Genomic DNA, 72089 nt, shown 5'->3' on the forward strand with positions numbered 1-72089 from the left:
ACTAACTACCATGGCAAAACTGCATTTGTAGGGACCCACTCTTTATGTAATGGAGGAAAGTGCAACCTATAACCCTTTGCTGTATAACATAGATAAAAGTGGTATTGTTGCATTCCTCTACCTGCTATCCTCATATTTCCTACTTACAACTGCTCTACGGAACCCACTGAGTGTGGGTCACAGGACATTGCCCTGTATTTTCATCCTCTAACACCAGCACTCCACACACTGCACAGTAATGATAGATCTCGTGCACACAGCCAGTTCTGCTGAATTAGACATATTTATGAGTCTTGTATCAGTTGTGTTTGCTGATAAGAAACACTTATTAAAGGAAGGAAAAGTCACCTTTTTGTGTATATAAAAGATGTAAAACAAATTGCCTGAACAGACAAGGTCGGGAAAGCATAAAGTAAACAAAGGATTTCCCATAAAACATAATAGGAAAAGTACCTTGTGTGATTGCCAATGCTACTATAAAAAATCATCCAGAATTGCATTTCCATCTCAACAAAACATCCAGCTGCATCACTTATTATTTTTATCCTTTATTTTATAGTACGTCAGCAGCAATATGGTAGAGGCCCTCTTGACGATATCAGAGGGTGTTTACTATTATATACACACCATATCTACCTGGGAATGCAGAAATCTGCCTTATGATTCGACATTTGGCAAGTGCTATACATTACAATTTCTATATTGGCTGTATATATTTTGCTCTAAAAATCTGGAAAACTGATACAGTATAAGGCTTTAGTTCCTTTTATGAATCCTTCAGTTAATTTAAGAGTTAGGTAAATTAAATTAAGAGTTCAACTAAGTCCTTTTTCTTAACTTTTAAAATATTTGCATACTCTTAAGCTGGTCATACATGCAAACATATTTGTTGGGTAACTGAAAGTTGAAGCCCCTCTCATTTTTAGATATTTCAATATTTTACCACATTCACCCCAGCAGAGAAAATGAACTTGGGACAAGGGGATTGTCTGTCCAAAATGAATGTCAAGGTCCCATACATACAACTTTATGTGCCAGTTGCCCCCCTGATGTTTAAATGATAAGGTCATGCAATTAAGACCCTCTAGTTTTTTTTTCATTCTGAAATCCTTGTTAATTTTTTTACAAAAACTAACGTGTGTGTGTTGTGGATACTATGATTTCATGTTTTCATTTTGCCTCAAATCAATTTTTTATGATATTTCAGAATCCCAAATCTTTTCCTTTAGGATTTGGGGGAACCATTGAACTGAATCCAAGCCCTAATTTACATGTGCAACTGGAAGGCTCACACGGAAGACATTTTGCAGCAGAGTTACCTAAAGTCACATGATTTAAAAATTTTGGATTTGGTTTGGCCAGGCATTAGGATTCGGCTGAAAAAGGTTTGGATTCAGCAGGATCCCAAACCGAATCTGGTTTTCGCTGCATCCCTGGTGCAAAAACAGCCATCTGCAATCCCTGATATAATTTCAAACCCTCTAACTGTATCACAAGCACATTATCTGAGGCGGCTGCACTTATTTTCTTATTGTCTGCATCTGCACCCGCATGCCACTTAAATTGCAAGCTCTTATGCATTATGCATTGCCTGTTTAAATCTTTGACTTTTTGGGACTTACATTGTAGTATGCCTCTGCACTTATTTACTTCATTTATAAGCAGTGATGTATAAATATGACACATACATACAGCCATTACAATTTTAATTCTCTATATATTTTCCTGCCTATTTCTGTGCTTGGTGCCTTGAACATTGCAGTATTGGCCAATGAACTTTAACCTATGGCTTATTTGTATTCTATCAGTCTTTTGGTTTGACACAATCTTGGAGCTGATCTCAGCAGTTGTTTGGAAACACAAGATTTTGGTTATAGGTTTGGGTGACCCTTGTGTAGCACTGTACAGATTGTGCAAAAAAAAAAAAAACGATGTTTTGTAAACACAGTGCTTCCCTTTATGAGGTGTCTAAAATATTTAATAACAGGACCGTTAGGACTATGCCTTGTCGAATGCAGCACGTAATGTTCTTTATAAGTAACAAAATGTGTTTAACAGAAGTAGCCTAAAGAAATATTTTAGGTCGAGTTGTGTTTTCCCGAAAAATTCTACTTTTTTGAGGGTAGTTTCACTAAAAACTAAATTTTTTGTGATAAAAAAACTCGAGATTTAATTTACCCCGAAGTTACTAAAAGTCCAAGTTTCAAAATACTCCAGCTAAAACCTGTCAGTCAAATAGAAATCAATGACAAAGGTCCCTTTAAAAATTTGAAGATTATTTTTGCATTCATGATTTTGTTTTTCAGGTGGTTTGCACTCGAAAACTCAAGGTATTGTAAGCTATGACTCGATAAATTGGAGGTATTTAAGTTTTTTCCCCGATTGCATTCAATTGAGGTTTTTACATTAAGGGGCACATTAACTATTGGTCGAATATCGAGGGTTAATTAACCCTCGATATTTGACCGTCAAAGTTAAATCCTTCGACTTCGAATCTCGAAGTCGAAGGATTTACCAAATTTCCTTCGATCAAACGAAAAATTGTTCGATCAGAACGATTATATCCTTCGAATCTAATGTTTCGAAGGATTTTAATCCATCGATCGAACGATTTTCCTTCAATCAAAAAAAGCTAGGAAAGCCTATGGGGACCTTCCCCATAGGCTAACATTGGTGCTCGGTAGGTTTTAGGTGGCGAAGTAGGTGGTCAACATTTTTTTTAAAGAGACAGTACTTCGACTACTTAATGGTCGAATAGTCAAACGATTTTTAGTTTGAATCGTTCGATTAGAAGTCGAATGTCAAAGTAGCCAATTCGAAGTAGCCAAAAAAACTTCGAAATTCGAAGTATTTTTTATTCTAATCCTTCAATCGAGCTAAGTAAATGTGCTCCTAAGCATTTTACATAATAAAGAAAACAATTGAGTCGTGAGATTATTCAAGGTAGAAAATAACCTCACAAACTCGACCTTTGATAAATAACGCCCTACGAGTAGATATATGGGCATGCTGGTGGGCATAGCAGTGGGTAGGGCTTAATTAAACATGATGAGTTAACCACAGTGCATATCATCCTTTAACCTTTTGTAAATCAAAATAATTCAAAATACAGGATATATTTTACCAATAACTGTGTTGTGTATTTTAAGGGATCCTGACTCCCTACTATAAACTTTTAAAAGTTAGTTTAATAAAGCCAATAGAGCTTGGATTTCCTGTATATAAATGGGAACAATACAATGTTTCGTAAATTCTGCACCATATATAAAAATATATGTAAAAATGTTGTCCCTGCTTTTCGCACATCTATTTTCCTGTCACAGTACAGGATTTGTGTAGCTTTGTTTCTGTCTACCTGTCATACAAGGTACTGGGTTTCATATATATAAAAGTAAATATATATATATATATATATATATATATATATATATATATATATATATATTTATTTTATAAACCTGGTGACAAATGTTTACAAATCAGTTAACCAAATTCCAGAGCAATAACGCACACACACACACATATCAAAGGGCACTGAATGCAAATAAAGGCTTTTTGCAAGAGCTATAAATGCTGTCTACCATAGTTTGTCAACTAAATATGATTTATATGCTTATAATTCATATAATGCTAAAATATAATAATATTATATATATATATATATATATATATATATATATATATATATTTTATTTTTTTTTTTTTTTTTTTTTTTTTAATCTATTCACCAAAAGAGTTAAACTGGCGTAAATGTTTGAGCAGAGAGGAGTGGAATGTTTGAGCTGAGAAAAGGTTCCTCTGAAAATTTTTACTTCAAAGGATTTGCCCAACCAACTCTAGCGCCACATCCTAAATAATCCTGCCAGGGTACAATGTGTAAATGGACAAATATATCTGTTATTTGCTATATAGTTTGCCAGTAAAGGTCAATAGCATTGTGCAATAGTTGACATACTCTACATTTCCATTTTACACAAACGTATTTGCACAAACGTGTTTTAGGCACATCTCACAGTTATTGTCATGCCTCAAATTTTATAAAATGTTATGTACACAAGCAAAACTGTCAATCATATAAGGAGGCATTAAAGGATCAATAAGCTTTACTATTTTGCTTGAGTGTTCTTAGTATACTAGCACTGTTTGTAATATCTTTCTATATAAATTAAGAGCAAGTAGGTAACTATATAATTGATAGACATTGTAACTGTTGGGAGCACCCAGGAAGTATAAAGGACTACACCCTCTTCCCGTATAACTAGCACATCATGAGAATTTAGGGTTGCCACCTGGAGGGTATTTTACCAGCCTGGCCAGTAAAAATTATGGTTGATCCCAATGTTATTAATAGGGAAAAAAGATAAATATATAGGAAGGCCGGTATTTTTTTCCAGACAAGGTGGTAACCCTATGTGAATTGTACGTATGTGGTTTTATGTAAAGCAGGTATATTTAAATATATACATATAAATTCGTATGATTCAAATTTGATCGAAAACTGACTTATTCGCCCAAAAAAAAACATTGACTTTTTTTTCGGGTGGTCTTTTTTAATTACAGTTTCAACGTTTTTTAAATTCGAAATTCAACCCTTGATAAATCTGCCCCTTGAATACGTTCTTGAACGTATTCAAGTCACATATACAATTAGGAGGTATGCAATTTCTGCATTTGCTTGAGTATAGTGCCTATAAATGTGTGTTCTGTAAGGGTCTTGTTCCCATCACTCGTCTGAGGAAGATATGTTACCCCAAAGGTATAAGGATCTGTATCATGTTAATGCATAACTACTGCCAACTTAACCCAGGACCGACACTCCATTTTCCATGCCCAAAGGAGCCTTTCTTACAAAGATTCTTTTTGTATGCACAAAAATGCTTTTTTTGGTAAAACTTGGTGAACAGGCTCTGATGGTAGCAGGTGCTCTTGGCAAACCTCCTACCACTATAAAAGAGCCTACAAACTAAAGATTACTGTTGGCATCCATTACATACTGCTAAATTAACCCATACACTGTCCCTAAATTGTAAAAAGTGTGAAACAGCAGAAAGCCCTGACATCTTCATCGACGCCCTTTTTGGGCCACGGAACTTTCTGCTGCGGAACTGATAAGGAACCTGCACACATCAGTTCCACACAAGTTTGGAGCAGAGAAACCTGAGAGCAAGAGATTACTTTTGGTCAGCTTCACCCATTGTCTTCTGCTAAATCACTCCTTCCTTATACTAGGGCATTAATTCAAGGGATGAAAACATAGTTATGCCTCTTTATAGGTCCCTGGTAAGGCCTCATCTGGAGTATGCAGTGCAGTTTTGGACTCCAGTCCTTAAGAGGGATATAAATGAGCTGGAGAGAGTGCAGAGACGTGCAACTAAATTGGTTAGAGGGATGGAAGACTTATGAGAGTAGACTGTCAAGGTTGGGTTTGTTTTCTCTAGAAAAAAGGCGCTTGCAAGGGGACATGATTACACTTTACAAGAACACCCCTTCAGACTAGAAAAGAACTTTCATTTGAAGCAATGTAGGTGGTTCTTCACAGTGAGGACAGTGAGGTTATGGAATGCACTGCCGGTTGATGTTGTGAAGGCTGATTCTGTTATAGATATGGGTATATATAATTTATGTGAGGGTATGGAGGGGTGTGTGTATGAACTTGATGGACTTTGTCTTTTTTCAACCCGATTTAACTATGTAACTAACTATGTAATTACCCCTTGTTTGCACAAAAATACTAGGACTCTCAAAGTACAAAAAAAACCTGAAAACATTTCTTAATTTCGCTTGGCCCTAGTTTGCAAAAAAAAACCCTTTCCTTTTTGGCCAAATTGGGAGAAAAGGTTCTGACGGTACCAGGTACTGTTGGCAACTAGAAAATTGTCTGGGAACCTCTGTTAATGAAAAAAAAAGAGCCTAATAACTAAAGGCTACAGTTGTGACCCATTACAGTCTCCTAAATTAGCCCATATGTTGTCTCATGCTTTGTAAAAAAGTATTGCCATTGTCTTCACATAAAACACTGGACCGGAATTCAAACTAACTTATAAGGTCTGTTTATGAGTGCCAGCCATTTTGGTCTAACTACTCTGTGAAACAGGGAAACCCCTGCCAGCACCGGTCTTCACCGATGCCCTTTTGGTGCTGCGGAACTGATAAGGAACCTGCACACATCAAAGTTTGGACCAGAGAAACCTGAGAGTGAAAGATTACTTTTGGTCAGCTTCACCCATTGTTTTCTACTACACCACCCTTCCTTGTACTACCTCTTGTTTGCACAAAAAATACTAGGACTCTCACAATAAACAAATTAATTTTGCCTGGCCCTAGTTTGCACAAAACCTTTCTGGTCGAATTAGAAACAGAGGCTCCTATGGCGGCAAGCATCATTGTCACCAGGACAAAAAAAAAAGTCTATTTTCAGTTTCCCGGCACAAGCGAAAGCTCTGCGCAGAGATCAAAAGTTGCTTCTGAGCTCAGGTGGTGGAGGACATGGTGAGCTACCCCGAAACTAACTTTCTTTTCTTTTTCTCTCTAATAAAAGAATGTGGACGTAGTGCGCACAGACGATTGTGCAACACCGAATAATATCGTCTCTACTCATGACTCTCACAAGGCGAGTATCTGTTCCAGTCGCTTTGCTTACGTGTAGTCTCGCGTAATGAAATTTGTGGCGACTGAATTTTCTGTAACATATCTGGAGGAAGCTTGCAGTAAATAGATTTTCGTTGACAAGCGTTGTTTGGGGCTTGTTGACATTGCCCAGACACAAGTTGTCGTACACCAATTATAGCGTCCTAGATAGAGGATTTGTACGTGGCACTGTCATACAGTTGATCATAAGAATGTTTGGTGACATGGGAACACAAGCTGGCAGCAATCACTTGTCAGACACTTTCTTTGCCACTTTAGCAGGTCTGTTAGCTGATGCCTTCATGACTAAGGAACGTACAGCGATCATACAAAAGAAAAATAGCCATAAAAATAAAGTTTTGTTTATTCTTAAATGATGTCTCTTGTCAGTGTGACATTGCAGTCTTATATATACCTAGTTATTTCAGTCTGGCTTCTACACTAGTCTGATTAGAACTCATTATAGATTCAATTCCATTTACTAAAATACATGTTCATAAAATAAATTCTATTTACTATAAATGGTTTGCTTCTATTTTTTTTGCTCAATAAAGGGGGTTGTTCATCTTAAAATTAACTTTTAGTATTATGTAGGGAGTGATATTCTGAGACAATTTGCAATTGATTCATTTTTTATTATTTGTAGTTTTCGAGTTATTCAGCTTTTTATTCAACTGCTCTCTAGTTTACTATTTCAGCAATCTGGTTGCTAGGGTCCAAATTGCCCTAGCAACCATGCATTGCTTTGAATAAGAGATTGGAATATGAACAGGACAGGCCTGAATAGAAAGATGAGTAATAAAAAGTAGCAATAACAATACATTTGTAGCCTTATGGAGCATTTGTTTTTAGATGGGGTCAGTGACTCCCTTTTGAAAGCTGGAAAGAGAAGAAAAAGGCAAATAATTCAAAAACTATAAACAATAAATAAAGAAGACTAATTGAAAAGTTACTTAGAATTGTTCATTCTATAACATACAAAAAGTTAGCTTAAAGGTGAACCACCCCTTTAAAGCAAGTGGCTTGTCATGCTTGTGGTATCATAAGTTTATCATAAGTTATAGCTTCATAAAGCCAGCAACTACCATGACACGTTCCATTACATGTAAAGGGCCAACATCATAGCAGAGTACCCAAGTAAATTTATGGGTCCCACTGCAATAATCAGTTCAGGGCCTCTCTTCCGTGTTGAAGATAAATGTCTCAACTCCTTCTCCTTTTTGATTGTAAGCACTTTTAGAGAGGGCCCTCTTCACATTGTTTTATCTGTTATTAGTTCTCGTGTATGTAATTCTGTATGTTCTTTTTATAAACCATTTTTGTACAGCGCTGCTGAGTATGTTGGCGCTTTAAAAATACATGTTGATAATATTTCCACACACAAAACTGCGTATCAGTCAGACCCCATTAATGCGCAATACTCCCACAACCCTAAGAGCATTTGAGCTGTTTCTACACATACTTAATAATTATTGCTATAAAAATCTACATACATGCAGTCATTTTTCTTAATAGTTTAAAAGCTTATTGATACCTTCAGAGAGCAGATAGAGTAACTTCCACTCATTATTATTTTTTATTATTCAACAGGAATAATCATTCAGGTGCAATGTGCAGGCTAATTAAATTATTATACTTTATGGAAAATAAAATGAAATCCTTACTTAGAAACAGAGTATACTAGTGTACGTAGTACTACATTTTGTTGTACTTATAGTTAATGGCAGTTCAGTGCTTCCTAGCAGCATTATTAACACAGATTTAAAATCATGGATACTTGCAATGCATGCAAATGTAGACATACAACCCTTATCCATGACGGCAATCTAGGGGAACCAGGACTTCCCTCCCCCAGGATTAGAATATACCATCATTACTTTCAAACTGATAATTTATTTTAATAAATGTTTAACCCATTGACTAAGGAAGGAAGAGTAACAAGATCTTAAAGCTGGCCGTACATGTAAAGATCCATTGCATGTAAAGATAAATTTGCACAGATATTGATCTGGCAGGCCTGTTGGCTGGCACCATATAAAGGCCAATAAGATACTGACTCAGTCCGGAAGCAGTCCAGAAGTTGTGCTAAGCCATCTCTAGTTTTACTGTGTTTACTGTGCAGTTTTATTACCCTTTATTCTTAACACCAACTTTATTCCTTTATGGGCTCTATTGATCTTCTGCCACATACCAAGAGTTTAAAAATATGTGGAGAGAGGGCTGTATCAACTAGGGATGCACCGAATCCAGGATTCGGTCTGGGATTCAACCAGGATTCAGCCGAATCCTTCTGTCCGGCAGAACCGAATCCAAATCCTAATTTGCACATGCAAATTAGGGACGGGGAGGGAAATTGTATGACTTTTTGTCACAAAACAAGGAAGTAACTTTTCTTTCCCCTTTCCACCCCTAATTTGCATATGCTAATTAGGATTCGGTTCTGTATTCGGCTGAATCTTTCGCAAAGGATTCTGGGGTTAGGCCGAATCCAGAGTTGTCCCGCGTAATCAATATCTGCCTGATTTCTGCCTAGATATTGATTGGGCCTGACATCTCAGTCTGGAGGTGTCCAGTCAGCAGATTTTATCTGCCCATATAGGACTTATGACACTGTATGATATGTATTATTAGCACTGAAGGTACGGCCATAAAAATGTCTAATATTTATTAATGCAGTAGTCAACATTTCCATATTTTTATAAAATATTACATTTAAAGAAACAATAACATAAAAAATTATTGTGTATGAATATTTTAAAGTTATTAAAATATAAAGTGCCAATACCCTGCACTGGTGTGTTTGCTTCAGAAACGCTACTATAGTTTATATAAACAAACTGCTGTGTAGCCTTGGGGGCAGCCATGCAACTGAAACAGGGCTAAACGGCACAGGTTAAATAGCTGATAACAGATAATCTCTGTATAATACAAAGGGTTTAGTTCTTACACAGGAATCCAGGGACACTGCTGCAATGAGGGGAGTTGAGAAACTTACCTCAGGCGGCCACGCCCCAGTAGTTACCAAGGAGTACAGGGTGGGGTAGTTATACCAGAAATATTGCTTGTCTAGTGCAAAGAGCACAATTGCACTCTCTGCACTAGTAATGCAGCCCCCTGGACCCCCTTCAGTGCAGGAAAGTTAAATGCTAGGGGTGGCATCACAGGAGTCGCCACAGGGCAGCTCATGTCCTAGAATCGCCCCTGCAGGAATCTAAGCCCATTGTGTTCTACATCTGCTGTGCAACCTGGGCTTTTTTCTCTTTTGTCAAAATGGCTACCCCCATGGCTACATACAGTATATAATATTTCTTTTTTACCAGCGCACGGCAACAGCCCATTATATTCTAATTACTTTAAAACACTTTTATTTTTTGGTGTCACTGTTTCTTTATGTCTAAGTATTAATCTTTAACTGATTTGGACCTGTACCAAAATCAATCTGTGATTCCCATTGCTGAATGTTAATAATATAAATATATGTATCTATATATATATATATATATATATATATATATATATATATATATATATATATATATATATATATATATATATATTCAAAGTTTGGAATAAAACATTCCTGGGCCAGCACTTCCCTTAGTGAAACAAGTGTCTTTTTATTTTACACACATCACAGTGCTCCAACGTTTCAGTCCCTCTATAGAGGGCTATTCATGTACATGTGAATACACCTTCAATTTTGATGCACAAAATATCCCGGTGTTTCTGGTCTTTTTCTATGAAATATCTGAATTACTTAACGTGTACCTAGGGCAAGCTACACAAGCAGGGTGCTGCCCTTGCGAACATATATAGTGAATAAAGTACCTCGGAGTTCTATGACCTGTATAAAAGCACTCGGACTTCGGCCTCGTGCTTTAATATGGTCATGGAACTCCTCTGTGACTTATAATATCCTTCGATTTTACAATAGGCGGTACTTTATTTATTATAATACACAAGTTTTAGTGAGTCATGTGACAAAAATTACATTACTACTCACCATTCATAACTGATGACATCACTACTCACCGTTTGTAAAGATATAATTTACAAGATATTCATGGCTTTTGTGTATTATACAGGTATGAGACCTATTATCCAGAATGCTCGGGACCTGGGGCTTTCCGGATAATGGGTCTTTCCGTAATTTGGATCTTCACTCATGTAAACATTAAAGAAACCCAATAGGCTGGTTTTGCTTCCAATAAGGATTAATTATATCTTAGCTGGGATCAAGTACATGGTACTGTTTTATTATAAGAGAGAAAAAGGAAATCATTTTTAAAAATGTGGATTATTTGATTATAATGGAGTCTATGATGGTCTTTCTGTAATTCGGAACTTTCTGGATAACGGGTTTCCGGATAACAGATCCCATACCTGTATATATATATATATATATATATATATATATATTTATATGGTCAAAAGTAGACAATTAAGGGAAATATAGACGACTGGATAGCACAATAACATATGTTCTTTATACTTGCTAAATACTTGCTAATAATAACTATTGCATATCTCACAGACACACACAAAGGACTTATAATAAGTGGTAATTAAAGCCCCATCCATTGTGTCATAGAGAACACTATGCATACCATGAGAGGAGAGTATTAGATTAGCCGTGCAGTGGGTGGAAGGCAGCAGATTAGATGATTGATCCTGGCTCATGTGACCTACTGTATATAGGAGTGAGAGACGGGAGGGTAGAAGCCCAGCATGTAGGCGCTGCCCTTATCAGCCTGACAGCAATAGATAAAGTACATTAAGTTACATCAACACAGCATGAAAAAGAATGCATTGCCCCTGTGTCCTGCATAGGGCTGACAGGGTGACCTTATGCCTGGAAGATTCATTAGGCTTTCAGACACATGTCTGGCCACCTCCAAGAAAGTGCAGTTCTGACCTTATACACCCCTCCTGATAAAAAAAAAGAGCGAAAATATACAGTTGGTGACTTTGTATATGAACAAATGGGATAAAATACTGCAAAACACATATGAATATACACCACTCTCAAAAATAAAGCTCCACTTGTTAAAGGGATACTTTCATCGGAAAACATGTTTTTTTAAAATGTTTTCAAAATGAATCAATTAATAGTGCTACTCCAGCAGAATTCTGCACTGAAATCCATTTCTCAAAAGAGCAAACAGATTTTTTATATTCAATTTTAAAATCTGACATGGAGCTAGACATTTTGTCAACTTCCCAGCTGCCCCTAGTTATGTGACTTGTGCCTGCCTGCTGTTTTTCCTTCTCAATGTAACTGAATGTGTCTCAGTGGGACCTGTATTTTACTATTGAGTGTTGTTCTTAGATTTACCAGGCAGCTGTTATCTTGTGTTAGGGAGCTGCTATCTGGTTACCTTCCCATTGTTCTTTTGTTTGGCTGCTAGGGGGAAAAGGGGAGGGGGTGATATCACTCTAATTTGCAGTACAGCAGTAAATAGTGATTGAAGTTTATCAGAGCACAAGTCACATGACTTGGGGCAGCTGGGAAATTGACAATATGTCTAGCCCCATGTCAGATTTCAAAATTGAATATTAAAAAAATCTGTTTACTCTTTTGAGAAATGGATTTCAGTGCAGAATTCTGCTGGACCAGCACTATTAACTGATTTTCCCATGACAGTATCGCTTTAAGGAAGAAGGCCTTGAGCCATAGAGCCAGGGCTGCCATCAGGGGGGCACAGGGGGTACTCCTGTACCGGGCCCGGGCCTGAAGGGGGGCCCGGCTGTGCTGCACTTTTTTAAATAGTCGGGCCCCCCTTGACCGCACCTAATGGCGGCCCTGGGCAAATAAATTCTATCTGTCCCTTCCTACAGACATATATGGGAAGCGTCCATCCCTGCCTTTTCTCACCGTTTAACCCGATGATCCCTACAACTCCAGCCAGTTCTCCTCTCCCTGTCCAGTCATCACTGCTCTTTGCAGTTTGCTTCTCCCGTCGCGTAACCAGGCAACCAAAACGAAACGCTTGCGCACTACCGCCAGCCAGTCCCAACATTTCTTGTGCATGCGCGAATCTGAAACGCTCTTCTAGCCGCATGCGCAGTATATTTTATGTAATGTGTTGCAAATATGTTTCTGTAATGATAAGCTCCAACTCCCAGCATTCTGCATGGAGTTATTGCAAAGTATATGCTCTTGTGTTTAAGAGGCTGGGGGCCCAGACAAATGCCCTTCCTGCCAGTTCTTTAGAAGGGGTGAAAGGGATTCCCCACTATCCCTATCCTGGCTGGGCAGCTGATGGAGATCATGCTTGGTGCAAGCTGTAATGATTTCTAAGGAGCCATGCAGCAAGGTAGAGAATATAAATGGCCATTATTAATGCAGATTCTCTCATTATGAATGAATATATACAGGGCCACCATCAGGGGGGCACTCCTGTACCGGGCCTGAAGGGGGGCCCAGCTGTGCTGCAGTTTTTGAATAGCCAGGCCCCCCTTGACTGCGCCAAAGCCGCCGCCTCTTCTGTCTTCCGCAGTCAAGGTGCCAAGCAGCTGAGGTCCCAAAAGTGGCAAAAAGACCCAAAGTCATTTTTGCCACCATTTTTTTTTAAAAAAAAAATATTCTCTGGGGCCCCAATTTTTTTTAACTTGTAAGGGGGGCCCTGGCGCCAATGTTTTTTTTGTTTTTTTTTTAAAAATATTCTCTGGGGCCCCAATTTTTTTTAACTTGTAAGGTGGCCCACTGTTTTTTTTTTTTTAAACATTTTATGGGGGGCCCTGGAACCAATTTTTTTTTTACTTGTAGGGGAGCCCTGACCACCAATTTTTTTATTTATTTATTTTTTATGGGGGCCCTGATGCTGCCACTGTTTGTTTTAACTTATAACTTATAACTCCGGCAGACTTCCCCGATCGATATCTGGCTGAAAGTCGGGCAGATGTTGATCGGAAAAATACCGTCGGATTGCGGCTGCATCTGTTGCATCTGATTACGATCTTCTTGGAAAAGTCATTTGTTTCAATACACACGGGAAGAGCTAAATTGTCAGATATACAGGTAGAAACAATAGAATTTTAACTGTATCTGACGATTCTAACAATGGCCAATGTTGGACCGTGTATGGGGCCCTCCGGCAGACTTCCCCGATCGATATCTGGCTGAAAGTCGGGCAGATGTTGATCGGAAAAATACCGTCGGATTGCGGCTGCATCTGTTGCATCTGATTACGATCTTTCTTGGAAAAGTCGTTTGTTTCAATACACACGTGTAGAGCTAAATTGTCAGATATACAGGTAGAAACAATAGAATTTTAACTGTATCTGACGATTCTAACAATGGCCGATGTTTGGGTCCCTTCAAACCACCCGATCAAAATTTTCCATCCAGCCCGATCGACGAGCCGACCGATATCGGCTGTTTTCCCACCATACACTCATCGAATAGCATATGAAAATTCGTTTCGTACGATATTATCTGTGCATCTATGGCCACCTAATAACTAACAATTTCAATTTATCCTAGTTGATTTCTCTAGTTGATCCTGAAGATATGCAGAAGGTGTATGTAGAGTATTTATTTTTTCCATGTGTTATTTATATAGACAAACCATGTATGCCTATCATTACACTGTCCTGGAGCACAAAGCATAAGAAATAATCTTGATTTATTCCAGTGTTATGAGGGACTATTTGTAAGGCTCCTCTGGTTGTATTGTATTCTATTAGGGACCCATGCGGTGCAGGTAAGTATATCTGGAGCCAACTAGTCACACTCTCCTGATATTCAGATTGTGTGTGTGTGTCAGACAAGCAGACGTAATTGAGATAAATGTGAGAATGTCCCCACTGGGAAAAAGCATTTTAAAGTCTGAAGCGCCAATCCAATTAGCGACGGCTCCTGCTGAGGTCAATGTACACGGCCCTGCTCTATAGTAGGATTCCTCGCTTGCAGCCAGCTCTGCTCTGGTGGTATGGGAAATGTAAGCTGGCAAAATGGCATGTGTGTCTGCACTATAAGATCAGCAGCGCCTGAATGTGGGCACGAGGAGATAAAAGTGCAGGTCACGGCGGAGTCAAGAAACCACTTTGTACAGGGCAGTATCTCCGCGCCGCATCACTGCGTGCCTTTTTATCTGCTGCGTGGAAGGACACAGGAAGGTGCGCTGTCACCTCAGCTTTATTACTACCACCCTGGTTGCCTGCAACATTTATGTAGTTCCCTCTCATTGAAGGGCGTAGAAGCGACAACCCAACAGTCTCTGAAAATAATCCCTGGACCCGAACGAGGCTTTAGTAGTTATTCACAAATTCTGAGCAATGTTTTTTTTTAATAGATTTGGAAGGTTCGACCTAATAAACGAATTTCGTATTTGTTGAGTCTCTTCTGTAATAATAAAACGAATACTCAGTATTTAATTAATGTGCGACTGCAATCACCTCATAAATAACGAAAATCCGTTACTTTATGGTTCTTTTTGTGTGCCTTGAAAATATACAACTTCGACCTTATTAATGTTATATATATCTATATATATCTATATATATATATACACACACATATATATATATCTATATATAGATATATATATACACGATGCGCGGGAACAGTAAACAATTTGCGTCAATTAAGTGGCGACTGATTCGGTGCGATTGTTTTTATTAAAAATCAGACAATGAGGTGACGAGGCTTCTGTATTGCCCGTATATTAACGTTTCTCGTTCTTATTGTTGCCTAAAGACCCCCAGCTCAACAAACACACCACAAAGGTGGAAAGACAACAATTAAACACAATCGGTCACCTTGTTCTTATTTCATTTAAGGCAGATAATTCGTTTTGTGTCTTTAATCAGTTTGGTGACAAGGTGTAAATGATTGCGAGACTTCTGATAAGAGATCGCCTCACAATGCTGGGGGGTCTGGATACTAAACGGATTAATTTCTGAGGAGAAATTTGCTGATCATTCCCCAAACCTGTACAATACAGACAGCACGGTGGGGAGCACACGCGTCAATCAAGCGCGACTGTTGTCATTTTGGGCCCATGAGGAGAAAACACACAAATGCGGCATTGACCTCGACACAATGACTCATTTTAATAGGATTCGGGGGGTCTAACAAAAAAATACTCGAAAGATAAACGATGCAATGTCGTATGCCAATCGTTTAAAGAAAATATTTTCCGTTTTTTCTCACACAATCACCTAAATAAAATCACGTTTGTTCTGTTTATTCGATACACACAGATCGTACATCATGTTGTTTAGCATCTACTTGTTTTTATTCCATCGTGTAATCACCAATGATATCCATTCAACAAGATATACAAATGAAATGTATGGTTTGGTAATATTATTCTTCACAGAGACCCGGAGAGAAGTGTCGTTAATAATAGTGTGTCAGGCGAGAGTGTCGCAGTGGGAACAGACGGTGATTGTCTTAGAGCAGAGAACAGCGGTAATTGCAGAGTTAATTCGCTCACCAGCTGATAACCCAGCGACTGTATCGCTAAACATCGCAATTTACTCCTATGAGGTCCTGGTCAGTTCCCACTCGCTCTTAGCAATAGGAAAAGCCAGACTGACACAGGCAAATAGCAAGCACATGCTCAGGTCTAATATAATATTGTCCTTCAATAGTTCATATGAGCTCCATAGAATTACCTATGAGCTCTCAATGCCACAATCATTGCTGTGCCCACCTAGCGACCCAACAATTGGCTTGTTCTCATCATTCCTGTGCAATGAATACGCCATTACACTGTGCGGCGCAGGCTACACGTTTCACTGACTCGAAGTTTTGATCAAAGACTACAAATCCCTGAGTAAATATGTGGGTATGAATATGACAGTTGGGTTTACTTCCCCTTGTATCACGTGCTGTACAGTCAGTAGGTCTCCAGGGATGGCGAGTAAAGCTGTAATTAGTGGGTACATAGCTGTAGTCCAGCGTACTCAGGGCAGTGGGTGTGTAGCACAATACAGGGGCAGCAGTCCCGCGCCACCCACTCACAAAGGCCACATGTCCAATCAGGAGCGGCTGCAGTTTTCAGGCAGAGCAGTGGGAGGAGCTTCCCCCGTACTTTGCAGGTTTACAGTTTAGGAGTGAGGAGGCAGCAACATTAAGTGCCCAACCCTGCAGTGTCTGGCCGGATCCGTGCATGGGCAGCCTGACACCCATGGGCAGGAGTAGCCAATAGGTAAGTCCCCTCTTTGTTGCGCCCGGACAGTCGCGCTGTGGATGGGATGGAGGCAAATCGGGCGCAGTGTTTCATTGTGTTTCATGCATTATGGCTTGGGAGAGACACCCGCAGGTAGGAGGCTTGCGTGTAGGCTGTAGTGCCGGTGCAGTGAAATAACACGGGGAGGTTGGACGAGCTACATTAGATGATTTCATATCATAGTCAGAGAGCATATTTATTAGGTTTTAGAATGGGACGGTGCAGCGTGTGTATGGCATTAGAACTACTGTTTGTCTGCTAGGGACTCCCCATTATTTATCAGTCTTCTAGCGGTACATTACTTGCGATTCTCCTTTGTCAATCTCCTGCCAATAGACTACTTGGGGTTTATCTTTTATCAATCTCCTGCCAATAGACTACTTGGGATTCTCCCTTCTCAATCTCCTGGCAACAGACTACTTGGGGTTTATCTTTTATCAATCTCCTGGCAATAGGTTACTTGGGGCTCTCCCTTATCAGTGTTGATACTATAGACCACTTGATGCTCCCCAGTGTCTCCTTGCTAAAATACTTATAAGTGTCTCCTTGTTACAATAAACTGTGGGCTCTCCCTTATCAGGGTTTCCTTGCTATAGACTACTTGGGGCTCCCCAAATCAATCTTTTGCTGTGTGGATTTCCTACAAGATTAGCTACTTATCCGTACACACTGGATATGTGCCATTTCCAATGGGCGTTTGTTTCAGCCTGCTGAAGGCCCTGATTACCTGGTGCAGACTAGCACGGACCTTCACTGGCTTCTCATTAGTAGTAAGACAGTGTACACAACCTAACCTCAAGGAAGAGGGGCACTCCTCTAATGAGATATGGTAAAGCTACACTACACTGGGCATCTTCAGGGGGCAGCTGATTTGAGGGGAAACATGGGGGTATTCTGGGACAGGCTGCTGCATGTGCCACTCAGGCAACTTACTGTAATTATGCTGCTAAGGGACAGACAGCCTGTAGCTTTCTAGGGCTTGTTGTGGTACAGCTCCCAGTACTTGATGTCCAGTGAAGCTGGGATTTGTAGATCTGCAGCACCCAGTGAGCCACTGGTAGTATCTCTTTTTACGAATAGTTAGCTCAGTGTGGTTAAAAAAACTAACATTTTTATCCTTACATTCTCTATGGGGAAGGACTCCCGGCTCAGGACCCCTATCTCCCAGCGCCCCCACACCTGGATGGACCTGAGTGAGGACAGCTGGTCCGGCGGCACACGGCTGAGTCCTGAGAATTCCTTCTTCCCCTGTCCGATCAAACAGAGCCCGGGCACCTCTCCGCCACCTTCCCCCTGCTCCCACGTTGGTTCCTCCGAGTGCCTGCGGAGTGAGCCAGACAGAAGTCAGCAGAACATTTCCACAGAGGGGAGGCCATCTGCCTCCTATCACCCGCTTGGCCTCTCCCACCCGGAGGATCTCATCTTGTTTAGGGACTTGGATCACATTAACAAGCTTGTTGTACCCAACCGGGAGCCTCGCTACAGCAGCACCCTGCCTGAGCCGCCTTCTGGGGACATGTACCAGACACTTACTATAACGGCGGCGCAAGGGCCTCTCGGCTATGACCCCTCTCCGGGCACTTTCATGCACTCCGCTGCCAGCTCACCAGTCTATGTGCCCACTAGCAGGGTAGGCTCCATGCTCACAAGCATCTCCTACTTGCAGGGCACCGGGGCATCCCAAGGCACCCATTCAGTGAACAGTCACTGGTCACAGGCAACTTCCGAGAGCTCGTCATACAGCAGCAGTAGCCCGCACCCCTCCAGCCGGTACCACTACTCCCCCAGCCCGCCTATGGCCAATGGATCTACCCGGGATACAGGCTACAGCAGCAGTCTCGCTGTCAGTGGCAGAGACCAGTACGCCCCACTGGCCAGACCACTTAATGGATCCTATGGAAGCCCTTATACACCTTACATGACCCCCCAGCTAACATCTGCCTGGCCTGCTGGACCCTTTGACAACACTATGCTTCACAGCCTGCAAAGCAGAGGAGCACCAATCAGTGTCAGAGGGGCCCCTGGAGGTAAGGGCCACTTTGTAATTAACATGTCTATCACCAGAAGGCATATTAGGGAAATCCAAGTACATCTGATATTTTAAGAATCAAGCTTGTCACCCTTCAGCTGTTGAAGAACTACAACTCACAGAATCTGTCTTTTGGGCTTTCAGATGTATTTCAGCAGCAGCTGGAGGTGGGCAGCTAGTAGATCCCTTGTTGTTACTGTTATAATCTATAAATCTTAGGTCTGTTATAATTCTCTTTAAAAACAAGATTCACTTTCTTCACATTAGGGATTCCAGTGCCACATTGTAGCAGCAGCAGGTGTAAAGCACATACACTAATACTAATTGATACACAGGCACCCTGTATAAATATAAGCAGCACATTGGGGGGACTAGCTGTATATCAGTCCAAATGCCCGCTACCCTGCTTGTCTAAATCACCCTCCTGTTTTATTCTTTTCAGATATTTATTACATTAATGTTACATAAGAAATATATGTTTAAATATAGCAAAGTACATTTTCTCATAAATCAATATTTAATTAATATTTTCCCTGGAACAAAATGCTAACACTGCTTTTATGGATGTAGATCATAATGGGACAATATCACTAAAAGTAGACCTTACATTAGCAAAGTATGGGCACTCATGTTATAAAGGCTATGGCCATGCTACATGCTACAATTACGATCTTTCCCACCGCCACTGGTCATACGAAAGATCTTTCGTCCACTCTACTTACATTTAGTCCTGAATCGTCAAATATGAAGTTAAAAAAAAAATAATTCTTTAGCTCTATCTGATGATTCAGCATTAACGTTACAATGTTCGGGCACCTTCAAAGGTGTCGGAACAAAATTTACAGTCCTGCCCGATCTGCGAGACGGCCGATATCCAAGGCTTTTACCGATATTGGTCACCTTGCCTCCAACCACGCATGCACAGATAATCGTATGAAAGATCTTTTCAACTTTCTGACATATACCAATCGGGGAAACCTGTTTGGGGGCCCCATACACAGGCCTATAAGCTGCCGACTCAGCCACCTTTGTAGTGTTAAATTCACAAACCAGAATTATTTTTTGAGAGGAAAAAAATTAGAACTACTGCGGGAGGTCATTTTTGTGTGATTTTTAGTGTTATGAGCATTTTATTAAATAATACCCTTTAAACTCACATCAGCTGCTACATGCACTAAGTGCTGCAATTCTGGCAATGTCTTCTCCAGCTAACCAATTGTAGCCAGTTACAAGTTGCAGCACCAGCTACACTTTTCGTAAGTGCTACAACCTGATCCTAATCAGTACCTCTGTAGGTAGGAGACAGATTAAATTTATATGGATTTCACAGATGAGACCCACCTTTTAATAATTTAATATACTGTTCTAGATACATTCTGTGGCTATGAAAATTTACACAATATTTCCAACTAAATTCTGCTGAACTCTCCCACTAATACACAATGCTGATTCAAACATATACATGCATAGTTATTCCTACGCTATCCCATGATTATTTCTTCCTGGCTGACCACCTACTTAATAATGGGCCACATAACATAAACATCTATGCCAGCTATGCAGGATAGAGGGTAAGGGGTGAAATATGAATGAATAATGAAATATGAGTAAAGTTTGGGGAATGTTGTGGTTAATATTTTTAGAATGTGTATACAGCTCACTTTGTCATGGCTTCAATACTCTAATGCAGGGGTCCCCAACCTTTTTAACCCGTGAGCCACATTCAAATGTAAAACAAGTTGGGGAGCAACACAAGCATGAAAAAGTCCCCTGGGGTGCCAAATAAGTGCTGTGATTGGCTATTTGGTAGCCCCTATGTGGACTGGCAGCCTACAAGAGGCTCTCCCTGGCACTATACTTAATTTTTATGCAATTAAAATTAGCTTTGAAGCTTAAAATTCAAAAATAAGCACCTGCTTTGAGGACACCGAGAGCAACATCCAAGGGGTTGGAGAGCAACATGTTGCTCACGAGCTACTGGTTGGGGATCACTGCTCTAATGAATGTTAACAAGCATGACTCCCTGTTATTCCAAGAGCCATGGCCAAATTGGATAAGTAACATTAATTCTATGTTTTTGTTATGCCACAGATAATTGGGCTGGGAATTTTAATTATAATAAAGGGCTAATGGGGGGAAGTAAATAAAATACTCAGCAGTAGTTTAGAACTTCAACCTCCAGAGTCCGACAAAAGGGTTCTACCATGCTGGTGAGCCCCATGTCAAAGTAATGTTAAGTGCTGATTCTGGGTATGCTGTGTAATCACAGATGTATATCCATGTAAGTCTATAGCTCTGACTTCATAGCAATCTCATTCTGTACTGAATTGAATGTATCAGGGATTTTCCTATAAATCAAACCCGTACTTAGCCGTATGTGTCTAATTACTGACCCTGCATTTAGCTGTATGCATGTAAGGTATTTACAACAGACCTTATCCTATATTCAGCTATATTTATTCTGGCATTTTCTGTAGATCTTACTTTGTATTTAAAAGGGATGTAAATGCAAAAATAACACCTAACGAGAGACTATGTAATTCTAAGCAACGTTTCAATATACATTTATTTTAAAACATTGTCTTAGTTTTTAAGTTGTTTGTAAATGTAATTGCTATTGAAAGCAGTATCTGTCCCTTTTAATTATATTACCTGGTAGTTCAGAATATTGAAACAATGTAGCAGAAGCCAGCTGATTAAAAAAAACCTTTGAAGAGGCAGTCAAGACTGTGGGAAACACAATAGACTAGACCAGACACTCCACCAAGTAACTAGTGGTCCTTTTTAAATTCTATTACACTTAAATATAACTAGAAACACTGGCATTTTTTAAATAAATGTAAATTGAAAAGTTTCCTATAATTACAATTTTTATTTTTTTGGGTTTACATTCCCTTTCATGTACATCCAGGTACATCCTGCAAATCTGACCCTGTATGTATTCGAGTACATAAATGATGATGATGATGAGTACATCCCCTAAATCTGACGTTTTCCTGTATGTGTCCTGATACTTCCTCTAGATCTCACCCTATATTTAGCAGAATGAATCTGGGTACTTCCTATAGATCTCATCCTGGATATATGTTTTTATAGATTTAATTGCGTATTTATCAGTACATAAACATATATAGAATCTGAATCTATTTTTTTTATATAAATGTGTATACATGTAAGTCCGGTAGCTAACCATATAACCCTGTACTAACCCTATATTAATCTGTGTGTATTCAGGTCCTGTAGAAGTGTAGATATCACATGGTATAAATCCTGGTATTATAGTTTCCACTTTTTTTGTGTACCCAGCTCCTAAACATTTTTTCTTGTAGTGACAGCATTTACCTGTGAACTAAAACTCTCCATCTGTATCCAGGTAATTTCCATTGCTTGCACCCACTATTTAGCTGTTTATATTAGGGACTTCTACTTGTAGATCTCAATCTATTAGCAGTATGTGTTCTGCATTGTACCTACTCTCCTAATAATGAATATATAGCACTTACCAAGGAGCCATTGTGCATTGTGAGCTCCCAGGTGCTATATCGCGCAACCACCGATTATACTGACATGGCAAGGCTGTGTAAAGCCAATGTACTCGCCTTCCTACTGGGAAATGTCAATAACACCATATGGCCTGTCTTCTCCTTGCTGTTCAAGAGTCTCCTTAACAGAGCAGGGGATATTATGCATCACTTTACTAGTCCCAAGAAACATAGAACAGGGAAGGGAATATATCTTGTGGCAATGTACGTAGGTATAAATTCACTGTAAGAGGAGACATTGGGTAATTCAGAACATGGGCATAGAAAAGCTGTATGTGGTATGTAAAACAGAAAGCATAATTGAGGTATGCACACAGAGATTCACAACCCTCAATTCCTGTTTTCTCCTTCCTCTTCCTCTCAGGTGTATGAAAGCCTTGACTGATAAATAGGGAACAAAATAGAAAACTTTTCTACTGGGGAATTTAGTGTCACTTTTATAGGAAAATTTGTTCCCTTTTACATTGCCCTACTAACAAAGAGCCACTTACCTAAAAAAATCATCCCATTTCATTTTACAGTACTGAATTAAACATCTTGCCTCCTTAATTCACAGCCTTTACTGGAAACTAGAACTTAATCATAAATAACATTTTGGGAATATGAAAATAAAATTCATAAAAAGAATAATGCCACAAATATAAATATCTGTAAATGTAATGGCAATGTAATCATTTTTGTTGGATAATTGTTGATTTTTAAATACCCGCTTGATGGGGATTTTTTTTTGTTTTTGCAAAATAATAGCTTTTGCTGTAAAAAGTATTATTATACCTGCACTATACACTGGAGCAAGCTATGAATGCACAATCATTTTTCTGCTGGCATTTTAAATATTTATCCAAGTTCAAAAATATTCAATCACAATTGCCCCCCCCGATGACCAACACGGTGGGACCTATGTAAGCTCCACCATTGCCAACATATTGCTTAGCCCACCTGGGAGTATAACAATTTTAATAGCTAAACAAAGCAAAAACATGAACCAAAAGAAAAATATCATGTCCCTGAACACATTAGCATTAGAGACGGACCAGTTTTTAATAAAAAAAAACTTTATTTATATTTACAAGGTATATTTGTCCAGTATATCAGACAAGATTTATTTTGACAGCAACAGTTTTCTTTTATATGAAAAAGGGTTTTATGCAATATGTGTGAAGACAATTACATCTGACCCCTGTTGCTCTCCACTCATATAACATATGACAGATGGCTTCTGTCGTATTTTAAACACTTGACTTGTTATCTGCCATCAGAATAGCCCTACAGACCTATTCAAAATGGCTGCCCCACAGCAGAAATACTGACGTAAACACTTTAACTAACATAAGGCTAATGCCTTACATGACGTTTTCCCGCCACTTCAGCCCAGATCTGAAGCCCTAAACTGCTCATGTGTGTAACTGTATTTTTAGAACTAAATTCATACTCGGTGCAGTGACAGATTTGGGATAGCCTTTTTAAATACCTGACAACCAAAACATCATATAACATTTACCAATTCATTTACCTTGGTTCCTTTTTTGTTTTTACAAAATTAAAATAAAATTACCAATGAATCAAGTTAAAGACTTGTAAATATTGTGGAAATCGTGAACCAGGTCAGTCATGCTTAAGCTGGCCATAGATGTTGAGATTTTTAAAAGATCAGATCCTGATCGTGAGACCACGATCTTCTCAGAACGATCGTACGATAAAATAAAAGCCTTTGATGTTACTGGTCCTTTAAATTATAGTGTTCAAAGCCTATTTTGGGACACAATATCAGTTATCTAAAAGCATTAAATCATATTCTGTCCCTAATCATCCTTTCAAGCAGCTAAACATTCCCTGTTTAATATGCATTTTGCTAATTGATGATTCTCATGAAATAGTGGTGAAAATCACTGCATGTATAATGCTTAGAACTATCAATTATCTCATAACATAATAATTTCCAAGTCAAATATGCTGATGTTTTTTCACTTGGGGAAAACAAATCCTAGAAATTATTCATTAACTTAAAAGTTATATTAATATCCAAAGTAATACGCAGTACATACATTGAGTTTTATTGAAAAGGAGGAATACTATATTGCATACATTATTACAAGTATGGGAATCTGTTATCCAAAAACCCATTATCCAGAAAGCTCCAAATGACGTAAAGGCCATCTCCCATTTTTAATCAAATAATTCACCTTTTTAAAATGTTTTCCTTTTTCTCTGTAATAATAAACCAGTATATTTTACTTGAACCCAATTAAAATATAATTCATCCTTATTGATATCAAAACCACCCTATTGGGTTTATTTTATGTTTTAATTTTTTTAGTATACTTAAAGAGATCCAAATTACGGAAAGACCCCTTATCCAGAAAACCCCAGGTCTGAAGCATTCTGGATAACAAGTCCTATACCTATATTAGTATTAGTATTGTTATTATTATAAGCCAATGTTTAATTAAACTAATTTAACTTTAGTTAGCCACTGTTGATATTTATAAATAGCACCAAAAATGCTTATGATTCCTTAGTGAATCAATTGATTGTTTGCTACTGCTTAGAGAAAAATATTGTAATAGGGGCTTTTCTTGGATCACCTCTGATTTCTTATTTTACTTTGGTTCATTTTTCTACAAAGACAAAAATCCAGTGTTGGTCTTGTGAAATGTTTAACACAGTTATCTGTCCCATTAGTCACTGTGCTGTTTTGGTAACTAGGGAAAGGGGAGCCTTTTAAATCTTGCGTCCTTGAAGTGACGCTTTGAACATTGTTAGTGAAAAAATAAACTCAGGAAAAGCCAACAGGTGTCGGGTATTTTTCAGTAGCCTCCCCCCACCCATGGTGGAACTAGATTTAGTCTATGGTGAGCCGCATAAAATCCAGGAGCTCTAAACCTATAGCCACCCCTCCTCACCTATTACAGGTTAAAGAGCTACACTTTCTATACAGTAAAACCCAGGTTGTACCATTAACCCTATATACATCATTCATCTGTACAAACACCTTTTCTGACTACAAGTCAATATTAACATTTTCATTTTTTTTAACATTTAAAGAATGATTCCCTTTAGCCTACACCCAATTATAATACATATATGGATAGACACATATACACACAATAAAATGCACATTTTATATTACACGCAACCCCAATTATGATTTATATATGTGTGTGTGTTTGTGTATGTATATATGTATATATATATATATATATATATATATATATATATATATATATATATATATATATATATATATATATATATATATATATACCGTATTGACAAATAAAGGAATCTTGAATATATACCCACACAAAATGTCTATTCAGAAGAAGTAGCAGTAAAGCAAAGTATATCTGAAAGAAAGTGTATACTAAACACGTGTAATACAGAGCCTGGTACAACGCTGTACCTTTTAATGTTACATTCCTCCTATCCTAGTCACGTGGACCCATCTACTTTCCTTGCAGTTTACTGATTCCTGTTGGAATATATATATATATATATATATATATATATATATATATATATATATGTACAAAGGCTTAGGCACACACTGCTTGAACAATTACCTGGGTGCTGTACAGGAAAATTGTATATTCACCCCAACAAGCTGACGCACACCAGGATTTTTCTTCAAAAATGCTTTGTTTATTAGATCTATATATATATACCCACACTCTTACTTCTGGATCCAATTATGGGTGCTTATTCAAATATGTTATACATAGATACATTATACATGGAGTGCTATTATAATATATAAATATATATATATATATATATATATATATATATATATATATATATATATATATATATATATATATATATATATATATATATATATAGAGCTGTGCTGTGCCTGGGCTCTACAGCTTTACATGAATGAACGAACAAGTAGTCTAATTATAGTATATTGTACTTGTTTTCATAATTGTATATTTGCATTGCCATCTGACAGAATGAATCAGTTTTTTCTGCATTTCTAAACCATTTTCTTCACTGTTTTTTATTATCCCTATAATATAGCCCGACGAGTATGCTATTATGGTAAATTAAATGGTGGAATATGCAGGGCTTTCCCCTATAGACAATATATTATTTAAATTTGACAGGCAGAGACCCAAAATGAAAACACGAATTCCTTCGGTTGCTGTATGACAGGACAGGCACCTATTTCATATGAATGTACATACAAGGGACCAAATAAATATTTTTATGTAGGATAAGGGTAACTTTCAGATCTGTGGAGTGAGGGCACACAGGTTTTAAACAGTGGGTCAGAGCTGGGGTAGAACCTCCGAATTTTGACATGGGTAGGTGCGGTTGCTGTGTAACTAACTGTAACACTCGTCATTTTCCATCAGATGTGTTGGACGAGCTTCCAGAAAGCCGAGAGTGTGTTAACTGCGGCTCAGTGCAGACCCCCCTGTGGAGACGAGATGGCACCGGTCACTATCTGTGCAACGCCTGCGGACTGTACAGCAAGATGAATGGACTGAGCCGGCCGCTCATCAAACCTCAGAAGCGAGTGGTGAGTAAGCACAGGCCCTGCTTGAACTGACCCATTAGGTGGGGGAGGTGTATATATATATATATACCTGTGTAATATATATTTATAAATATATATATATATATATATATATATATATATATATATATATATATATATATATATATACATGGTTTAAAGACCTACATTTTTACTCTCAATCACATGAGATTATACAGGGAGCTAGTACAAGACAATTTAATTTTGAGTAAAAATAATATTCTTTTGTTGCCTCCATTATTTGATATAGAAACTGTTGTGTATGCCGAGGGAATACAATTATATAGCTCTAACCTCTTGGAGTTGTATATAGTATATATCCTAAGGTTATATAATATATTTGATATATATAATGCATGCTATGATTAGTGAGGTTTTGTGCTGCTTCCTGAGGGTCAGTACTAGTGATGTGTGGGCCGGCCCAATACCAGCGGGCTGGTCTGGGTTTGGGCTGTGTTTTTTTAATGTGATACTGACACTAAAAAAAAATACTTTTTAAAATATGAATGTACATTAAGGGGCAGATTTATCAAGGGTTGAATTCCGAAGTAATGGGAGTTTTTTTGAACTCCCGTAACTTCGAAATTCGAATAAAAAAAGACCAACCGAAATTTATTTAAAAAAATCCACAGTGTGAATAGGCTGTATTCAATTGTTGGAATCGAATTCGATCAAATTAGATTCAAAGTATTTTCAAAAAAAAAAAATCTTCGATTTTTCAAAGTCTAAATTCTAGAAGGTCCCCCATAGGCTAAAACAGCAATTCGGCAGGTTTTAGATGAATGGTCGAAGTTTTAAAGAGACAGTACATGATAAATTTTGATATTCAAATTTTTTTTCAAATTCAAATTTGGACTATTCCCTAATCAAAGTACACAACAATAGCTTAAGATTCAATTTTTTTTACTTCGAGTTTTCAATTCGACCCTTGATAAATCTGTGCCTAAAAGTTACCTATAGTTCACGTTGAATGTTTTTTTGCTGAGAGGTTTGTTTTTGTAAACAATTGTTAGTTGAAGTTCCTAATAGTTGCCAGCCTGACTGTCCCATCTCAGCCTGTCAGTTAAAGTTTCTAATGCTAATGGACTCCTGCTGCACAAATATGGCAGCCCCCTCATGGAGTCAGACAGGTAATGTAAAAGCATTGGGCAAATACTTTATGGCAAAGTTACAGATTGCTTTCAAAGGGAATATTATGATAGATGTAAAAAAGGGTTTAATTTCTAGTGTCAGTATCTCTTTAATATATGAACTAGGCAAAATGTTGGTGTTGGTGTAGTTTGTAGCCTGATAATCTCAGACAATATGCACTGATTTTTTTTTCTATGTCATTTTGTCCTTACCATCCCAGGTATGCTTTCACTTTTCTACTGCTGACATCAGTATATTGTCTGCATGGTAGTGGTAATGAGCCATTGATTAGAATGCCAGGGCTAGTCAGCTGTGATAAAGGAGAAAGTCACTGTGCCATTCTGGGTAACATTCATTTTTATGGATACTACATACATACACTGCTGATTTTAAAAATCTGCTCAAGTTGCTTGGTGAGGGACATTTTTAAATTCCCAAAATATTTGCAAGATTGAATTATTAAAGGGTCGTGTTTATAGTAATGTTTACTAGATAATTAGGCTGCTATTTATAAGACTTTTTTCTGGTATGGGCTTTTTGGGGCAAAAACTCAAATTATTTGTAGAAAAAAAAATCTAATTATTTGAGATTTATAATACCCTGATGCTGCAAAAAGCCAGTATCCAAAAATCCGAGTTTTCACTCGAGTTTTTCCCCAATTCAATTTATTCAAGTTATTTTAATGATAAATTAGGCAAAATAGTGTATGGGGGTATATATATATATATATATATATATATATATATATATATATATATATATACACATATATATATATATATATATATATATATATATATATATATATATATATACGAGCTTTGTAGAATAAAAAATTAAATTCGGATTTTACTAAATAGCCGCCTTACTGTTTTTATTCCAGTTTCAGCAATTGCCTGTTTATAAAGATTTAAAATGTTTCTGTTAGAATCAAAGGAACGTTGTCAATGTCAAATTTTGTTGATATATTAAAAATAAAACATTACTTAAATACATTATTTAAATAGCATTTCAATCACAATGTTGATGGCTAGAAAAATATTTTTACGCCCTTTAAATAGATTTTTTTTTTTTTTAAAAAAATTCTAGCTATACAAATTATCCGGCTATAGAATACAAATCAAGAATAAAAATTGCAGGATTTTCCAGGTCTCAATATATTTTATTTTTGTAGTAGTTGGAAAATTCCTTTAAATTTAAATATTGTGTAGAGAGAAAACAAAGATTTATAAATAGGTGGATTTGAAAAAAAAAGTGAAATCTAGAAACTTCAAGTGAGTGGGATAGATTTTATCTACTTCAAAATTCTCGGGGCACTATGAGTTCAACTGCCTATTTTTGTGCTGGTTGCTGAAAAATGTAATGCAGTACATGTACATGTATATATGTTCATTAGGCAAATTCTATTTTTGGTGTACGTCCTATTAAAGTCATACACTTTTTTATATTGTTTGCCATCTAAAATAAAGCTCTCCTAGTCCTGACATATAGTACAGTATTCCACTGTACTGTTCCAGGCATAGTATACAATAGTATACATACACAGGAAAAAAATATTTATTGTTTTAATATACATTTTTCTATTATGTTAAACAACTTAACATTCAGGGGCAGATTTATCAAGGGTCAAAGTGAAAATTCACAGAAAAAAAATTCGAATTTCAAGCTATTTTGTGTACTTTGAATAGGGAATAGTCCAAATTCGATTTGAATTTGAAAAAAACCGAAAATTCGGAAATCGAAATTTATTTTATTTTTTAAAACTTCTACCATTCGCCATCGCCGTCAATTGGTGGACTTTGAAAAATCAAATCAAAGTTGTTGTTTTTTTAAATACTTCGAATCGAATTCGATCAAATTTGATCTCGAGTTGAACGATCGAATACAGCCTATTCACCTGTAAAAACAACTTTGTTTTTTTTTAATAAATTTAGGTTGGGCTTTTTTTATTCAAATTTCGAAGTTAGTGGAGTTCAAAAAAACTCCCATTACTTCGAAATTTGACCCTTGATAAATCTACCGTTAGTTTACAAAATGAGAGCATAAAATTCCAAACAAAAGGATATAAAAAAAACTATTTGAGAACAAAAACAATAATGTGCTGTTATTTCACTTTATTTTATTTTTTTTCCAGCTGACTACCATATTAATACAAATAAATGTGCTTTGAGGAAATGTCTGCAATTTTTATTCTTGATTTGTATTCTATATCCAGATAATTGGTATAGCTAGAAAAAATTATTTAAAGGGCTTAAAACCATTTTACCACATGACAAACCATAGATAATCTATTTGAAATCTTTATCCATTAAGTCAAATGAAATGAGCAGAGATTTAATTGTAGGAGGGAATATGTGCTGTCAACGGGAATCTTTAAAATTAGACCACAAAAGCTTTATTTTGTGTGTGCAATGAGGTAGCATAAAATGCTGTCTCGGACACCTTACGACTGTCTATTGCCTACAACCTTTGCCCTGCACTACTCTCTTGTCTCTGGGGAAACAAAAAGCCACCTTTGTACACTACTGGCCAACCCTCTGCGTACCTGTTACAGAAAATACAACTTGTATCTCGTGGGTGTTTTCATCATCAAATAGGGCCACACCTGGTAACTCAGTTCCCCACTTTGCTGTGTGTTTAGTTAACTGCAGTAAAGGGACACTTATCTCACATTTGACATTTATTCAGTAAAATCGTTTGCCTTTTCCCCTATGATTTTAGCCTGAAATAAAACAGATCTATAGCCCCAAGTTTGTACAATAAATCACTCCAAGTGATTTATTTTATTATTGACCATGGATCTGCAACCTTAGGCTGATTCTGAACTACAAGAACAACATTCCCTAACAATTTATTACAATTAAAATTATATAACATTTAGGATATCATTGTTATATAATGACAAAATAATTATAACAATTTATTTCTACTGTAGAAAGAGAAAACATGCTTATTGTTTCTGGTTTTGTAACACAATTACATTCACAATTGTATTATCTTCTCGGCTTTTGTTTCCCCCTACCCCCTCCTTGGTAACTCTTACAAGAACATTTTGGCCTTGAATCACTAAAGCGCAGAAAGGATTTTCATTCTATTTTCTGAAATTAGATTTATTAGTGAGATAAAAATTCACTACGATATTTTCATACTAAAATAAGGTAAAATTACCCCTTCAAAAAGTCCTTCAGTATTCATGTCATTACTTCCAAAGTGATTATAAAAAATATATTTTTTTTATTGAATCACTATTCATTAACATTTGATAAAAGTCACCATGGTAATTCCTCGAAATACCTTGATTTCCTTTTTCTCTGTAATAATAAAACAGTACCTTGTACTTAAGATATAATTAATCCTTATTGGAGGCAAAACCAGTCTATTGGATTTATTTCATATTTATATGATTGTCTATTAGACATAAGGTATGCAGATCCAAATTACAGAAAGATCCCTTTTCCGGACAACCCCAGGTCATGAGCACACAACAGAAATGCAATAGTGTGGATAAAGTACATTGTTTGATCTCAAACTATGTTTTTTATTTTGTTTTATTGTGTAAAACATTCGACTCATATTCATTTGTTATTTCATCTTTTATATTAAAAGGCAGACACTCGTACAATTTTGTTTAGCTGGTTACATGGTTGTGGGATTTTGTACCTTGGCTTCAAAATCTGCACAATATACAGTCATAAACTTATTTGGAGCATAGATCCTGCTGCCAAAAGTTCACTTCTCATTTGAGAAGAGATTAGGAAAAGGGCTGTGGATGTCCATATGCCATTTATTATGTTGTCTTACTAGATGAACTGGATATTTTTGAGTGGGTGGGGGCATCCAATTTATAATGTGTATTCTGTGTGGGAGTGGGAGAATGAAAAGGGCACATATATAATACTAACATAATACTAGCTTTCGGACCTGTTACTAAAATAATAACTGATATTTGACCTGTTATCCAAAATTCTCAGGACCCGTTGTTTTCCATATAATGGATCTTTCTGTATTTTGGATCTTCATACCTTAAATCTACTAGAAAATAATGTGAATATTAAATAAACCTAATAGGCTGATTTAAGTATCGATTGAAGTATTAATTATATCTTAGTTTGGATCAAGTACAAGCTACTGTTTTATTATTACAGAGAAAAAGGAAATCATTTTTATAAATTTGGATAAAATGGAGTCTATGTGAGATAGCCTTTCCGTAGCTTTCTGGATAATGAGTTTCTGGATAATGATCCCATACCTGTATTCTCATAAAGATTTTTAAAAGTCATCAGAATCAAATTATAAAACAATCTTAAATTAATAATATTCTCATATACCTGTACAGGTATTATAAAAACAAAACTATATGATAACATAATGTTTATGTTAAGGGTGAAAAAAGCAAATAGCCCTCATTTCCCATGCTAAAAATGCATGTTTTAATGTATTATTTGCTTTGGAATTTAATGAGAGGAGTGAGCATTGTATTGTGTGTACACAAAGTTAAAATATACAGAATTCACTGTGATAAAACCCAGTTCCCTGTATAAAACAGTCTTGTCTGGTTTTTATGTTTAATGAATATAGCAATAATATCACTTTTAGAGGTAATTTCCACCCTAAGTGACAAATCCAACATTTGCAGTGAGTTGATAAAAAACCCAAATAATAAGTGCTAAACAAGCAGTGATTTTTACTAATGGGTCTCATGCTAAATGGGAAGACACAACAAACATAATAGCATGATGAATATATATTCCATATATGGAATATAGATAACATATAGTGATTAATAATCCTATATCCAGAAACACAATGTAAAGAGTAAGTTCAGTTCAAACAGACAGTATTGTTATATTTAATTGGGTAAATAGTACAGTAATCAGGCACTTATCTTGACATAAAGAAATGTACATATTTCACATCTCAATGGCATTACTATGCTTTGTGGACAGTATTTATTTAATAAGCGTGATACTGGGGAACTGATTTTGGGGTGGGGCAATGTAATGTGGGTGCAGATGAATTAGATGGAATATTCAATTGTTTGACTGTTGCTTTGGTCAATAATTCAACTTGAAGGAGGTTGTTCACATTTAAATTAACTTTTAGTATGTAGAGAGTGATATTCTGAAACAATTTGCAATTGGTTTTCGTTTTTTATTATTTGTAAAGTTATTTACCTTTTTATTCAGAAGCTCTCCAGTTTTGTAATCTGGTTGCTAGGATCCAAATAATCCTAGCAACTATGCATTGATTTGAATGAGAGACTGGACATGAATAGGAGGGGGGCTGAATAGAAAGATGAGTAATAAAAAGTGGCATTACACTATATCTGTAGCTATTCACAATATATTTGTAGCCTTCAGAGCATTTGTGTTTAAATGGGGTCAGGGACCCCTATTTAAAAGCTGGAAAGAGTCAGAAGAAGAAGGCAAATAATTCAAAAACTGTAAAAAATAATTAATGAAGACAAATTGAAAAGTTGCTTAAAATTCTCCATTCTATGTAAAAGTAAACTTAACGGTGAACAACCCCTTTAAGAATTGTCCATAGTAGCGATGACTGGGGGTGGGATGATCAATACTCTTTGTAAGGGGCCGATTCACTAAGGGTCGAATATCGAGGGTTAATTAACCCTCGATATTCGACCAGGAACTAAAATCGTTCGACTTCGAATATCGAAGTTGAACGATTTAGCGCAAATCCTGCGATCGATCGATCGAAGGATTCGAAGGATTTTAATACAACGATCGAAGGAATATCCTTCGATCAAAAAATCACAGGCAAGCCTATGGGGACCTTCCCCATAGGCTAACATTGACTTCGGTAGCTTTTAGCTGCCGAAGTAGGGGGTTGAAGTTTTTCTTAAAGAGACAGTACTTCGACTATCGAATGGTCGAATAGTCGAACGATTTTTAGTTCGAATCGTTCGATTCGAAGTCGAAGTAGTAGTCGAAGGTCGAAGTAGCCCATTCGATGGTCGAAGTAGCCCAAAAAACACTTCGAAATTCGAAGTTTTTTTATTTCGAATCCTTCACTCGAGCTTAGTAAATCTGCCCCCAAGTGTTTAATGTGCTAATATTTTCCAATGAAGAAATACATGGTCACGTTAATTAAAGTAAGGTCTAATTCAGCAGTTAACAAACTGGGAGGTTCAAAGCAGTGTATGAGGTATGGGGGGTAACCTAAAGGTTTATGGGGTATATTTATGAAAGAGTGAAGTTAATTCCGCCACTAGAGTGAAATTCCGCCACTCTTCATTCATTTCTATGGGATTTTTTATAGGCGTATTTATCAAAGGGTGAACTTTCACCCATTGATAAATACACCTTTCAAAATCCCATAGAAATGAATTGAGAGCTGCGGAATTTCACTCTAGTGGCGGAACTTCACTCTTTGATAAATGTACCCCTGTTTTTTTCAAATTGTGAAAAAAACTCACAATTTTGATTCTTGATAAATAAGCCCATAAGTGTTCACCGCAAATTTAACCTTAAATAATGTTTGTGTTGGGCTTTCAGAGGTATCTAGACATACTCAGGCTCATAAAGCCTCTTAAAATATAAATGGATATAGTGCTATTGTACTTTCAGCAATATGGGTTTTGCTGCTTCTTTCCATTTGGTTCACCATTAAACACACCAAAGGTTAGTCCTGGAATAAGAGACAGAAAATATACAATTTTAGTATGTCTCAACTATAAACATGATGAAAGTCATACATGCAAAATAATAATAAATAGAATTAATACATATTCCAAATCTATCTTTAGCATATATATTTGAATGTTTATTTTGTTTTCACTTTTGTTAATAAAATAAAGAAATGTACGCAGAGCACATATATGACCAGAACCATCTGTGTTTTGTTTAGCCTTCATCAAGGCGAATTGGACTGGCATGTGCAAACTGTCACACCACAACAACGACATTATGGCGCAGAAATACAGAAGGAGAGCCAGTATGCAATGCCTGTGGCCTGTACATGAAACTCCATGGGGTATGTATAGAAGCTACATTTTTGTTCTTTATAAATACCTTCATTAAAGAGTAAATGTACCCCACTTTATATATCTTATATGTATTAACACTGAAACCTTTATTTTGCACCCCCTGATTTTTGTTTATCCTGCATTCTACTTTGTTTTTTTTTGTGGTCCCACCAATATCTAACACATAATACATTTCCCTGATTTTACATTTGGCCAGATTTAATTATTCTAGGGGCATTAAAAAACATAAAGTGGGGGTTCTACGGCAATGTATAATTATTTCCAAGGAATGCACAGAAGGCCATTATGAATGTGCGTCTGTACCCTGCTGATCTAATGATCTACCTTGCAAGGACCAAACATGAAAAAGCTTCAGTTTCTTTGTTTACCCTGTTTAGCTCCATAAATAACAAACACCATTTATTTTTTTTGATTAAAACGATAGGCAAAGAGTATAGTTAGCACAAGTCCCCTTCATTGCACTTATGTTGAAAAAGGAGTATATTGTCCCTTTAACTCTCCTATAGTTACAACTATATCCAAACCAGTACATAAGCATTAATCCTCAGCCCAAATGGTTTTCAGAAAGACCGTTCTTGGGGTCTTCCTAGGAGGGCTAGCCAATAGACTCTCAACAGACTATGGGGCAAATTCACTAAGATTCGTAGTTGCGCCAGCGTCTGCTTCGCCGCACTTAGCCAGGCGTATTTTAGCCAGCACTACTCAAATTCACTAAAATCCAAAGTTGCGCTCAGGGGAAGCATAAGGTTGCCAAGTTGCACTAGCGTTAATTCGCCAAGCAAAGCAAAGATACGCTAGCGATGCTTAATTTGCATACGGCGCCAAATTGAAGTTACAATGGAGGTATATGTAGCATCACTACAGAAGCCTGGGAAACCTTCAAAACAGCAAATAACATTTTTATTTTGCCCTACACATGTGCCCACTGTATAGTTAAGGTGCCATGAGTTAGGAAATGTAGGGGGGAAGGAGGGAAGCCCCAAAAAAAATTTCGATCTTTTTCAGCCTATCACCCATAAAAAAAGAAAAAATGCCAGCGTTTCTTGGGACTTAGAATTTTTTTTAACTATCTAGTCGATTGCACTTCGCCTGGTCTGAGGTGGCGAAGGAAGTCTGGCGTAAAAGGTAGCGTTCAGAAAAATTCGTGCGTCAGTGAATTTGCGTAGTTACGTCCAGTGCGCAAATTCGCCAGGCGTAAGGGTGCGAAGTAACACTAGCGAATTTACGCCAGTGTCCATTGCGCTACGCTAGTGAATAAATGCTAGCGTTAGGCGCTTCGTCCTTTAGTGAATTTGCCCCTATAAGAACACTGGTTCCCCTAGTGGTTATAAAGAGAGTGGTTGAAAATCTTAACAGACTTTTTGGCAGCTACATGGTCAGGATGACATTGTTCAGTTCATGTTATTCTGCAAAGGTAAATAAATGATGCTGTGTTATTTGTATGGACCCCCGGTGTCAAGAGCAAGGGATGTTCTGTGACTGCGCAGTTTTGCTTTTTTAGATGACTTTCAAAAGAAAACATGTTTAAACATATATTAATGGCACTTTGTGTATTGCTTTAGGTGCCGCGGCCACTTGCTATGAAGAAGGAAGGTATTCAAACCAGAAAGAGAAAGCCAAAGAACCTAAACAAATCCAAATCTTCATCTAGTAATGGTGAGACATCTCTTATTTCATATACTTTGTTAATTTAAATGAACGATAGAATGGTATGTACCTATATTATGTAACACATGGTTGTGTCACTTTATTATCACTACTGGTGCTGTTTAACTATGATTTAAGCCTAATGCCTAATGTTTTACAGGCATTTAGCCTCTCTAAAGAGCAGCCCATGGTTCTCTAACTCCACCAGTGGCCACACTTGCTCCAAAATAATAATGTAATATTTTATGCCTTGCGTTTTAGGTAACAGCAGCCACCACATTACCATGACTCCAACTTCAACAACATCCTCCACAAATTCTGATGACTGCATAAAGAATGGTTCACCCAGTCAAAACACAGCACCTGTAGTGAGTATTTTATAGAAGCACCACGAGGAACCATGTGCTCTATCTTATCTCTTCACTTATCTTATCAAAGTTTGTTATCTAAATAAATGTTGCAAAGCCGATGGTTCATGTCCATAAGTATATTGCCTGTCTCTGTAAACCAACCAGCATAGTTGTTTTTCCTCATCATTGAGGAAACTGAAAGCAAAAGAAAGCTGACAAATGTGTTCTTGTTAGTGGGTAATATATTACTGAAAATGGCAGTACACAGCTACATGATCTAGTATCTGTAATGCTTGGGACATGAGGTCTTCTGGATAATGGGAATCCCATGCATTAAATCTGCTAAATAATTTTTTGGAAATATTTTGTCATTAACATAGGCTCAGGTTATATCTAGTCGTATCAGGTCATTACAAGCACACAGTGATAATGGGTTAGGGGAGTAAACTGGAAAAAAGTAAAGAGTCAAATGATATCTCTTTCCTCCAGCTGTGACTGTTGTATCCCTATTCACAGGGGACCTGATTTAAGTTTGGGACATATAACACAAAATAATGAATTAAGAATTACTGATGCACTATAATTTATTGTTACTGTTAAAGCAAAACAATTTACTTCACCAAGGGCGTAACTGATGAACAATATAGGGCCTAATTATTGGTCCCGACCCATAGGTTAGAATTACTGCTGTTCAATTTATTGAGGCTCAGGTTAAGCACCCGCATATGCTGCTATTTTAAGTGAGGATTTTTGTGGTATGCTAAAAGTAAATGATTATATAAATGATTATATATATTTATATATATATATATATCCTTATGTTTTACAGTAAAGGGGTAAATTGACTCAGCACTGCCATATGACTTATCAGCAAATAGCTTCTCATCAGTCTTGTGATGGTAAAATACTGAAAGAAAATTTCTGATTGGTGGCTATGACTAGTGGCTATTACTGTACAACAGAAGGACATATATATATATATATATATATATATATATATATATATATATATATATATATATAGTCTCACAACTGGAGCACTCATGTATACAAAAACAGCTGCCTGGGTGCAGTATTCAAAAATTATGTAAACCAAAATACTGTACAAAAACCGCACTCACAGGACTTTATAAAGGTGCAAAAAAGATCTGTTTATTTCTTTACGACGTTTCGGCTTCTATTACTGAAGCCTTTCTCACCACTTGAGAAAGGCTTCAGTAATAGAAGCCGAAACGTCGTAAAGAAATAAACAGATCTTTTTTGCACCTTTATAAAGTCCTGTGAGTGCGGTTTTTGTACAGTATTTTGGTTTATATATATATATATATATATATATATATATATATATATATATATATATATATATAGAAAGATATATAGATAGATATATATATACATATATATTTAATTTATTATTTATTTTTAGCATTCCACAAAAATCCTCACTTAAAATACCAGCATGTGTGGGTGCTTAACCCGAGCCTCAATTTATTGAACAGCAGTAATTCTAACCTATGGGTCAGGACCAATAATTAGGTCCCTATATTGTTCATGGTGGGCCTCAGTTACTCCATTGGGGCATTTTGTCCCGTGTTAGCAAATGAGCCCCACTGTTTGTGTATTCAAATGAATAAACAGTTGTAAGGAAGCTGATAGCAGAATAAATCCTACTGTAATAGAATCTTAATAAATTATAGAGCTTACCTCCTGTACATTCTTTAAAGCAATAGGTCCTGCATAGCAGTACTCAAAATGGGTTTAAAGACAATAGGCTTTAGAGAAATCTGTGGAATTGCAGCTATGTGTATGATAGTACTTGTTGGAAGAATTCCGGAAATAATTTAATGTTTGTGGCATAGAAAGGATCTGTTGCAAAACATTTCCCAATAGTGGAAGATTTTGGCATAAATCTATTCAACAGAAACTAAAGTCAGCATTGTTATGCGCATACCGCAAATATTTTTATCTACACACCCAAAAAACCCTGTTCTTCATGCTGGGGGATAAACTGCTGCTTGATTTCTACTGTTTAAAAAACATAAAATGTAATTATTTTAGAAAAAAAGGACATGACTCCCTTCGCTGCCAGCCTGTGCAGCTTGAGGGAGGGGGAGTGGCTTGTCTATACAGAGTTCATAAGCCCTACTTCAACCACAAGCTAAAAAGTATCCAAAAAGCAGTTAAACAGATTATTTATGAAATTGCATACTTATTCATGCCTTAGTGGCTAGTCTAGAATGCAGAGTCCATGCACACACTGCAGTTGTATAGGCCCCATTGACAGAGTATATCTGAGCATTGGATTTTAAAATATTTCAATTAAAAATGTGATCTATATTGAAGTGTAGGTTGTTTGTAACTTATACCCAAAAATGGAGTCCTTTTTTTGCTTGGAAGTATTATTGCTTATAGTGTTTACACCTTTAAACTCATAAGAGAGCTCCCTGTAGACCGGAACGTCATACTGACTTGGCCTGATACTTCAATTTCAGAATTCTTAGAACCTTAGTACAAATCTTTATATAATAATTCATGTTGACAACTTAAGTACAACTGCATGGAATTCCTGCTGGAGCTCTCATGGTGTCTGGCTCAAGGAATTCCTCAGAGGAGTGGTATGGTACGTTTCTCTGTACCGCTTTGAATTTAAGGGCTGGTTCACAAACTTAGGAAAATTGTTGAGAAACTGTGTAAATAACTACTTCAACATAAATTCCAGGAAAATGTAAAACCCCAGTTTTTCTATTAATCTTTTCATCTTTTCATTGGTTAACTGCTTTACTGCATTATACAAAGACCATAACTGGAGGTTTACTCTATGAAACACTTTAGACTGTGACGTTTATATAGGTGTCTGTTTGTTCACCTTAATCCACTGGGTAGAAAGTGTCATTCCACACGTGTGCCAGTAGAATGTGAAGGTTTTTCCTCTTGAGCTTGAGAGTGAGACTGTAAGACAATAAGGAACAGTGCACACAAGATTGACAAACATTTATGAAGTTATAGGGTGATCTTTACTCATCATTAAATATTTATATTACAGGTGACTTCATCGCTGATGTCTGCTCAACAAACTGGGAGTGCCAGTCCAGACAGCAACATACTAAAGTACACAGGTCAAGATGGGCTATACTCTGCAGTCAGTCTGAGCTCAGCCTCTGAAGTCGCAGCCTCTGTCAGACAGGATTCATGGTGTGCTTTGGCCTTGGCTTGACAGCCCTTTATATAATAAAGCTGCATTGGCACGAGCCTAGCCTTTCTGACTTTTGCACAGCTTAGTTTGTGCTTTTTGTTCCTCCAAATCAAACCTAGGCTGGACAGTTCTGGACTTTCCCTTTTGAATAGTTTGGTTTCTAGACAAGGTTGTGTCTACAACATTTAACTTGAGGTCCTCACCTATGCAAGACGAATGAAAGTGAGAGAACACATCTTCCATAATACAAACCGAAAGGGGACACCATCCAACAGACTTTGCCTAAATAGCTTTAATTACATTCAGGATATGCCTTATTCTCCAGCAAGAATTGTAGTATGCTGTCCTTTGGAAGGAAATGTGACCCTCATACTGTTACTTCCCAGATGACATGCTGTCTCTCAACTGCCTATACATATACATAGAGCGACAATCTCAGTTCTAACTGTACTCTGCTCTGAAAGCATCTCATCCCTCCTCGTGTGGCTAGGAACGCAAGTTCAACCTTTTATATAATGTGTTGCATTTAATGCAATTCTTCAGATTGGGAGCAATTTCCCTGTTGGCTTCAGTTACTACATACTGTTTATGTGTGCCTTGGCAGAGAGGCCAAAAAGCAGATCCTTGGTATATATATATATATATATAATACAAGTCCACAGTTTTCATCAACAGGGGCTGGCTGGTAGATCTCTAACAGAAGGGGAACGCATCGAGACGACACACTCCAACCCAGTGAATTCGCATAATACATGTCAATGAAAACCAAACACGTGTTTCCAAATGAGTGCTCTCCAATATCAGTGTGAATTTTAAATATTTATTTTTTTAACTAGAAAACTATTCCACCCAGATCTTGCACTAACTAGTGGCTCTATTCAAAGCTGGGTGCCATTTGTGTTTTAAATCAAGTTCTACTACGTGCTGTCACTGATTCTGAGAAAACACACTTTACATTTATATACACCACATATTATATTGCCTCTCTTTGTATCGTAATCCTATATACACCTGTAGATTATCACTGTCTGTAACATAGGCCAGCCTTTGGGACCAAGTTTACGTACTACGAGCCCGATTATTTGAAGACTATTATTTCCAATGTTGTGGGTAAATAAAGATTACAAATCATGTACCACACTATATTAAAATTTTATCCAGCTGGCCCAATTTTTTTTTCAATACAATGGCATTTTAGGCAGTGTTTGACAATCAAAGACAGAAGAAAAATATTTGCTTGCAATTATGCCTCATAGGCCCATGGAACACTTGTCCAAAACCAGCCAGTCCCTGTGAATCACCTGGGAACTTGCAGAAGTTTGGAATCATGAACAGAAGTCCAATCATGCGGCACACTCTGCAGAACATTGTCTGCTTTGCCCAACTCACAGAAATACCAGCATACAGGCAAAGGTTATTGGTTATTGGAGTTGATACAATTGACTGTTATGTTCAGTCTCACTTTGCATACAGGGTAGTGAACGATACTTTTTCTTCCACATAAAACAATATTTTTGTAACGAGAAAAAGTGCAATTTTCATTGCGGCAATCAGTGTTAAATCATTTACATACGATTTAACAACTTTTTGTAATGAATGTATACATTTTAACTTAATGGTACTTTTGTTAATTTAATAATAATGTTAAGATGGCATTCTTAGAAATTACCACTTTGTGACAGGCATGTGATTGCATCCCCACCCACCCCTCCATGAACAAATATTCTCAGGAAAGTGGTTTAATAAATAAATCAAGAGACCCACTACCTATCATGCCGTTAGCTTTAAAAAGAACACCTTTGAGAAGTTTTCAATTCTGTACAGTTAGTAAGTCGAAACCCCACCATTGTGTGACTGACATTGCTAAGTTGGTTTTACATTTTTATAATGGGATGTTGTTTGGAACGTTGCCATAACAGAGCTTTATAAATAAAAATGTTATTGTTTTTACTGTAGGTTGTCATGTTCTGTTTTAACAAGTGGTTTATATAATGTGCTCCACATTCAGTTGTGCCTTGTGACATATTTCAGAAGAATAATGGTGGTGTAGCATGTCCATTTAGAACAACTGGAATGGTACATACTGTGGCTGGGATGAGTGGTGTTTATAAGTGATACACCTGATATTTGCCTCTAAATGAAGGTGCATGAGAACACTAATGTGCATCAAACATTTTGGGACTTGTTCAGCGCTTCCTCAAGTGATAAATGCCACAGAGATAGAGAAGAACTTATACCCGGTGGTGGTACTGCCCTATAATAAAATATTGAAATGGGATTAACATATAACCTCTATACTGCAACATAGAGGCACATTTATCAAAGGTCGAATTTCAAATTCACGTGACTTTTTAAAAACTCCCATAAATTCGACCAATCGGAATTTATAAAAAAAAAATTATATTTTTTTAAACTCGGATGAGTGGAATCGACCCAAAAACGTTCGAATTCGATTCAAATTTTAAAAAAACTCGATTCAAGTTTTTTCTCCAAAGAAAACTTGAATGTCAGGAAGGCTGCAAATAATTCAAAATTGATCCCTGGACCTCTCCCACGACTTAAACAGCAATTAAGAGTATGATAAATCTCAAAAATCTAATTTGAATCAGTCGAATTTGAGTAACTTCCTAGTCTAATTTGACAGTTTTGACCATAAAAAAACTCAAAAATATCAAAATCTGCCCCTAAGTATTCCATGTAGAACTTGAATATGAAGAAACACGGTTTTTGGGGTATTCTGCATCCTTGTTCTTAGTGCACAGAATAAACACACATATTAGAAAACAAGTATAGTTGATAAACTTATTCATACTTTTTTGGGAGTATCCAGCCTCCAAATCCAGTGGGTCTCCCTCTGTAACAATTGGATCTCAAGATCCCTTGGTTCTGCTGAATCTCTTCTGATATCAGCCAACTTGACTGAGAAACTCAGTGATTACATTCAAACCAGTGTCTGCCACTGTAATGTTCACTCAGTCTCAGCTTTATTAGGTTACAGGGGCAATTAGTAAAGGCTTAAAGGAAAACTATACCCCCCAAACAATGTAAGTCTCTATTAAAAGATACTGAGTAAAACAGCTCATGTGTAAAACCCTGCTTCATGTAAATGAACCATTATCATAATAATATACTTTTTTAGTAGTATGTGCCATTGGGTAATCATAAATAGAAAATTGCCATTTTAAAAAATAAGGGCCGCCCCCTGAGATCGTAAGATTCACTGTGCACACATACAAACCACATGTAAGGTCACATGAGCCAATTAACAGACAGAGTTCTGCCTTTTGCTTCCTCACTTCTTCCTGTTACAGTTAGTGTTGTAGTATTTCTGGTCAGGTGATCTCTGAGGCAGCACAGATAGAGTCACGAAATGGTGGTTCAAGGCAAGAGATGTAAAAGGGCAAGATTTATGTAAATATATATTCCAGTTTGGTAAGATTCTTTAATATGTCATTCAATTTGATATAAACTATCTGTTGCTTAAGTATTCATTTTGGGGGTATAGTTTTCCTTTAATTAGTCGTAATCATGCTGCTACCGGTTACTATCTGTAGGAAGCCACAGCTTGAGTTATTACATTTTGTGGAAAAAATACAAGCCTTCCAACCACTCTTAATAACATTGACATCATTATTTTTTTTATTGGTAAGGCTGCCCACCACAACCCTATCCACACTGTATTCACCAGTTGGAGCTTTATAGACATTTATTCATTCACACTGAGAATGAATTGCCCTGTTTCACATTATAAGTGCTATTTTACAGTTAGTTACCCATTTACTGACTTTGCAGCAGTTTGGTAACTTTTTGCAACCATTAAGAACTTAAAAAATCCTATAGCAGCCAATCACTATTAGTTTATTTCACTGTAATGAAGTTAGCATAACAAAACTGTTGGAGGTACAGGTATAGGATCCCTTATTCGGAAACCCGATATCCAGAAAGTTTCGAATTACAGAATGGCTGTCTCCCATAGACTCCATTTTATCCAAATAATCAAAATTTTTAAAAATGATTTCCTTTTTCTCTATAATAATAAAACAGTAGCTTGTACTTGATCCCAACTAAGATATAATTAATCCTTATTGGAAGCAAACCCAGCCTATTGGGTTTATTTAATGTTTAAATTTATTTCTAATAGACTTAAGGCATGAAGACCCAAATTACGGAAAGATCCGTTATCCGGAAAACCCCAGGTCCCGAGCATTCTGGATAACAGGTCACATACCTGTACAATAAACTGCCTCTGGGTATCAGAATGAAACGTCTAAAACAAAGATCCCCAAACCTGTGGCTCATGAGTAACATGTTGCTCATTAACCCCCTGAATGTTCTTCCCAGTGGCCCTGAAAGCAAATGCTTATTTTTGTATTCCTAACTTGAAGGCAAGCTTTAGTTACATAGTTAAATCTGGTTAAAAAAAAGACAAAGTCCATCAAGTTCAACCCCTCCAAATGAAAACCCAGCATCCATACACACACCCCTCCATACTTTCACAAATTCTATATACCCATACCTATACTAACGATAGAGTTTAGTATCACAATAGCCTTTGATATTATATCTGTCCAAAAAATCATCCAAGCCATTCTTAAAGGCATTAACTGAATCAGCCATCACAACATCACCCGGCAGTGCATTCCACAACCTCACTGTCCTGACTGTGAAGAACCACCTACTTTCCTTCAAATTAAATTTATTTTCTTAAAAAAAGGGGTGGCCTTTGCTACGGTCCTCTTTATGGGTAAAAAGGTCCCCTGCTATTTGTCTATAATGTCTACAATGTATTTGTCTATAATACACAAAAGCCATGAATATCCTGTGAATGATATCCTTATAAACGGTGAGTTCTGATGTCATTTCTGTCACATGACTCACTAAAACTTGTGTATTATAATAAATAAAGTACCCGCAGTTGTAAAATATGAGGATATTAGAAGTTACCTCGGAGTTCCATGACCTGTATAGAAACACTCGGCCTTCGGCCTCGTGTTTTTATATGGTCATGAAACTCCTCGGTAACTTATAATATCCTTATATTTTACAAGAGGGGGTACTTTATTCACTATATAATGTCTATAATGTACTTGTGAAGTGAAATCATTTCCCCTTGCAAGCGCCTTTTTTCCAGAGAAAACAACCCAATCTCCCCTCATAATTTAAGTCTTCCGTCCCTCTAACCAGTTTAGTTGCACATCTCTGCACTCTCTCCAGCTCATTTATATCCCTCTTAAAGGAGAAGGAAACCCAGTCGGCGCAAAACCCATCCCCCCTCCCCCTGTGTTGCCCCCCCTCCCTCCTCCCCCCTGGCCTACCTCTCCCCCTGGGCAAATGCCCCTAACTTGTTACTCACCCCTCTGCGCAGGTCCTGTCCACGGAGTTCACAGTCGCCATCTTCTCCCATGCGCGTCTTCTTCCTGCTTTGACCGGCGTCTTCTGGCGCATGCACAGTAGGAACAGTTACCGGTACGGATCTACTGCGCACACGCCGAATGTCACAAAGTTTTCGTGACATTCGGCACATGCGCAGTAGATCCATACCGGTAACTGTTCCTACTGCGCATGCGCCAGAAGACGCCGCTCAAAGCAGGAAGAAGACGCGCGTGGGAGTAGATGGCGACTATGAACTCCGTGGACAGGAGTAACAAGTTAGGGGCATTTGCCCAGGGGGACAGGTAGGCCAGGGGGGAGGGGGAGAAACACAGGGGAGGGGGGAGGGGTTTTGCGCCCAGAGGGTTTCCTTCTCCTTTAAGGACTGGAGTCCAAAACTGCACTGCATACTCCAGATGAAGCCGCACCAGGGACTTATAAAGAGTCATTATTATGTTTTCATCCCTTGAGTTAATGCCCTTTTTTATGCAAGACAAGACAGAACTTTATTTGCTTTAGTACAGAATGACACTGCCCAGAATTAGACAACTTGTTATCCACAAAAACCCCTAGATCCTTCTCATTTAAAGTTGCTAGTTGCCTAAAAACCAAACAGAGCACTCTTGTAGGCTTCCAGAAGTGATGTGTGGGCCAGCCCAATACCTGCGGGTCGGGTGGGTTCAGGCCAACCTCACACCCTCCTTTCCCCCTTCCAAATGCAGGCTTCCGACTTCCGGGTTGAACTTTTATAGACGCGCACCTCTCGCCCCCCCCCTTTTGTGACGTCATCAGTTGGGGCAGGTCTATAAAAGGAAGTCTGCGGGTGGCGGGTCGGGAAAAGCCTGACCTGCATATCAATAGCTTCCAGTCTACATAGGTGCTACCAACAGCAAGTCAGAACCCACATTTGACACACCCAGGAACTTTCAGCATGCTTGTGTTCCTTTTTTTTTTATTATTTATTTTTTTATTTTTTGGTATTTAAATGTATTTTTTTCCAGCACCTGCATCCGCCCAATCCACAGCCACCTTCTCCCCTACATTTATAGATCCACGCCGTCACTGGTGTCACAAAAGGGGCGGGGCAGGCGTGAGTCTATAAAACAGGAAGTCAGGAGCCAGCCGTCTAAGGTCACAATCCGCAAAAGGAGCAGCGTGGTCGGCCCAGTATCGGCCGGCCCGCACTTCACTACTATCTAGATTTCCTTATTTGGTCCCATGTGTCATTACCCTTAAGGGTTAGTCCACACGAGGAGATTCGGGGAAATTTTGTCGCCTGGCGACTAATCACCTCGTCTTCTGAGCAACTATCTCCCCGAACTGCCTCAGCGTGTTTTCCCGTAGGCTATTATGAAAAGTCGCCTGCGCTAATGCACACGCGGTGATGCGTTTTTAATAGTAGCCCAAAGTTGACTCAGTGAGGCAACTTCGGGCGACTATAGAAAACTCATCGCCGCGTGTGCATTAGCACTTACCCTAAAGGTAGAGGAAAGCAACAGATTTCAGCGGCAGCTGAATGGATTTTATTGTGTCTTTTGCTCAGGGTTGAGAATACATTTTTATTGCTACTTCCCAAGAAAAAAAAGATACTGAGCAGTGCCTACACTGCAGCTTGTGTATATAGATTATCATACAAATCATTAACTAGACTTTATATAAATTAATGACATTGTCCTTGTAACTTGAGAATTACCCAGAGTCCAGAGATAATAAGCAAGGAAACCATCCAACACAGCATATGTGTCCTCTATAGAAATTCAAGGTGCTTTCCTGGAAATCCAACCCGGGACTAGGAAGGGGTCCCTATTATTCCTTGTATAGCGTTTATTCCCGGTGCAAAGAAACTGTGACTGGCAGGACAAATCTAACCCAGGAAACAGAATTCACACATAGAAAACAAAACATAGCTCACAGGATGGGCTTTACCAGCCTGCCTTATGGACACAGCTTTAAAGTGGTACAGATGAAGTCATGGGAAAAAGCAGGTTTAAATTCATATCACTAAACCTGTCCTGCAGCCAGACTAGAAGACGCATCACTAAACAGAGACACCAGGGAGTTCCCCAGCCAATTTCCAACTTCATTTATCAGCCTTTCAAACAGCAAAATGCCATTCATTACACAATGAGGCTTTCCTGCTACACAAATGTTATATATCACAGGAATAATGTACAAAAACATGAGGGCTCTGCTGTACCAAAAGAGACATTTTCAAATCCATTTTTCAACCAAAACATATTAGGGGAAACAACACTATGGGGCCAATTTATCAAAAGTTAGAACATTTTACTGTGTCGGAACAACAATTGGATTTAACCATTTCTTTTCTGCAAGCTTATACAGAGTAGCTCTGGCCATCCTCATTATGTTAAAGGGTCAGTAATGCTATGAACTGAAAATATTTAATAGTGTCTAGGTTTTATCGAGAACACCATCCAACACCTACACTTTAAAGAACCCCATAACTCCTTTAAGATGTATTTCTCAGGACAACGCATTGTGGGAAATTCGTGAGAGGACAGATGATAAATAAATGGGCTTGTCATCAGTGGTGACCACTTTTATTTAATAAAGCGATGTAAATGATAATAACAATATCAAAGACCTAAATTATCTAACTCAAGGATTTACACCAATGGGAAAAAGTTATTTTATGACTCTCATGTGAAAATCTTTAGGGACGAGAATCAATCTGAGCAGAAAAAAAATTCTCCTAATTCAGTTTCAGTTTTTTTCTTAACGTTCATTTTCAATGAGTTGTTTCTCATTAAATTCCATTTGGCCAAATGTCTCTTAAGAAATCTGCTTTTCCTACCTGCGATGTTGCTAATGAGAGGCAGTATGGGTTCATTACAATTAAATTGTATATTATTTTAATAATTGCCTATATTTCATATTTACATAGTTAATTTGGGTTGAAAAAAAGATAAAAGTCCATCAAGTTCAACCCCCCCTAATGACCACCAGTGCACATACTTAGATAGACAAGTACATATACTATACAAATAAAATATATGTACAGGTATGGGACCTGTTATCCAGAATGCTCGGGACCTGGTGTTTTCTGTATAACAGATCTTTCCATAATTTGGATCTTCATACCTTAGGTCTAATTGGAAATCATGTAAACATTAAATACACCCAATAGGCTGGTTTTGCTTCCAATAAGGATTAATTATATCTTAGTTGGGATCAAGTACAAGGTATTGTTTTATTACTACAGAGAAAAAGGAAATCATTTTTAAATATCTGGATTATTTGATTATAATGGAGTCTATGGGATATTTTGCATATATATATATATATATATATATATATATATATATATATATATATATATATATATATATATATATATATATATATATATATTAAACAAACTGCTATTTCTAATTACTTATTATATTGAGAATATTGGAACATTCACACTTGATGTCTGTTTTCCCATAAATGCTTGGTTAACTGAAATGTTATTTTCCTTGGGGCATTCTTACCCTAATCTGGCACTGCCTCATGAGAGTAATCAATCACTCAGGCTACACTGTGATCTGACCAGATCGGTCTTCATTTTCCAGCTTTAGCCAACTTTTCCTTTGAATAGTACAATTTGGAAATGTGTGCTCTTGAAATGGCCAGAGTCTTGTGTACTTATCAGGGCTAACAGCATTAATGTAACTTTTACTGGCACTCACTTATGCAAACTCAATTTGCTTTTATTGGATGCATTTGGACTACATTGCTAGTGCAGTTTACAGCAATTGCTAGATATGGAAATGATCCTTTTTTCCAAGGTTTTCCTGCTTGTGTTCAGAATGCTGAGCAAAGTTTAGGGATTGCAGAATTGTGGAATTAGTAGAACCTGACATTAAACTCAGTGGTTTAACTAGATATTACTGCGCCTCACAGCAAATTTATTTTAGGGACAACTTATTCAGAGGTTGTCTTTTTTTTACAAATCGAAATTGCTCATTAATTGGGTCCTCATGGGGCCCCCTGTGCCCCCTCCATTCACAGGGTCTGCTTCCTCTGTAGTTACGCCCCTGATTAAACTGTATGTCTGGGTAATCAATTTGGGCATTAGTGCAGGTCCCCTCTCCCCATTTTATCATTTTTGAGAATATGGAATTGCCAGTGCACAACTGATTTTAGAGTGTTGGCAGCTCTATCCATTTCCTACACTTTCATCTGTTACATGTCCTGTCCAAACAGCAACTATCTAAAGGAAGCAAGATCAAAAGCCACCCACATACACCCACCATAAAGATTGCATTGATTTTGGTCCCTTTTGAACTAAACTATGCCTTGGCTCTAAAAACAATTACCTAATATTTTGAATATATCTGGGTCAAATTCTGCAGTTTTACATTATTGTGCTACAACTGATACAAGGTAGTACTGCATGTAAGTGAAATATCTAATATTCAGTCATACTATAAAGGATTCATTCATTATTTATTGTTTGAGGGACCCATGCATGGAACGTGTATGGAATCTTTTTAGGGGTTAAATGATGAGGTCACACAATTGTAACCCTTGTAATTGTTTTGCCTAGCCTGTTATCTTATATATTTTATTATCTTTGGCTCCTGTCCTAGAATCAGAAATGATTAGAAGACCCTGATCCTGAACTGGAATACAACATATCATTCTTCACTCATAGTATCTTCAGAAGCTCAAAGTATTTATATTTTTAGCTAAATAGAGTTCCATTTTTAAGGCACTAAGAGGCAATATCCTTACCTTGTTTCATGGCAGATCTGCTCAACGTTTAAGAAATAAAACTGAAGTGGATTTTGAACTACAGGAGGGAGATTTAGACTCTGGGGTAAAGAAGCTGAAAAATAGAAAGTGAATGCTTTATGGAAGTGAAGCTCACTTTGGTTTCAGCATGAGGAACTTAAAGTGATACTGACACTAAAAAATGTATTTTAAAAATATTAATCTACAATAAAAGATACTTATAGGTCATGTTGATCGTTTTTGATGATGATAGTTTTGCTTTTGCAAGTAATTGTTACTTGAACTTCATAAACCTGACTGTTTTGCCAACCTGACTCTCCCTTCTCAACCTTTCATTAGAGTTTATAATGCCAAGGGACAACTGCTGCACAAATATGGCAGCCCCATCATAGAGGAACATGGGGGTAAGAAAGGTAATGTAAAAGCATCAGGAAAATACTTTTATGGCAAAATTATAAATAGCATTCAAAGACAATGTTATTATAGGTTTTAAAAAAAGGTTATTTTCTTATGTCAGTGTCTCTTTAAGAACAAGGGCAGTTATAGAAAATGTAGGGGACCTGGGGAAGCCAATTAAGAAAACATTCTGGTAACAAAAAGTTACTCTGAAAACTCTTTGGGGCTACTGACAAGCGGTGTAACTCTAGGTAGTGTTATTCAGTTGCTACTAAAGCAAATAATGACTTGTTTAGAAAAGACCATTAACTTTGAGGGTGAAATCATAATGTTGTCCCTTTATAGGTCATTGGTAAGGCCTCAGGTTTGGGCTTGAGTCCTTAAAGCAATACTGACACGTTCTGATGAAAATTAAAAGGGCCATGTCAGTATTAGTGAGTTTCTTGCACCAAAAATTGTGGTATATTCTGGGGAAAAGGCGTTTGCGAGGGGACAATTACAGTAGGAGAGGTAGAAAAAATGAGAGGCCACCCCATTAGACTTGTGGAACTTTCATTTGAACCAGAGTAGGTGGTTCTACATAGTGAGGGCAGTGAGCTTGTGGAATGCCCTGCAGAGTGATGTTGTGTGGACTGATTCCATTGGACAAGCATAATATTCACGGCTATTGAGATCTTAAGAACTACAATTAGTTAAGTATATATATATAGTTTATATATGTGAGCGTATAGATAGGTCTGTTTGTAAATGTAACTATATAAGTAAGTAGTATGGTAGCTTGCAAGCAAACATATATATTCAAATATGAAAAATTACAGTGTTTGATCCTTGAGAACTATGCAAGGTCCTCCTAGTTTACTGCCTTAACTAATCGGATGGTTAAAAAAATGAATGTGGCATGCATTCCATTTGCTAACTCACAGTCTTCCTTGCTATTTCATAATTGGGGCAAGCACCTATCATAACCAAGGAGTATATTGTATTATTAAAATTTAAACGAGCGACTACCCACCGGGAGTAACTTGATAATTGTTTTTATGTAATTTTACTGATTATTTATTGTGTTTCCTGGCCGGCCAGCTTTTAAGAATCCTGTTTGTTAAATAAATTATATATTTTTTTGAATACATTGGTCTGGAAATACCCCTTTAATTTATTTCTTTGTCTTTGCATTATCCTCAATAGGACCTTGAGGATTGAGGGTGTTTTTTTGACCAGTGAGAAAGTTTTTTTTGCCACAATACCTCAAATAATAAATGCATTCCCTTTATATTGTGCTAGCATGTAAAGAATTGATTAGTATAGTTCCTGTGCTTTTGAACCTTTAACATTATATTACACAACCCATAAAAAGTGTTTTCTCAGAAAATAAAAGCTGTAAAATAGAAATTAGATTTAGAGTGACTAAATATAATAAATATTGCTGTATTTTGCAGCACTCCTCTTCCCAAGCACACCCACACAAAGCGTGATTTCCAGGCTGTCTGTTAATATATCCTCATTTCAAAGACTTAAATTCCCAAAAGGAATTTGTGAAGTGTATGATTCTAAGTGTCAGCATTCCTGGGAGGAGTCTAACTTGTGCTCAGATAGTGATGTGCTGGTCGAGTTTTCCTCAACCTGCACCCGCGCCGCACCCTCCCAACCCTTACCCGGTGAGGCCTGCTCCGTCCACTCAATTTATTGATCACCCCGTGTTGATGTCACGAAAGGGGCAGGAGCAAGTCTATAAATTGGACCCGAGGATTTTTTGCGGTAGTCGGCCCGAACACGGCCGTGCCGCACATCACTTGCGGGTAGTTTTCATTTGTGGCAGGAATGTCCGGATGTGGGAAAATGGGAAAATTATGGAAGGACATAGAGCTCTTACTTAAGGAAATAACGTAAATTTCCATCTCTCTCTCCCCATCTTTAGCACTGCTAAACATTGGTATGGATACTTGTCCAAAGGATAATATAGTAGTTATGTCTCATATACTAACAGCTGCTAAATATACAATTGCAAAACACTGGAAACCTTCCTCACACCCACAGTTGCCAGAGGTAATAGAAAGGGTCAATTCTCAAGCAAACATTGAAATCCTTTATCATAAATATAAGGTGAACTCAAACAAATATAATACTCAGTGGAAATATTGGTTGAGCAAATATGGGAAAGCAACAAGTAACACCGCATATTAAGGTTAATATGGGTCATAGATATATCCATTAATAGCATAGGTAATGACAGATCCCTCCTTTATAAAGGAACAGTTCAGTGTAAAAATAAAAACTGTGCAAATAGATAGGCTGTGCAAAGTAAAAAAAAATTCTAATATAGTAATGTCAAAAATGTAATGTATGAAGGCTTGAGTGACTGCATGTGTAACATAATAGCCAGAACACTACTTCCTGTTTTCAGCTCTCTAACTCTGAGTTAGTCAGCAACCTTAAGGGGATCCACATGGTACATATCTGTTCAGTGAATTTGCAATTGATCCACAGCATTCAGCTCAGATTCAAAAGCAACAGTTATGATCCATGTGCCCCCCCTCAAGTCTCTGATTGGTTACTGCCTGGAAACCAGGGTAACCAGTCAGCGGAAACCAAGAGAGCTATTATGTTAGACCTCCAGTCACTTCAGCCTTTATACATTACATTTTTGGCTAACTAACTATATTAGAAATTTTTTTTATTTTGCACAGCCTATTTCCCCAGTTTTTATTTTTACACAAAACAATTCCTTTAAAGCAACAGTGTGGTCTTTTGGGTATCACCATATAAATACTGTATGGTTTATTATATCAATTTATTATATACAATTTATTATTTAATTGTTAAGGAAAGACCGAATCACAATAACAGCATATATATAATGTGCCATGTTAAAACTCAATAAAAATATTATGGCAAAAAATACAAACGACTGAGTTGCATTGCTTTCCCAAAGTTATGATGAAATACCTGACAATCACCTCAAAGCTTCCATTTCCTAGCACCTTATCTCCACATAGCATTAGGTACCAAGAAAAAACACCCTAAATAGGAATGCTGAGGTTCCATGATTACCAAAGTATCTGGCACTGAGAGACCCCAAAATGAAGTTAGTTAGAATAGAAAATTCAACATGTTTACTGCATTTTTTGTGGGGTAAAGTACAAAAAACTATGTTGACCCCCCCCCCTCAAACCATATATTTTTGGAAAGAACACATCCAACTGGTTAACCATGCCTTTCTACTCCAAACTACTGAGTTGCGATGCTTTCCCTAAAATTGTCAGTTTCGATAAAATATCTATAAATCATCTAGATGATTAAATTTTCTAGCACCTTATTTCTCACATAGCATAAGGTACCAAGGAACACCCTAAAATGAATGCCAGGGGTCCACTGAACAGTGTGATGCCTGTTGTGCATAGGATTGCCTAGGTATCTGGCATTTAGAGACACCAAAATGAAGTTAGTGTATACAAACTGGCCCAGAGATGACATTAGATACTGAAAAATCAACACATCTACTGCATTTTTTGAAAGGTACAACACAAAAAACAACGTTGCCCCCCCCCATATATTTGCCAAAACTACACATTCTGACGAAACAAAAATGGGTAAATAAATCTTTATACGGCAATTTACCAAACTACAAGGCTATGCTAAACGTAGAGGTTTTTATGAAATTTCTGAAAATTGTCACAAAACTTGCATTTTACCCCATTATATGCCCCACATTTTGTAAGGTACTTGCATAAAACACCCTAAATGTGAATGCCAGGTTGATGCCCAATAGGCATAGATTTTCCAAACTATGTGAAATACAGAGGCACCTAATTGAAAATAGTGCATATGAATTTTCACTCTGGCTGCAGCAATATAAGAATCCAGTATGTGCATTATGTGATATAAGACCCCCTTAACAGTACGGAGACCCTAGACAACAATATATTTTCCAAAACTACACATTCTGGTGATACTAAAATGGGTAAATACATATTTCTACTGTAAACTACCAAATTGCAAAGCTTTGCTAAACATAGTGGTTTTTATTCAATTTCTGAAAATTGCCACAAAGCTTGGAAGTAGAGAATGCAGCAGGTCAATAGTAGGCACGTGCCTGCTGCTTCCTATGTGGCCCCTGGGGGATCGCTTGTTATCCCCATCTGTTATGATCTGTGTCACTTCAGTTCTTTTATCCACAGATTGTAGATTCTATGATCTTTGGCACTTAGGGTTAAAGATGACAATAAGGGTTAAAGATGGCAATACACAGGCTGATAAAAACTTCTGACCCTCTATATTGAATCGACGGCTTATTGGCCCTTGTATGGAGTCCTTCGCAGAGCACACAGAACTCATGTTTGGCTAAAAATGTTAAAATCCTTTCAGCAGAGGACAGCATCATCACTCTGATGTAGTCCTCATCCGACAAGTCTCCAAAGGCCTGCTCTAGGATTTGATTGTTGGCCCCTTGGCCAACCAACAGATCTGCCCAATTTGACTGAACATTGGCTGGCACACAGATAAGAATCACCAAGTCTGCATATTACACCTTCTTATGAAACCATCAGAGACATTGCGGGAATACCAAGGCATGAATCCCACCCTCTTTTTAAAGGCTGACAAATGCAACAACCAGCCTTAAAAACACAGATTATTTAAAGCAAGACACAAGTCATTTCAGCATATCTGGATGATAATTCTCTGAGGTGACTGGTTGAGAACATTTAATGGGAGTCTAAAATTGGGCAGTTCCAGTTTAGTAGATAACCAGTGCACTACAGCTTAGATCAACTGGAGTTTATTTTCCATTTACTTATTGACCATTATTGTTATTACTACCTAGGCGGAACACATGGACCAGTGATCCTTCAATTTGGATAGAAATGACTGTATAGCATCTGATGATAACACAGCAGACAATTAGTGGAGCTAGTATTAGTGTAGAAGGTGTAGCATTACTTGGTCACTTTTGGTGACCTGATAAATGTTGAAATGTATATGTGATTTTTTTTTTGGGTGGAAATTGGAACCATATAGCTGACATAAAGCTATTACATAAGCATCTAATTAGTAAGACTTTAGCAATGTAAATCACTTGAGTACAGTTTTCATTTATTTTTTGCTCGCAGTCTTTTTATGTCCAGGAGCTCATAAAGGTTGTGACGAGGTTATTGTTTATCAGTGTTTGACAAACCCTGGAAAATGACTCAAGATTTCTAACTTTGTGACCATGTGTTATATCCATTCATCATATAAAGTTACATCATAGTTCCTGACAAATGCATAGATCCCACACCTTCCTTATTAAACCCACACTCATTTACTTAAGGCATAGAATGAAAAATAATGAGCAGTTCCCCATGCTTTAACCAAATTGCAACATTACATCCTAAAGTTCCAGAGTAATTGTCCCTGCCACAATCAGCACCAGCATATCAGTGACTCAAAGATTAGAATCTGTGCCATGGAGGCAGGACATGGGCATATATTTTAATGCCCTTCACCTGCATGTGGTTTACCCGGCACAGCATTAAATGCCTAAAGACTAAAGGGGTTTTGTATTTAAGATATCCTTATCCAAATTTCCTATTCCAAGGGGAAAATAATTCATGTACATGGTGCTCTGATAATCATTTTTCCCAAAAAATTTTCCCAAATTATGTCCTTGTGATGCTGTGGCCATGGGCCTATGCCCTCTCTGCCATAATCTAAAACTGGCACTGTTTATATGCTTGTAGCGTTTTGGCATATTGTCTTTTCACGTTAACAGTCTAGGGCCACAAGTTGAATGAAAGCTTCTTAGTCTGAGTTCTCCTTCTGCCTGACAAATCTACATATGAAAAGCAAACAGAACCTAATGTTCTACTGCAGTGCTGTCCGCAACCCCCTTGTGTGAACTTTTCCTCTTAGTGTGGTCCTTGTAGGTTTCCCTGTCTCTGCTGTATCCTTCATGCCATATGCTCCCTGTGTGTGCCATACTCTGCCTGCCCTATGCTCCCTGTGTGTGCCATACTCTGCCTGCCCTATACTCCCTGTGTGTGTGTGTGTGCCATACTCTGCTTGCCCTATGCTCCAAGTGTGTGCCATACTCTGCCTGCCCTATACTCCATGTGTGTGCCATACTCTGCTTGCCCTATGCTCCCTGTGTGTGCCATACTCTGCCTGCCCTATGCTACCTGTGTGTGCCATACTCTACCTCCCCTATGCTCCCTGTGTGTGCCCTACTCTGCCTGCCCTATGCTCCCTGTGTGTGCCATACTCTGCCTGCCATATGCTCCCTATGTGTGCCCTGCCTGCCTTACACTACCTTTGGGACATGAGCCTGAGTGTTTGTTCTGGGGGTTTGTTAGCATTTGAAAATTGTTGTTAGGGGGCCCCTAAGGTGTTTAATCATGTGCTGGGGGGTTGCTGTGTTATCCACAGGGGAGGAGGATTATGGATTTAAAGGGTATGTTTTAACATGACTTTAATTTTTCATATACATAATGTGAGTGATGAGTGATATCCCTGCAGTGAGCACCAAAGATTTTTCGGTGTGCTACCTCCATTAATGTGGATATGGTCTTAAAAGTTCTTGTGGTAACATGGGTGTCATTTACAATGGGTGTGGCTTAAAAGGGGGAGTGGTCAATACTGACTTCCATTATCAGCCCTCCATCACGTAGGCCAGTAAAATTCCGTCCCTCAGTACCACAGACAGCTTTGCTCTACTGTATATACTAGGGCCCTGTACTAGGGCCATCTTGGAATGATGATGGGACCAAGTTCAGTTGTACCAGATGCACCCCAACTTATTTCTGCTCTGTACATCAAAGGAAGAAGGAAATATGAGGCTATATACTGTTCTAATTCTGTTTGTCATGTGATTTAAGTATTATAAATTATGCAATTAACAATTATATATAGCTGTGTAAATGTTACATATGAGTAATGCTGTATTATATAGATGAATTGCTTATAACTGTCATTAGCTCACCACATTGGTGTTCAGTTCAGTGAATGAATCAATTACTTTTGTATGCTCTCCAATACACCTACAGTACATAATAATTCTCATACACATAAATATGTGGCATCAACATAATGCAAACAAAGGATGAGTAGAAAAGACTGGAGTACTCAGGGCCCATTGGGTACCCAACTCCAGGGCCCATCACCCAGCCACAAAGAGTGCTTTACAATAAATGGGTTTATACACTGAACATATACAGTATGATTACATACATACAGAGCGACCAATCACCAATACAAAGAGCAGAAGAGGGCCCTGCCCAAAAGAGCTTACAATCTAAAAGTTCACATTAATATTAATAATAACAGTGTCTGGTATTTGTGTGCAATGAACTACCTGTAGCAGCATCACCAGCTTATACAATGCACTGTCTCACATAGTATTATGATTTAATATTCTAAATGAAGAAATGCATATAGATGGCATTTAATATTACAGTGAATTCTGACAAACATCAGAAACAATAGATTAATGTATCATATTCCCTGGGGCAAAAGGCCTTTTCTTTCATCTGCTTAACATCAAATGGTGCTATAAAGGGGGATGCAGACAGTATTTAGTCATATTTTATTTATGCATGACTACAATTTGACCCCAACATTAAGGAACAGCTCAAGAAAAAAAGAAAAGAAAAACAATGTACGGAGAGCACTTTGTATTGCGGGAGCCAAATAAACACATATACTTTATCAATTCCCTTTTTTATTAATCACAAATTCTCTTCTTCCCACAATGTATTGTTTTACAGAATGAAGCACAACAGTGTACCCTTTTGCATCCTGTTGACTAATTAGTCTTGGCTCCAGTTGTGCAGAGATCCAGTTAAATTCATACAATGCAGGTCAGGCCTTTAGGGAGGAAGGTGGGTGTTAAACTAAGGGTAAGAGAATTCGGTGATGTAGTCCTCAGACTGCAGTATTTCATACAGGCCGCAGAGAAGTGCAGTTTGACACTTGACGGATGGAGTGTAACGTGCAACATTTTTGGCAGTTCTACTAGATACTCAATTGTCTCAACTAGACACTTTTCCCTGACTCTTAAAGACTCGATAGAAAGGGGTTAAATAAATGTTTGTGATATGATAAGGTGCTGGTTTAGGTAACGAATGACAAATTATTGGCTCCAGAAACAGCACAGGGAAGCTGACACTCCTCTCTAATGTTATTTTTTTTCAAAGACTTGCGCTAAGTAAGGATAGAAATGCTCTGGGAATTTATTCAGATGATTTTGTTTTTTAAAAAAACAGGGGAACTGACAGCTTACAAGATGATTTCTCAAGTACTGGAGCCACGTAAGTGGGAGTGCAGATTCCATTAACGTTAGTCCAGCCTTTCATATCAGTTGTGTGCTGGAGTAACCATGGTTGCTGGCATAGATACACACAACACTTACATTTTATGGCTAAATCGTACAGCAGCATCTATACTAGACCGACAATAAGTGAGTCATTACAAAATACAGACTCTTTTTATATTAGAATTATCATTAATATGACCTGACACACATATAAGGGCCCAATTACTACTGGCTATTCCACTTCCCACACAAAAACACACATAAATGCATAGCAAGGCAAAGATGCTCATTACAGTTTACAATTTAACAGGATGAGTCATTTTAACATTAACTTTTTAAAAGTATGTTATATAATGGTTGATTCTAAGCAACTTTCCAATTGGTCTTCATTTTTTCTTTTTCATAGTTTTTTATTATTTGTCTTCTTTTTATGACCCTTTCCAGGTTTTATATGGGGGTCACTGACTCCATCTAAAAAAAACAAAGGTCAGTAAAGGAACTATGGGGAGGTGCAGACGTGCAGCCAAGTACGCCCACCCCCTCGCTTGCGTGGACTGCCGGTGGGCTCGCAGGGGCTGCGGTCCCTGGTACAATTGCACCACCTGCTCCCCCGGTAGCTCCGGCACTGACAAAGGCTCTGTAATAGTGATGGGCAAATAAATTCACCTGGCACAAATTTGCGGCGAATTCCCGCGTTTCACCGCTGGCGAATATATTACTGAATCTCCTGTCAAAATTCACCAGTGAAAATTCGCCGTCGCCAATTTCCGATTTTCATGATTTTTTCGTGAAACCGTTCGAATGGCTAGATTTTTTCGTGAAAAGAATCGAATTGCTAAATTTTTTTGTGAAAACTTTCGAATTGCTCTATTTTTTCATAAAAACTTTTAAATTTCAAGATTTTTTTTCCGTGAAAACTAGAATTTCACGATTTTTTTGTGAATTTTCTGATTTCACAATTTTTCACAAATTTTTCGCTGTTCTGTGAATTTTGCGGGAAATTCGTGAATTTTTCAGCAAAGCGTAAGGGGAAAGATTTGCCCATCACTACTATGTAAGGCTACAAAATGTATTGTTATTCATGCTTTTTATTACTCGTCTTTCTCTTCAGGCCTCTCTTATTCATATTCCAGAAAAAAAACTGTTGCAAATTATCTCAGAATATCCCTCTCTACATCATACTAAAAGTTAACTCAAAGTTGAATAACCCCTTTAAGAGAAGGGAAACAAAAAAAATACTTGTGGGCTTATTTATCGTCTGTCAAGATTGAGTTTTGCCACAATCACGTTTTTGTTGTTGATCACATTCTATCACCACAATTTTTACACAAACAATCTGCAAGGATCTGAACTTCTCCAATTTTATACAATTTACACACATGCACATATTCAAGAATTGTAATCTGCTAAATAATTGTCCTGGATGTTTTTCACCTAAAATGTTCACCTCCTACAACCAATATAACTTATTATTTCAGGTTTTTCAGCGTCGGTTCAAAAAGTTTCCAGTAATGTTTTCATGCCAGAATAAACTTTCATGTAATGTCTGACTATGGGAAAGTCTTGTACAGGTCAGAATATGTATTCAGTTTGGAATTGTGCAAAAATCACATTACTTTCTGTAGCAACACATGAAAAGTTTGATTTTTTTTCAACCCAATATTTAGAAGACATACCCATACTATGTGTGGGTAAGCCACAGCAGACTGACTGGAAATGAGTACATGCTGGTATTGACATTTATAGAATTGTTTCCAAAAGAGAGAGAGAGAGAGAGAGAAAGGATACAAAGCAATGTAAATTGCAGGTACTGTATATTTAAGGAATAATTTAGAAAATAAACTCAAGATTAAGAATAAATTCAGGTGGCAGCGGTAGGTAATTTTAAGTATGTTTGCACCTGGTGATTATAGCATTGAGCCAAATTGGAAAATTTGCATCAGTGTCATCACAAAGGTTTCACTAACACCAACGACAAATTGCCTCTTCGTTGTCACTTTGCTTTTGGTAGGATGTCCTGCTCCTCCACTTGTGAATACCTGTTGTGTAATTGATGCTGATATTCCTGGTATTGACTTTGCCCTTGCCTTGATCCCAGAGGGCGGCCCTTATTTTTTAAAATGGCAATTTTCTATTTAGCATTACCCAGTGACAAATACTATTAAAAAGGTATATTATTATGAAAGTGGTTTATTTACATGAAGCAGGGTTTTGCATATGAGCTGTTTTATGCAATATCTTTTTATAGAGACCTACATTGTTCAGGGTGTGTAGCAGAGTGAGGTGCTTCAGGCTGACCATCTGGGTTTGATTAGCCTCAGGTGGCTAATCAGTAGTCCTTAAAGGAAAGCTACAGAGGCATTTTATTGCCAATAGATTAGCTGCAATAGTGCAAGCTAGAATGCTATATTTATTCTATAGAATGCTTTACTATACCTGAGTAGAAAGCTCTAGAAGCTCTCTGTTTGTTTAGGATAGCAGCTGCAGTATTAGTTTGGTGTGACATAATTTCCTGCCTGAGTGTGTCCCTGCACACCTGCTTGTAATTGAACTGATGCTGAAAACTTCCTTTATTTTGTACCTATTTGCTGAAATAAATGCTATTTTTTCTTTAAGAGACTTTCCATACCTATTTTTGAGCTAAAATGACTCAAGACAGGAGTTACCTTGCCTTAGATTTAATAGCTCCTCTGTCCAATTTCCTTTTAAGTTTAGGTTTTTAGATAAGTTTATGTGTTTCAAAAGCATATTTAAGATGCCATGCACCCTAGTCCAGTGATAGCCAGACGTCAATGTTGTCGATGAGTTGCCTGTCTCTGGTCTAATCCATTGCTTCTGGTCTTGGACGATGTAAATATGGAACAAAACACACAGCAAAAACTCTTTTCCCTCCTGTGGCAGAATTGTCACCTGCCACTCCTTCCAGAAACAATCCTATCAATATGATCTGGAATAAGCAGTTGACGTTAACCACACAATCACAGATTAATATATAAAAAATACCCAGCTTACTGTGATTGTTTTTTTTATTCTCTCTCCTATATTTGAGAGTAAGTCTAATCTTGGTAATTGAAATCTCTATGTATTTTACATTTTTAATGCAAACAGTGTACAGTTTTATTTGCAAGGCACAATGAATCCCAATCGCAAACACTGAAATTTAATGCTTTGGCGGTGAGTCATTGAATGGTGGTGTCTTGCCCAAGATCACAAACAGCTGCCAACAGGTCTCAGAAAGTATCTCACACTTCACAATGGAACACAGCATGTCCTGGTACATAAATTGTCGTGTCTTGAACCCAAGCACACTCTGTCTAGTTTTGTGAGGGAAAAAAATAAAAATGTTTTTATCCCTAAATAACATAATGTTTGGCAATCATTTTGTATAAAATGTAATACAGTAGAACCCCCATTTTGCCTCCCCTGATTTTGAGTTTCCCCTTGTTTTACATTGTTGTTTTGTGGTCCCACCTAAATATTATACATAATACATTTCCCTGATTTAAATTTTCCTGGATTTTACACCATTTTCTTATGGTCCCCTGAAAAATGTAAAATGGGGGGTTCTACTGTATATGCAACAATAAGCAGACTAAGAATAAACTGTTAATTGAATTACATGCAATTACTGGATACATGGCTCTGTTGACTTCTGACCAACAGAGCATTCAGTGCAACATTTATATGTTTCTTTGGGTAGATGCTTTGCCCATACAAAAGAGAAGTAGAACTTTTTCCAAGTAAAAAAAACAGAACCTAACATTTCTAGCAGCTTACATATAACCTAAGCTATATTCATACATTGCCCAATATCGATGGAAACATTTGTTCTCTCTTAAGAGAGAAATCTAGTAAATATTTGCCTAACTTTTATAGGTAGCATTGTGTGCTACTTTTGAAAGGTAGTTAATGGAAAATGTGCCATTTTTTACATATACTACACTTCAATCAATCAAAATACATGTACCTTACGTGACTGCTACAGGTCAAGGTGTTAGGATACAAACTGGCACTTCTGATCTGGGGCTGAAGGACCCAAATGTCCTTGGCAAAGAATAATACAGTGGGAAAAGTAGTCTTTGAAAGAAATTGGAGAGAGGGTGATTGTTCTGTTCATGTGCTCAGACAATTTGTTTTGTGCTATGTCCAGTGTCTCTAGCTTGGTGAGAATTAATTATATAATTTAATAATGCACTAAAGCCCGTCCTTACTGTTTGCTATAGGGTAGGTGGTTAAGACAAGGCCCCATTGCAGCTTTCATCTCCTGCTGCTCTCAGACTTGTGTGTGTTGAGTGATGTGCATGTTAGGGAACAGGTAGCAAAAGGGGCAAGCCTCGGGTCTATATGCCCTTTTAGCAAAAACAAAAAACAATGCAATAAATCTGCAGGTTTTTTGTACTTTGCACACTGCTTTCTTAGATGTAAGAAAGAGCAGCCACAACTGTCCTCAGCCGCAATTGACCCCTTTTATTGGTTAAATGGCCAAACGTCACCACATTGTTTGTGTGGGTCTTACACTACCTTCCTCAGGACTTGAAGGAAAGGCTTGTGCCAAAAAGGATGAAGCACAAAATTCCTAAGAGAGCGATTTTCTGATGTGATATACAGTAGCTATAGATATATTTTGATATATTAATTGGCCCTTATTATGCAAGGTTTTATCCCAATGTGTATGAGCTGCACTCTGAAACATGGTGTCCTGGTGTAAACGGAATGCCTTAACAATAATTGGATGGCAACCAAATGATCCAGACCTCCAACTGGAAAGACATGGTAATATGTGAATTTCACCCCATAACCTACACACTCTACACACAAAAGGACAATTTCTCAATAGATCATTTAGGGATAGATGTGAATATTTTATTTTTACTTGTGGCCCTGAAAATGCTAGAAGGGTGAGGGCCCATCTGAAAAACATCATGAATGGCTTAAGCAGTTGTTGTACTACAATTACCATAATCCAGAAAATATTTGGTTGTTGCTATGTGATACTGAAAATTGTAGATCATAATGAAATTACAATTATTGCATAGTATACTGTTTCTTTGTACTTCTTTACTTCCCCCAGCGATCCACAACAGATCCCTTACTGCCAACCTACAACTGATCCTGGGAAGGACAAAAATAGATCAATTGGTTAAAATGAAGCAGACCAGCTATACACCCCACATTCTGTATTAGAGGAAACTTTTTCCAGATAACACAGAACTCCTTTAAAAAAGGAAAGATACTCACCCATGACCCTGTGTCAAGGAGTTAAGTAGCGTTTGGGAGAAACTTCAGCAGCAGGCCAGATGAGATAACATAATGATAATTTAGGGAGTGCTGGAAAGATTTATACTATGGAAGAGCTGCTTGAAAAGGTACTTAGATTAAGCACATTTAAACACTTGGTTCAATAGTTATCAATATGAATCATTCACATGTCCACCAACCCATATTCTCCTCCAACACAGGCCAACAGATTGTCTCATGGGTGACCTCACAGCAACTTCCTTTTTGACTACTCTTGGAAAGAAATACAGTAATGATGGCAAGAAAAAAAGTATGGAGAAGGCGTGGAACAGCTCATGATCCAAAGCATACCACATCTCTATAAAACATGGAGGAGGCAGTGTGATGGCTTGGGTGTGCATGGCTGCCAGTGGCACAGGGACACTAGTGTTAATCCATGATGTGACACAGGACAGAAGCAGACAAGTTAATTCTGAGGTGTTCAGAGACATACTGTCTGCTCAAATCCAGCTAAATGCAGTCAAATTGATTGCTCAAATCCAGCTAAATGCAGTCAAATTGATTGAGAGGCGTTTCATAATACAGATGGACAATGACCCAAAACATACAGCCAAAGCAACCCAGGAGTTTATTAAAGCAAAGAAGTGGAATATTCTTGAATGGCCAAGTCAGTCACCTGCTCTGAACCCAATTGAGCATGCATTTCACTTGTTGAAGACTAAACTTCAGACAGAAAGGCCCACAAACAAACAGCAACTGAAAGCCGCTGCAGTAAAGGCCTGGCAGAGCATTAAAAGGAGGAAACCTAGAATCTGGTGATGTCCATGAGTCAGACTTCAGGCTGTCATTGCCAGCAAATGGAACTTTTCAACCAAGTACTAGAAATGAACATTTTATTTTCAGTTTTTTGATTTGTCCAATTGCTTTTGTGCCCCTGAAATGAAGGTATTGTGTTAAAAAAAGGCTTTAGTTCCTCACATTTTTATGCAATCTTTTTGTTCAACCCACTGAATTAAAGCTGAAAGTCTGCAGTTCAACTGTTTGGGCTTCTGTGTACTTGAAATGCAAGGGTCTTTTTTGAATCCCAGCCAAGGCCTGTTTATGGGCATATTTATGAAGCTGTGCAAATATACATAACTGATACAGAATGCTTACCTGTTCAAATGTTTTTTCATTCTGCTCATTTCAATTCCAATTTCCTATATTTCTAAGGATCCTTAAAGAAAGAAATCACCATTAACCAATAAAGGTGGCCATAGATGCAAAGATCCGCTCGTTTGGCAACATCTCCAAACGAGCGGATCTTTCCCCGATAAGCCATTAACAAACATGGCTATATCGGGTGTAATCTGATTGTTCGGCCGTATGGCCGAACAATCCGATTACGATGTGCCGAGGGCTCCGGCGGGATCGGTCGGGTCAAAATCAAACCTGACCGATCGACCAAACGACCGATCTCCGTCGGACGAAAGATGTCGGCACACGCCACACACAATCCGAAAATCGTACGAATCCTCGATTCGTACGATAGGATCTGTGTGTCTATGGCCACCTTAAGACTATGCATTCATCTATGAACTTTCTTAGAGAGATCCAAGGAATGCAATGAGTGGTATTGCCAGCCCCCAAAACCAACTACATCACGTAATTTATAGTGGATTTCAGCAGCTCAGCGTCTATATAAATTCTGAAATAATAACAATGGTAATGAGATAGGAGCCAGAAGAACTATTCATCAAGATGTCTTTAAATGAGATAACGCTGGATATGCTCCTACGTCTACCAAAACAATATCATAAATTTTCATAACATTTCTTTCCTGGCCTTGCCAAACAACGTCCAACAAGCAACTCCTACACCTCACAATTTAGAGCTTATTATGCTTCAACCTCCACTGTAAATACACTGAACAGAAAAATCTATCTACATTTTATTCCAGGTGTGGATAGTTCCAGCGATATCATTGCATTTTTCTTGGCTTTTGTTGCCCTGGCCAAACCTATGTATTGTTCCTTTCTCACCTTGCTTTGAATTCTTGAAGGACAGTCCAGATATGCATACATGAAGGAGGCAGTTATAGAAACTCAGCATCACAGTCCAGCCTGATACCACTTTATTAAAGACAGATATTCCCTCTCTCATTTTTTTGTGCAAGCAACAAGGCCTCAGTAAGGGAGCTGGAACTGAATATAAATATGAGATGGTCTGAATAGAAATAACAACTGAATTTAACAATAACATGGTTAGTTTATTTTAAAGGTAAACTTCCCCTTTACTTAATCACCTATCACTGAGGAGTCAGACTATATAACCCCTTCCCTTAACCCTTGTTGTGACTATTGTGTTACATAGTTACATATTTATTTACATAGTTAGATCACGTTGAAAAAAGTCCATCAGGTTCACCCCCTCCAAATGAAAACCAGCATCCATAAAGGGGCAAAATTATATTTTCATTTATGCCTTTTCTTATGCAAGACAGAACTTTATTTGCTTTAGTAGCCACAGAATGACACTGCCCAAATTAGACAACTTGTTATCCACAAAAAAACCTCTAGATTCTTCTCTGTTAGGGAACATTTATATTACTTTTGCCAAAGTGCATAACCTTGCATTTATCAACATTGAACCTCATTTTCCAGTTTGCTGCCCAGTTTCCCAATTTAGTTAAATCACTCTGCAACGTGGCAGCATCTTGCAATGGAACATATAGTTCTGCACAATTTAGGATCATCAGCAAAAATAGCAACAGTACTTTCAATGCCCACCTCCAGGTCACAAGTTGAAAAGCAAAGGACCAAGTACAGACCCTGTGGAACTCCACTAACAATACTGGTCAAATTAGAAAATGTTCCATTTACCATCACTCTTTGTAGTCTATCTTTTAGCTAGTTCTCTATTCAGGTACAAATACTATTTTCCAGGCCAACATTCCTTAATTTAACCAGTAATCTTCTGTGTGGCACTGTATCAAACGCTTTAGCAAAGTTTAAGTAGATCACATCCACTGCCTTCTCAGAATCAAGGTTCCTGCTCAACTTCTCATGAAAGGAAATTAAATTAGTCTGGCAAGATCTAATACGCATAAAACCATGATGGCACAAACTCATAGTCTTATGATTTGCTATGAAGTCCAATATCTTATCCTTTATTAACCCTTCAAAAGGCTTTCCTACCACTGATGTCAGACTAACCAGTCTATAGTTTTGAGGCTGAGAACAGTATCCCTTTTTGAATAGTGGCACCACATTAGCAATTCGCAAGTCTCTCGGCACTATGCCAGATCTCAATGAATCCTGAAAAATTAAGTAAAGAGCTTTGGCAATCACAGAGCTAAGCTTGCTAATTACCCTGGGATGAATACCATCCGGTCCTGGACCTTTGTTTATCTTAACATGTTCTAGTCTCTTTTGAATTTCCTCATGTGTGAACCATGCATCATTAGTTGTATTACTAGAATTGGGACTATTAAGAAGGAAACCATTAACTGGTTCCTCATTTGTTAGCAAAAGTCTATTATGTAGGGGGATTATTTGTGCACTGGTAATCTAAATATATACCTTGCAATGACCCAACATGGAATAGTTTACATTGTTTAGCTCAAAACAAACAAAAAAGTTGTTGTTAAAACAATTGGCAAAAAGTATGTTCAGCACAAACCCTATTCATTGAACTCATGGGGCTATACTGTCCCTTTCAGAAGTCTATCCAGAATCCCAATCCACCTCTGAAGATGACCCCTCAGACCCCAGGCCTATCAAGAGACTTGCTTTCCTTGTTAAATACAACCTTTAACTTTTCCCTGTGGCTCAGAATCAAGGCACCCCCCACCAACTGTGATGATAACGTTAAAACCTCACCTTGTAGGGAAAAAGGGTGGGACACTGAGACTGCAGGTGTTCCCAGCAGCTGCAACAGGATTCCTTTTCCGGGAATATAAACTAGTCAATACCAATTTAGGGGGTTGCCCAACTAACCCAGTTATGCCCTGCTTCCCTACATTACATTATGAGTCATTAGGCCCCAGGAGTAGCCCTTTCTAATTGACAGCCTGTAGACCAGGCCGGGTGCATCCTTTGTGACCTTCAATCATGTGCTGCATTCAGGGGCGATCCTGGCCCCTCCTCCGCCTGAGGCAGCACCAGTTGCTGCTGCCCCCCCTCCCCCGGAAATTTGCTCTTAAAGTACCAGGAGCTGCATTTTTGCCGCCCCTGGTACCTAGTGGGGTGCTGCCGCCTGAGGCTGCATTTTCCATTTAATTGGTGTGGCCATGTGTAAGCACATTAATTTGCTTCATGCAACTTTCTCCTGCCCATTTATATAGCAAATTCTTGCTTACTGCAAACATAGGAGGACAAGCAGTGGAAGACTATAAAGTTAATTTACAAACTAAAGTAATAGATGCAAACTTGTTTGCATATCAACACCATTTATAAAAGGTATTTGTGCCCCAAACATGCTCTATGCACTTGTAGGAGCCCAGAACACTGGGATGGCAGAATTCCTGGGTACCCCTAACAGATTGCATCAATATCTGCAACTGACTAGCACCACGCAAATGTACACAAAGGATGGTGGTGTTATACATGAAGTTGGAACTGCCATTTATTATGCCATTTGGTCTAGGGTTATTATACGTGAAATTGGCCCTGTATTTATCCTGCCATGCTTTCCAAGAGGCATTGACATAGTTGCTTCCTCTTTACAGGGGTTCCACGAGAGGGGGGGGCCTTGATGACCCGTAACATGCCCAATTAACCAACGAGAAGGGGGTTCTAGGCCGTTAAAGGTACACCACTGCCAAGAGGATTATGCTACATTTAGCAGCTTTATTACTGCTTTTTTAATTTCGTCTTAAATTTGATTCCACAATCATTGAACCATTCTAGCATGGCTACCAGCTCTGCCTTTCTACTAATACCAAATGTTAAGACCCAAGTTGCTCGGAAGGAATATGAGCTGGTGAAAGTAAGTGGTACATTTAATATTCCATAAATCAAGCAGAGTTCACAAAGGAGCAGAGTTGAAAAGTTGAAGTTAGCGTCAGGCTTTTCAGTTACAAACTGTCACCAAACTTTTTCAGTCTGGAGACTTTGAACTTCAAGATTTGTGTAATAATGGGTGTATATCTCTAAATATCCCCCCTCAGAAATACAGTGCAGTGGTTTCTGCTATTAGGCCCAAGGAATGATATATTAAAATGAGTTGTGATTTATTAATGCAAATGGTTATATGTTACGCTGTGTTAGAAAGTAACATTTGTGCACATCTGACCTGTGGCAGATAGCGTTTATTTTAGCTGATAAGAGCTCTCATGAAGAATCATTTTTTAAATAACCTCCATTAGAGATACATTAAGTCACCATTATTTAGCTCTGAAGAAGCAATGAGAAAACAGTGCTCTGGCCTTATTTCATTTTTTCTTGCTGACTTGTTGAGAGACATCCAAAAAGACAGCCAAAACCCATGAGCTTATAGTAATATATATAAGAGAGTAATGCTCATAAATAATGGTCCCTTTAAAATTGTGATTAAGGCAGCCTTTTAGAAATGATGTCCAGTATCACGAGTGGTTCAGTAACAATATGATGGATGTTTTGGCTTATGCTGGCACAGGTACAGATTGGGAGTTTGGGGGCAATCTGAGGGATTGACTGCCATTGGCACAGGTACAAATGGAAGCAATATTATAGGTGCTGGCACAGGTACGTGGGGCAATATAAATGGTAAGGTGGGAAATTGTAATGCAGGACTGGCTGGGGGGGAGGCACTGATTGAAGCTCTTGCCTAGGGTGCCAAAATACCTTGGCCCGACCCTGATGCAAAGAATGTGCGGGGGGTGGAACTAACGGTGGATGTCGGAGGTACCTGCCTTGGGTGCAATCGTTTTGAAATTATTGCAACTCTGTAGTTTAATTGCATTAAGTCTAACCATAGAATATTTGCATACAAGACTGCACTGGGTACAAATCACTGGCCTGCTCAGGCAGGGGGGCTCTTAGCTTTCCTCTGGAGCAGTTTGTTGGGGAATTTTTGGAAAACTGAACTTGATGGATTTATGTTTTATTTTAAATGAATGTTCAAATGCTGGAGAAGTCCTGGTAACATGGAAGGGACCTGTAGGATGCTTAAACTCTTTTTCATCTGCAAGGACTTACTAAAGGTTTTGTGCACTATTTTACACCCAAACATTCTACTATGCTGATATCATTGTTGTGTCTGGAGCAAAGAATGTAAATTCCACGGGGCTCTTCCTGCGACAGTGCCCCCAGCAATTAGCTGACCTGCCAGATTTCCTTCCTTTTTATGTTTCTGAAATACACTCCTAAGTCATTTTTACACAAAGGCCTCCATGTTACCATAGCTGAATGCACCCTACTAAGCAAATAAGCAGAATATATTGTGACTATTCTGACTATAAGAATATTGGACAGGCTGGAAGCTGCTCACTCTGGGGTTGTACAGACTTAGGCAAAATTCATGCAAATTGGCTTATGGAAATGCCAGGCTGGAACAATTAGGACCTTAGAATATTTTATTTCAATGTTGGCTGCCAACTTGAAAAGGGACAGTAAAAAAATATGAAAAACTTGGGGTAATTTACTAATATAGGCTCTAAGCTGACCAGCGCAGTTATACATAGAAACCTGTCGTCAATTAATGGCCGATTTATTACCTATTGGTATTATTTTGGTTTAGCTTTTATATGCTACTTAAATTTGAAGTGTTGTAGAAAAGAAATGTAACTCTATGACCTCTGGCACTTTATTTGCAAATATTAGATTCTACATCCTGTTGCACTTAAAAGGAACAATAAACAGGACAATTCATTAAAATCCTTTAATATCAGTTAAATGTTGCTATCAACCAGAAATGTGTTAATAACATTAAAATTCAAATTGCTGGGAATCCAGCACTAGTTCATATCACTAATTCATATTGCAATAATTATGTCTCTTAGTTTTGAACTATTAGAAATTATGATTATTATTATTATTACATATTAGAGGAGAAGGAAAAAAGTAAAAATGATCCTTGATCCTTAGCATTTCCAAATAACGGGTCTTTCTGTAATTTTGATCACCATACCTTACGTTTACTAAAAAATTATTTCAACATTAATTAAACCCAATAGGTTGGTTTTTCCTCCAATAAGGATTAATTATATCTTAGCTTGGATCAAGTATAAGGTACTGTTTTATTATTATAGAGAAAAAGGAAATCTTTTTTTAAAATTTGGATTATTTGGATAAAATGGAGTCTATGGGAGACAGGCTTCCCGTAATTTTGAGCTTTTTGAATAACGGGTTTTCGGATAACGGATCCTATACCTGTACAGTTAAAGGCACTGCTACAATTTACCACCTATGTTAGACCCACTGACTGTGAAATCCAATCACTTATACTGTCAGCTTCATCCTGTGTCTCTTTGAAATTATATTTTGCAATGCGTGCCCCTGTCTGTAGTATTAATGTACTATAAAAACAGATCATGTAATAATTCATAAATAAAGGTATTTATACAAACTAAATTTATACATACAACTTGTTGATAGGAAAATCAACAGTGCCATCAAAACGAAGTGAAAGGACAAGTCTGTTTCAAATTTTTGTGCTACATGTTGTTCTTATACAGAACATATTACAGGGCACATTTACTTAGGGTCGAATATCGAGGGTTAATTAACCCTCGATATTCGACCGTCGAAGTAAAATCCTTCGACTTCGCATATCAAAGTCGAAGGATTAACCGCCATACGTTCATTCAAACGTTCGTAGGAAAAATCGAACGATTAAATCCTTCGAATC

At 37.7% G+C, this 72089-nt stretch overlaps 1 protein-coding gene across 3 annotated transcripts; it reads left to right on the plus strand.

Annotated features, from left to right (window-relative positions):
- Positions 1-16787: 16787 nt before the first annotated feature.
- On the plus strand, positions 16788-42203 carry gata6.L (GATA binding protein 6 L homeolog). Of its 3 annotated transcripts, none has more exons than XM_041565346.1 (7): positions 16788-16901; positions 17947-18835; positions 26741-26907; positions 34924-35049; positions 36625-36718; positions 36971-37077; positions 40103-42203. In XM_041565346.1, exons 1-7 carry the CDS (start codon positions 16878-16880, stop codon positions 40271-40273), a joined length of 1578 nt encoding a protein of 525 aa, XP_041421280.1. In that variant the 5' UTR covers positions 16788-16877; the 3' UTR covers positions 40274-42203.
- The last annotated feature ends 29886 nt before the right edge of the window (positions 42204-72089 follow it).

The sequence above is a fragment of the Xenopus laevis genome, chromosome 6L (assembly GCF_017654675.1).
Source record: "Xenopus laevis strain J_2021 chromosome 6L, Xenopus_laevis_v10.1, whole genome shotgun sequence".
NCBI lineage: Eukaryota > Metazoa > Chordata > Amphibia > Anura > Pipidae > Xenopus > Xenopus laevis.

What these genes read in the sequence shown, in the direction of transcription:
- gata6.L (XM_041565346.1), top strand. Translation starts at nt 16,878, where the DNA reads ATGGCTTGGGAGAGACACCCGCAG. An exon ending in TGTCAGAGGGGCCCCTGGAG is followed by an intron (nt 18,836 to 26,740) that starts GTAAGGGCCACT and finishes ATTTTCCATCAG; the next exon opens with ATGTGTTGGACGAGCTTCCA. An exon ending in CAAATCTTCATCTAGTAATG is followed by an intron (nt 36,719 to 36,970) that starts GTGAGACATCTC and finishes CTTGCGTTTTAG; the next exon opens with GTAACAGCAGCCACCACATT.